The sequence below is a fragment of the Mustela nigripes genome, chromosome 1 (assembly GCF_022355385.1).
Source record: "Mustela nigripes isolate SB6536 chromosome 1, MUSNIG.SB6536, whole genome shotgun sequence".
Classification (NCBI taxonomy): Eukaryota; Metazoa; Chordata; class Mammalia; order Carnivora; family Mustelidae; genus Mustela; species Mustela nigripes.
In genome coordinates this window covers 44282835-44353043 of record NC_081557.1, presented here as the reverse complement: position 1 = coordinate 44353043, position 70209 = coordinate 44282835, and the positions used below count along the sequence as shown (strand labels likewise).

The window sequence follows — 70209 nt, the reverse complement described above, 5'->3', positions numbered from 1 at the left end:
TGCCGTCGGTAGAGCACTGGCTTGGATCCTGAAACAGAAAAAGGACATTAGCGGGGAAAACTGCTAAAATCTGAAGAGTCTGTAGTTCAGTTAATTGTACTATACTGAAGTTAATTCGTTAATTTTGATAAATGTACCTTGGTTATCTACAATGGTGATGTTAGGGGAAGCTCGGGGCAGGCTATACAGCATCTCCGCTCTCTTGGCAACTTTTCTGTAAATCTAAAATTGTTCCAAAATGAAACTTATATTTTTTAAAATATGGGCTTCTGTTTTATATGTTTTTTCTTCAATTTCATTTTTTGAGCAATTTAACTGAATTTTATAAAAGTGTCAGTCTGCGATGGATCCAAAACGGAAATTTTAAAAATAAAGCTGGTCTTTCCCCACAGGCGGCCGGAAGAGAACGGCTTTATCTGTATCTCCCACAGCACTTATCACCATGATCGGTACGGATGCTGATCACAAACACTTGCTAGAGGCACCTGGGTGGCTCAATCGGTGAAGCGGCTGCCTTCGGCTCAGGTCGTGATCCCGGGGTCCTGGGATCAAGCCCCGCTTTGGGCTCCCTGCTCAACGGGGAGTCTGCTTCTCTCTCTCTCCCTCTGCCCCTCTCCCCCAGCTTATGCCCTCTCTCTCTTGCTTGCTCTCTTTCCCTCAAGTAAATAGATAAAATCTTTTAAAAATAAATAAATAATTGGATGCTTGCTGATAATGCCCAAACTCACAGGTGCAAGTCTGTGGACCAGTTACTGTACACAGACTGTGGCTACAGTCACAACCCAGCACTGTATCACTCAAATTCCGGCACATTTCAGGGCTCAGTCATATACCCAGCTCTGTCACAGCTCAAGGCCAAGCACAGGTTATGACAGGACCCTAGGAAGTAGTGGCAGGACAGGCTCTTGGTTGTTGACAGGGTCCTAGGATGTGCCTTTATTCAAAGAATGACAAGCCCCGCTCTGTGACTGTACAGAGTACAACAGTATAGTACAGAGCACAACTTTGTTGAGGTACAACAAAGTCCTGACATGTGACATGGTTCTAGCATGTGACCGGACCCTATGATGGGCAGTATCGACTGCTGGGCTGTGCCAAGTTCTGGCTGCAGCAAGGAACGGACTCCAGTTCTCTCTGGGTTTCACAGGGCGCCGGATGTTCTGCGAAACAATCGCTCTAATGCTCAGGGCGGATCCTAATTTGTCTTGTATCGCTGGACTGGGACAGCTGAACCAACCCACAGGTGAAAGTGCATCTGGGTGTGTTGGGCCAGATTACAGGTTCTTGTTCTGTGTTCCAGAACTATTGATTGAGCCTGTCCTGGCTCCTGGGGTAAGGAACAGACACAGGACTCCTAACTCAGCACAGAATTCTCTGCTTCCAGGGGATCAGCCTGGGGCCATCACCCCAGGGAGTTTGGCTGGAGTCCATCTAACACCCCCCACGCCTCCAGGCCTTGCGGCTCCCAAAGCTGGTGGAGGCTCCCCTAAGCCTTTCTAGCTGAGCTTCACCCCAAGGACTGCTCACCAGCTGCCCCCCTCCAAGTCCCGGCTGCATGGGGTCACAGTGCCATCTGCTGGCTGCTGTGAGTCATGCTGGTCAGACCCAGAACATCCAGTGTGCTAGGCTGCCTGCAGGCACTGGGAAGGCTTCTCCAAGCATCTCAGTTCAGGGTTAATGGAGTGGCCTCCCTCTCAAGAGCCTAGCTACCAAGAACTTCACTAAGACTGCAATGATCTGCTCATGCCACTACCAGACATGGCTCCCAGGTCCCTGGGATCAAGCCCCTCACTCAGCCCCTAATTCCTGTCCCCAGTAACCAGGGCTTTCACTCAGACCCCATAATGACCAGAAACCTTCACTTGGGCTTCAGTGACCAGAACACCTCACTCAGGTCCCACATTGACCAGAGCCTCTCACTTAGGCCCCCTGCATGACATGGCCTTACATTCAGGCCATTCAATAACCAGATCTATAGCTTATGACTCCCAGAGACCCTCATTCAGGACCCTCTGCACCTCAGTAACTAGATACCCTTACTCAGAGCCCTGTGGACATATGGAAAGGCATTTTGGGGAGCTCTTGTGTCCCTAAAAGTGAGGCAAGTCCCATCTGGTTCCCCCATCTATCTTCCTCCCTCCCCCCGATCTCCCCAATCTCCCCAGGACTTTCCATCTTTTTTTGCTGTTGCTCCTGGTCCCTGCTTCAGATATGGCCACAGCTGTGCCCTGGTCTCATGAGGAGATCTGGTTCTGCAGGGTCAATTAATCCCAGGAGCTCTGGCCTGAGAAGACCAGATTCCATAGCAAGGCCGCCTACCCATTACCACCTGGAGCTCACTTCTGCTGGCTCCCCAACACCAGGCCACACACATATGTGTCACCTCATATGCACACAGAGACCCGTCACAGACAAGGCCTCTGTCATATCACAGTCTGGCCATACAAAGGCCGAGCACTCCCCAGACCCAGCATTCCACCAAGCCCTGGTGCTGATTCTTCCATTCTCCCTTTCTTCCAGACCCTAGCACGAGCCAGCCCTGCCCTCCTTGGTCTTTATCCCATTCATCTATTCATTCAAACAAGCATTAAATGAGCCTCTAGTTGTGTTGGGAATCACCTAAATGGCCACTTGCGGGGTTGCATGCAGGGACAGCAGCACAGAAGGGGCATCTGGGCTGAGATGCAAAGGATGAGTAGGAGTTTGCCAGAGGTATTATGCCAGAGTATGTTATGTAATAATACCAGAGGTATTATGCCAGGAGTATGCGAGAGGTATGTTCACAACAGAAGTGAACCTCTGCCAGAGGGTCAAAGGATAGGAAGGTATTTAAAAAAGGAACTGATATACACAATGCCCAGAGGTCGCAGCCGTTGAGAGAACTCCATAACCATCTAGCATGGTGCAACATGAAAAGCAGGCAAGAAGACTTGGACAGAGTCAGCTATGGAAAGTAGACTATGGGACTGGGGGCAAGGGTGGATGTGGGGAAACCCATTAGGATTAACCTGAAACCATCTACGCAACAGGTAACACAGTTTTGGCTAAGATAGTAGCTGCAGCGGTGATCGGCAGCAGGATTTAGGATACATTTTGGAGGAGAAATAGATGTGAGTTGTTGGTGAATAAAATCTGGAGATAAGCAAGATGAATGCCAAAGATGACTTCAAGTCTCTAGTACAAATAATTACGTAGATTGAGACACCTAATCCCTCGCTGGGAAAACTGAACAGTATCAAATTCAGGAAAAACGATCCCAAATTCCATTTTAGAGATAATTAGAGATACCTGTGCTCAGAGGTAGGGACTGGAGATATAAATCTGGAACTCATCAACACACAAGAAGTATGTGAGGCTGTGGGTGTAGACAAGATCACTGGGCTCTCGGGAGATGTAGGGATGCCTGGTTCTGGGTCAGGCTGACCCAAAAACGTTCCCAGAATAGTCAGCAGATCTTCCTTATCACAGGATTCCCCTTATCTTACTTTTTCCCCCTTGGTCAGAAGTGAATCTCTGCATTCCAATAAGGCCTTTAGACTCCTATAAGCAAGGCCCCTGGTCTGACCCCATGACTCAGGGGATCACAGTTTTCTGTATCCTGTGGCACCTGGGAATGGCTGGAGGTGGCAGTGCTGCTGGTGGGTCTGGGTCCGGATCCAGTGGCCATGGTCTCTATTTCCTCCCTTCAGAAGAAGCAAGCACAGAACTTTAGTAAAAGAGATCTTGGAGGATGGAAGATCTTCCAGGTATGCCCCAAACTCATAACCTATAAAAGAAAAGATCAAAATTTTAACAATGGAAAAATTGAGATTCTGCATTGAAAAATCCACCATGAAGTAAAAGACAAACTGGAAAAAAACTGATACTCGTATCAGTGACAAATGCTTAATTTCTCTAACATGGAAAAAATTTCTAGAAATCAATCATAATAATACCAACAGAATAATAATCCAACAGAAAAATGGGCAAAGGAAAGGGTTCCAATAAAAGAATATATGGATGGCCCTAAATATGAAATGATCAACTTTACTTATAAAAAGAAAAAGCACAAACTAAAACAACTCTGAAGTATCATTTTGTATCTAATCTTATTACCAAATATAACGCTTTGCTACGGTGACATTGTTAGGAGACAGGCAATCCAAGTATTTATTTTTATATGCATAGAAGATCTCTGGAAAGACACCAAAGAAACTGGTAATAATGCCTGCCTCTGAGAAGGGGAGCTCATGGGGACAGGAGACAGGGATGGGGCACTGATTTGTTTTCATTTTATAACCTTTTATACCTTCTGAATTTTGAGCCATGCAAATGTGTTATCTTTTAGAATTTTTAATAAAGTTCTTTTAATCAGTAAAAGGATATAAATTGAAATAAATGAATGTGCTTATTGCCTGAGCCCAAATCTATGTTTTCAAACTTGCCTGAAATGTGCTGTCCCTCTGCTTGGCCCATCCAAATCCTATACAAATTAGAAGACCCACATCAGGCACTACATTCCTCTGGAGCCTTTTTTGATCACCCCAGCCCACACTGACCTCTCCCTGAAGAGTCATCTCCTACAATCTGAGTCCAGTAAATACAGGTGGTAAAAGAACACCGAATAAAAAGTAGAAAGGCTGAATTCTCATCTGAGCTCTAGCACTAAATCGCTCAACAATTCCACACAGTCTCTGAGCTTCTATGGGTGAAGAAAGTGACAGCACTGAGCAGGTGAGAGAATGCAAAGAGGGAATGTCAAGGTAAGTTTAATTAGCCCTGGTACTGAAGGGTTACACACAGCAACAGAGGCTACAGTGCTCTGCAGGATCCCAATTCTCCTCTCCTTCTTTGGCCCACAGATTCCCCAGGCCTCCTCCTTGCCCCACTTCTTGCCAAGGGAATCTGAGCAGTAGCAGCAGGCACTATTCCAGGCCCAGGATTTCATGAAAACTGCTTCCAAGCCTGGATCACCTCTCTCTCTCTCTCTCTCTTCCCACCCACACCCACACCCCCACCTGCTGCCCGGATTTCAACATGCAGGCAATTCAAGGAGTCATGAGCTAAAGGTGATAGAACCTCTGTCTACCTGTGTCCCTCTCCCTTCTCTTTCACCACAGACCCACACTGGACAGTGACAAGAGCCAAAGGTAAATCCATATTGGGTTAAGTCACTGATATTTTAGGACTGTTTCTTAAAGCAGCTGAAGTTACTTATCCTGAATAATATGTAAGTATGGAAATACAATAATGGTCCTATAAATCCAATATTGTCTCACAATATTAACTGTGTTTCCCTAATCAATTGGTTTTTGTGCTGTCCATAGCACAACTTTCTCGTTTTCCTCAAATCACCAACTTCCCATCCACACTCTTCATGTATGCCTTCATACTACAGTGGTACAGATCTGTCTGTCCAAGGGCAGAAAACCAAAGCTCTATTTGTAAGCTAAGGAATCAGACCACCTCTTTGGTCATTTATAACAACTTGAGCTATTTTCTTACCCAGCCAAGGACTACAGAAAAGACCCTTTTTGTTTGCTTGTGTTAACATTACTTATTATGTTCTTGGTACACACTGGAATGCCACACACATTTCCCACCTTTTCAATGATGTCCAGTCCCTGGGGCACACACTCTCAAAGGTTTATGCAGCACCCTGATATCTATAACTATTCCCTAAACTGGAGGAAAGCTTGACATTTTATAGGCCTGTCTCTAGCTGGCAAGACTTTCACAATGGAAGGTGGACAGAAAAAGACGTACGTTGGAACTTTGACAGCATGGCCTGGAAGCAAGTCCCAAGTCTTGATTCCACTGATCAATCATTTAATCTCTCTAAGCCTCGGTTTCCTAGAAACTGGGGATGATAACAGTACCTGTCTCAGGGTCATGTTGTCATAATTTGATTAAATGCTCTACTTCCTGGCTTCCTCCTCCCTTTCTTAGCTGCTAAGATACTAAAGCCCAGCTCCAGAATCTGATTTTACTCCCCACTCCCTCCAGAATGTGTGCGTTAAATTCTGACCGCAGTAAATGAAATTAAGAATTTGAATATTTTCAATCCAAAGAAATGGTGAGAGGGACAAACAAGATTTCAACATAAAGGATACAACAGGTCTGGCAAGTTCTAGAAGGTCACCAGCCCTGCCCATACTCACACCTGCACAGGACTTGGAAAGCAGCCAACTCTCCCATGCAGTGAGATGGGACCTATAGCTCTCAGCCCCAGTGAGTGATTTCCATGCATCTTTGAGTATTCAGCACATGAAAGTTAAAGCAGGAGGTTTGTTTCGGCTGGAGCTTTGCAGCAGATAAAAAGCAAAAGAAAGTCCATTATTGGCTACTGGTAACATTGCATACAGTGTCACAAGGGAGGAACAGATAAGAGATATTTTTAAGAGAAAAACACTAAAAGAGAAGAAAACTGTTGCAGAAAATAATATACTTGCCTTGCCTCTTGGCTTAGATTTAAGCAAGACAAGAAAGATAAGGGAAATAACAAGGCTCTGAGCCAGGCGGGCAGGAGGCCCAGTTATGAGATATGTCCTTATGTTAGACAATGACTTCACATACTTTTAGGTGATAAAGGCTGAAATTAACTGTCTTGGCTAAGAGGAAGCTCCCTCTCCCACCCTCACCAAGGGCAAAATGCAAGTATATTGCAGATTGCTTATGTCAGAGTTGAGTGTTCTAAGGGGAAAGAGCATAAAGCGGGAAGGCCATCCTAACAAGGGGTAATACTGGGAACTGAGTGTCTCCATAGGATCTAGGGTTTTTGATGCTATTTGAAGCTAAAACCAGAACCATGATTTTGCTTTTCAGCCCAGAGTACCTGCATTGCATCTTGAACCCTCCACTGATGCTAGGCTGAGTTAGCAGGTAGCTTGTAAAACCAAGGCCGTTCCATCCCTCAATAATATCAGATAACGGGTGAAGAGCACATGTCACCTCATCACCTTGTGTTTGCAGCATCTACAGGAAGTCAATGTTGCGAGCGGCTGAGAAGGAACAGAAGGGATGGAGGAGGCAGGAAAGAACAGCCAAAACCGAGACGCCAGAGAAGCAGAGAGAAGGGAGTGCTAGAAGACAGAGTCATCCAACATGTGCAGACCCAGAAGAGAAAGACCGAGAAGTGCCCACTAAATCTATTCACGTGGAGGTCATAAGTACCTTAGCTGTTCTGGTAGACTGGGGGCATCGAGATGAGATGGGAGTGTTTTGAAGGACAAATAGCTGAGGCATTGGAGACGGCACACGGGGAGAGCCCTTTTGAGATGCTCCCTGTTTCAGAGAGCAAAGAAATGGGGACTGGAGATCAGATTTGGTCTGGAAAGGGGATTGCATATATTTTGCCTTGCTTATGTTTACTTCATTTTTAAAGATGGAATGTCAATTGGATTTTCAAGTTGAAGGTGCCAGAGAGGTGGAGTACATTGAGACAGCTGATTTCCTCCATCAGCCCTTCTCCTTTATTCCATGGTAGTTGAATCTATGAATTTCAGCTGGGTAGAGGGCCTCCTGATGGGTAAGGCTGCTCAGCCACTTGATGGTGACCCTGGCATAACAGTTCCTCCTGCTCTGACCTTCTCCTCCAGACTCCCAGCCCACCTCTTACCACCAAGCCCTCACTCTCAGAAGTTCCAAAGGATCTTTTCTAGTTTCTCCAGGACAAGAAGGGGCGAATTAAATTATCTGCTTTGTTCTGTTCTCCATCACCATAATGACATAAAGCCTATGTCTTGATTCCCCTTTCCTTGTCATGTTCAAAAACTTACTTGAAAATAAACATAGATACCAGGTACCAACACACCACTCTTAACATTCCTACTATTATAACAATCCTAATTTTCCATGAAATAATGTGGCTATTTGCACTGTCTACAGCAGGGCTCAGCAAACACTTCCTGTAAAAGGCTGGATGGCAAACACTTTGGGTTTGAGGGCCAGAGAGTTTCTGTGGTGACAGCTCAGTTCTACCATTCCGGTGTAACAGCAGCCACAGAAAGGAGATGATAAATAAGGGTGGCTGTGTTCCAATAAAACTTTATGGATACTGAAATTTGAATTTCCTGTAATTTTCATGTGTCCTAATATATCATTCTTCTTTTGTTTTTTTTTTAATCATTTAAAAATATAAAAACCATTCTCAGCTCATAGACTGTCCCCCCAAAAAGGCAACAGGCCAGAATTTGCCCACCCCAGTCTAGAGCTGGAACATGCAGAAAGAAAAAAAATGGGCACACAAAAATATTTCAAGGTGTCTTATGGTCGTGGAATACTATACTGATTTTAAGTTTTAAAGTAGGAGGAGCTGCTTATCACTTCATTCTTTATGTTTTCATGGAGAGAAAGGATTCTGCTCCACTCTCCAAGAGAACACTCTCCTGGAAGAATACTTCTGGTCTCTTTCTCCTCTCGCTGAATGAGTAACTCGGGTGCTGAGATGAGACAGTGTTTGCCAAACCATAGCCCAGTCTCCTGGCTCTTGCTCTCTCGTAGGACTTGAAGGCCCATGTGAACCACACTCTTCCTCCATTTCTGTTCTTGAGTCAGATCTAGCTTCTCCTTCTAGGGCAGCAGAGCACGCACGTCACAGGCAGGGCACAAACCAATCCACCGAGGTTCAAGAATAAGACTTTAGAAAATTGGAGCTGCTATTTTTATTTTGTTCTCAAATTTGTATTTTATTAAGTTGTTAAAGAAAAATAGCTATGTTACAGTATGACTGTAAATTTATTATGTAATTTGTAAATGAAGGAACATTTGAAGATGAGTGCTCAAAAGTCATTTATTCATAGGGATTTGTAAAGACAAAATTTGGATATTATTATTTTAGAGACAGTAATGAAACTGTTACTCTCCTCTCCCAGGTAGATGGGCCCTGTGCCAGACTATAATCCGGGATGAGGACCCATCCCCAGAGTCTAAATCTAACTGCAAGTTTTCACTGTGGCCTCAGGCCCAAGTGTCCTACTCCAGTACAGTACCAGGTTGAAGCAGACCTCAATCCTCACCTGCCTCTGGGCATTTACCCTCCGTTCAGAATCCAGTGAGGAGCCCATGTGATTCACCAGCTCCCTGGAACTCTCCAAAAGTTAGCTCTCTGCCAGTTGATAGGAAAAGATATTTTGCTAAGCAAAAGAAACAATGTACTGTTTTCTCCTTTGTGTATTTTGCATGACAGACTATAAATACAGATGTAATGAATTTACTTAGTGACCTGAATGCAGAGAAGCACAAATATTCTTCAGCTTTCTTTCCGAACACAGCCTTTACACATGCTGTACTGAGACCCCTTCTCACACCACCCGTCCCATGAAGTCTCAAGCTGATCCCACAGATGGACAGTCACTTTCAGAGAGAAAAACGGTTTCAAGTCAATAATTATAACAAGCTCACTCCTGTGTATTAAAATGGTTCAGTCCTGCCTAAATCAAAATACAGAAATATTTCCAGTTCAAAATGTCCCCCACCAGCCCTGCACTTCCAGCTCAGGCCAGCTCTAGCTTGGGAACTTGTAATAATAAAAGGAGGTGTGAAGAGTGCTTTCATCTTCCATCCACCCTCCTTCACCTGCGGCACCTGACTCCTTTGGAGTCCACATGGGGTGTTTGGGTGTGAGTTTATGTGTGTGTCCCTAGCCTGTTGGAACTGGCTCTGGATAATATAGACGTATAGAGGTGTCTACATTTGGCTCTCTTCTGGGGACAGGTATGGATCTCAGAGGCCCTGTAGGGATGCACTGTTCGCTGACCTGGGGCCTGGGGAAGAAGCAGACCTGAAGGTGTATACACCCTCCAACTAATCTCCTGAGTCCCCATCTCCTCAGTTCCTCTCCACTGACGTATACTCCATAGTCTCTTATTGCCATTAGTAAGTACCACCTTGGACAAGGTTCCTTCACATTCAGCTCTCTTCTTTGATCTTCACTTGACTTGAACATATCATACTCTGAGCACACAGACTACCCCATAGCTGCCTTCTCTCCTTGCTCTAACACTGAGGGCTACTCCAGCCAGACTCCGCCTGAAACTTATACAGGTGCAAAGGAGTCACATACCAAGCTCTTCCAAGAACTCTCTCACCATACTTTGCTCTGATAGCTATACTGGGATTGTGCTGGGTACACATTTCTTCAAATTTCCAAGTCTTTCTCCCCAAAGAAGATACCATATTCCCAACCACTCTTGGTTTTCTTAGCAGCATGCCCCCTGCACCCTCCCAAACATGTACACAAATGTACACACATTTAGAAAAATCATAGCTCTGGCCCCAATGCTTTAAATGTCATAGAATTTGGGGGTGCCTGGGTGGCTCAGCAGGTTAATCCTCTGCCTCCAGCTCAGGTCATGATCTCATGATCTCAGGGTCCTGGGATTGAGCCCCACATCGGGCTTTCCGCTCAGCAGGGACCCTGTTTCTTTCTTTCTCTCTCTCTCTCTCTCTCTCTCCCTCTCTCTCTCTCTCTGCCTGCCTCTTTGCCTACGTGAGATCTCTGTCTGTCAAATAAATAAAATGTTTAAAAATAAATAAATAAATGTCATCGAATTTTTAGACTTCTTTTATATAGACTGAAGATAGATGTTAGGAGGAGAGTCAAAGATCTGTTCACCCAACTTTTTTTTTTTTTTTTTAAGTAGACTCCACAACCACCATGGAGTACAATGTGGGGGTTGAACCCATGACCGTGAGGTCAAGACATGAACTGTGATCAAGAGCTGCACACTTAACTGACTGGGCCACCCAGATGCCCCTGTTCAGCCAACTTTTAAGTAATTCTTTGGGTATATATATTGTCTAACCTTAAAGCTTTGGTCAAAACATTGAGGCATCAGAAGTCCCATTCAACACTCTATTATACACACACACACACACACACACACACACACACACAGAAACATTCTAAAAAACGCACAAAAAAAGAAGTTATGTTTCTCTCCAGAGAAAGGCTCCAGAGTTTGGGGTAGGAAGAAGCATTCTCTATTTAAAGCATACCTTTAGGGGCATCTGGATGGCTAAGTCAGTGGGCATCTGACTTCTGCTGACTTCGACTCAGGTCATGATCCCTGGGTCCTGGGATTGAGCCTGCACTGGGCTCACCACTGAGCGGGAATCTGCTTCTCCCTCTCCCTCTGCCCCTCCCCCTGCTTGTGCCCTCTCTCTCTCTCTCTCTCTCAAATAAATAAAATCTTAAAAAAATAAATAAATAAAAAGAAAACATACTCTTTAAGTACTTGAAAAAAATTCTTAACATATGCATACACTGCTCTTCTGGTTTTAAGAAAACCAGCTTTTAAAATGAAACACTTTATTGGGGTGTGGTCCTCACACCGATGTAACAAAACAGTGTGGGTGTTATTACTCACATAAAGCAAAGCAAGGGCTTTGTTAAAGCAATTTAGACAAATTGATTTCAAGCAAGGATTAAAGTTTTATTTCAAACTTCCCCTCAAGGAAGCTAAGCTTCCAAGAAACATAGCTGAAAAGATTTCTTTGAGGGGGAATGACGTTTTACTGAGGGGGGAGGGGGTATGTATATAAAAATTAGATTAAATACAAGAAAATCACTCCTTTATCTTTGAACAAATAAACAGTGACAGTGAGCCTTTACTTTGCCCCAGGCACCATGCCAGGGAGTGGAGATAAAATAGATACTAAAGGTCTTGCCCTCCAGCACCACCCCCCCAGTCACTCGTGGTCTTGGGGAGAAACCACTGAGTAATTGTCTAGTGTTGAGGGCCAGAGGAGTGTGCTGTAGGTGGAGCGTGGGAAGGGTGCCCTGTGTATGCTGGAGTGGCTAAGCTGAAACTTGATGGACAAGAAGATAAGCAGATGGGGGAGGAAGCAAGTCAGTCACCAGGGCCTGCGTGACCTTGATTCCTGACAGATCACCTGACACTGAAATCCTGTTTTCCGTCCTCCTCCTACCCCTACCGTCAGCCTCAGAGGAAGCTATATCCCTTTTTTTGTGCCAATCCACCTCTTAACATGTGTGCTCCATTTCTAGCAACAAAACCAGAAACCTTGGTGTCTTTAATTCAAGTGTTCCCTCTGCTCATCTGTTTATTTACCCTTAGCAGGTACCAAGAGCCCTTAGATGTGGTTCTGCAGGTGTTGCTTTCCTTGTATCTCTTCTGCTTCCCCTGCTGAACAACCTTCTTCAATCCCACTTTTCAGAATTCATTTCTAACGTCACCCATTACCAGCTGATCTCTCTGGCTCTCCTCACTAAAGGTCCACAGGCTATCACGACAGACTCCAATAAAATCCTTTAATGACTCAGTTACCCAGATTTGCAAACAAACTCTTCAATACCTAGGTCCTGCCTACTTCCCAGCATCTCTTCTCACAACTAGCCTTCACCTGAGCTTTTGAAGATTTCCCCTTTTACATAGTGTTTCATGCCTTTGGCCCTTTGCTTATACTCTCACTTCTAATTTATTCAAGCAATCAATCTTATGGAGACACCGGCAGACATTGTGGTGTGTACTGGGGACACAATGGGAGCAAAACCAGACATGGTCCCCACCCTCATGAAGTCTAGAGTCTACTGGAAAGGCAGGCATTAATTAAATAAGCACATAAACAAACACAAAATTATAATTGCAGTCAGAACTATGGTGGAGGATGAAGAACAGGGAAGAAGAGTAGGACAGGAGGAGAAAAGGAAGACAAAGAGGGAGAAAGGAGGAGGAAGAGGAGAAAGAGGGGAAGGGGAAAGAGGAAGAAAAAGAAAAAACAGATCAGGGAAAGCATCCTCAAGGAAATCACAACTGAGCTAAAGAATGAGTAGCACCTAATTAAGTGAAGGAGAAGGGAGATCTTTTTAGGTAGAAGGAACAGCAGATGCAAAGGCCCTGAGAAAGCTGGGAGCATGTTGTGTAGGCTCTGAAAGAATATTAGTGCATCTCAAGCACTGAAAACAAAGGAGGGGTGCCTGCATGGCTCGGTGGGTTAAGCATCTCCCTTGAGCTCAGGTCATGATCCGGGAGTCCCGGAATGAGCCCCAGGTTGGGCTCCCTGCTCACTGGGGAGTCTGCTTCTCCCTCTGCCACTCTGTCTGTTCATGCTTGTGTGCTCTCTCTACCTCTCTCTCTCTGAAATAAATAAAATCTTAAAACAAAAAACAAAGGAGAAACCCCTTCCTAATCTTGTCCTCTAGGTAAATAACTAATTCATATTTCAAGACTGGCCTCCTGGAAAAATTTTTTTCGTTCCCATCAACCTTTACTCTCAGGTCAGCAGGAATCCACCACTTCTTCCCTGGACCCGTTACAATACCAATTAAACATGTCGCCGAAAGCCCTTTCTTGTGGGTCTGTGCTTCATGTCTGTTTCTCCCCACAGGTCCACAACCTGGCTGAGGGAGGAGCTTGTGCAGAGTCATCTCTGTGTTTCAGGGTCCACAGCACAACACTTGGCACAGAACAGACTTCTAAGTGTGCGTCACCTGACCAAGGGCTGGATAGATAAATGAACAAAACTATTAACAAGTGCATCCATTCCTTTGGGGATTAAGATGAAGGTCTGATGTAATCCTCCTACTTCAGTGCCACTGCCAATCTAGTGTCAGCCTCGCACACCCTCCAACTCCCTCCCAGGGCTCAAGTGGTCACACTGTCCTCTTCCTCAGTTCCCAAATTTGCCAGGCCTTCCCCGCCACAGGACCGTGCAAGCAGTTCCCTCCGCAGGGGCATTAGTCTCACCCCGCCTGAGCATTCTTTAGGCCTGGTATAAAAATAACTCATTTCCTGGGGAACCTGGGTGAAGACCCTGGGCTCCAGGTGACATGCCTCCTCTCTGCTCCCACAACTCCCCACACATCCTCCATGGAAGCTCTTATTGGACTGATTAGATTTGCCGTTATTAGCGTAACAATACAGGGAAACTTCTAAATCATATTCCTCTTTAAGGCAGAGTTTCTCTCTCTCCCCTCTGAAGGGAATTGTTGTTACTGAAAGAATCCTTTCATGAGGAATTTCGGGTGGGGAGAGTGAGGATACATGAATAACAGCAGATGACTGTAGGGTTTTTCTAGGGACGCTGAGTTCTGTGAGGGTTTTGTTTAGACAAATGTGTGTGTATGTGTGTGTTGAGCAAATAAATGTATGACTGCCTGGCAATAAAAGGACCCAAGTCACTGCTAGGTCAAGGCTTGCCACGTCTTCCATGGGTGATGAAGGGAGGTGAGTCAGGGAAAGGATTTTTCAAAGTTTTCCACATTCTTTCCTTTGGCCTTCACCTCACCACAGGGTTGCCTCTTCCCAGGCAACAGACCCTGTGAATGGGGCATGGGGAGCCAGGAGCCCTGGGACCTGGACCTCATTAAGTCAGCGATGGTCTATACAGATGGGAGATGCAGTTTAAAAGGACGGCATCTTCCTTCCACCCTACATACTGTTCTAAGCACTCTGGATTTCACTGAGCTCACCACGACCTTGTACCATTATTATCTCCATGTCATCTAAGAAGAAATCAAAGCTCAGAAAGTGATGTGTTTTGTCTAGGTCACACAACTAGTGAGCGGCCGACCCAGAACTCTAACCCAGGAGACTGAATCTGAAGCCACTGTCCCTACCACTGAGGGTTCTGGACACACTGTTGGAATTGCCTGTCAGGAGACCATTTCTTCAGGGTCCATGCCCTTAAATTCATAGATTCCTCACTCTCTGGTACTCCCTAAAAAATCCACAAGAGGGGGACCTCTTCCCACCAGTTCCAAGCTGCTGTGGGAATTACGAATTTAATTAGCAGTTTCACAGGCAGCCAGAGAGTTGGCTGGTTACCTGTATAGAATTTGAACAGGTTTCCTGAAACAATGGAGCATATCCTAAGTGGGTGCCTGATCCAATTAGCCCAAATTATTTAAGAAGTTCTCTTTCCCAACCAGGCAGCCCATATTATCCCTCTGCCAATCGTTCTCCAAGCTTGGCGCCCAATTTGCTATGGAAGCAGGAGCTGTGAGAGCCTTAGATCTTTAAACACTAGGCTCGTCTCCCCTGCCCCAAGTTTCACCTATTGCCTAGTAGCCTGGGAGCCTCCAAAACAAGTTTCAGAGGTTCTAGGACCCAGAGAAAATGAAGAATAAAATTGTTTTTACCATTTTCACTCCTAGCCCCACAAAGGTCTGCTCATAATAACTCTTAGGCCCGAGGATGTCCAAATTGTATCTATGCCCTTTCTTAAGGAACCAGAGAACAGGAGTGTGGTAGACACTGCTAGAGGTCACCCAGGTTTCCCCTCAGGAATAAAAGACAGTCTCCCAGCTACAGGGGGGTGCTACTGGAATACGGCCCTCAATGATGAGACCACACAGGAGCCTCCACCTAGGAAAACCACCTCACCCCAGGCCATACCCATAGGATGCCTATGATTGATCAGTTTGGGAGGGAACAAAGGCCCAGTCCCCTTGATTCAGCCTGGAACACTATGAGAGGTTATCTCAGCTTCAGAACTCACTGTAGGGTCGACTGAGGCCTCTGTAGGTACTACACCAAGGTTCATCCTCCACCTCTGCCAAACTCTACTTGCTTCCTTTCCTTCACAGGTAGCGGTCCTGACAGTACTCCCTAATAAACCTCAAGCAAGTTCATCTCCATCTCAGCTTCTGCTATTGGGTCACCCAACCTGTAGAAGTTGGTGCCAGGATGCTTCAAGAAAGGAGATGGTAAGACAGGATTGTGGAGCTGGATCCTTTGCCACCCAGCCGACAAGGACACCAGCACTGGTTAAGTGGAGTTGGGAGAGTCCCCGGTGAACTGGGGTTGTGTGCTGGTGGAAGGAAATGCACGGGCCAGGTCATGAGGAAAACTGTAACAATACAAGAAACAAGAGGGAAATTGTAACTGTAAGAATGAGGGAATTGAGTGTAGATAAGCTCAACTGATGCACTAGAAAAAAGTAATGAAAGGTTTAAAATAATTAATCAGCAGTTAAAAGCATGGAAAAAGTGATGGCCTGCACCAAGGGAGGCAGAAACACCATCACTGACAGGAAGGATAAAAAGGCTCAGAAGGTGGGTATCAAGAATAGATATACTATATGAGATTGGAAAACTTACGAAAAACTGTTCCATGTGTTCCATGGGATACACAATTTTCGAAAGTAATAAGGAATGTTTAGTAAGAGGGGCACCAGCATCACTAAGAAATTCCATAATGGCCCTCCTATACAGGCCTAGAGGGATGGTAGAAAACACCCCTGCTGAGCTGGGCTCACTGACAGCACTAGAAATGACAGGACTTTCCTCCCAAAACAGAGACTAGGGGGCAGCATATCATCATTAGAAACCTATTACCATAGACCCCATAGTGTGGGCTCTCACTTACCAAAGCTGATACAGGTTTCTGACACATGTCAAATGTCTAACCCACTAGCAGCAAAACAAAAGCCAAGTCTCCAACATGGCATCATACCTTGAAGAGACCAACTAGCCTCTTACTGGCAAGTTGATGATACTGGATTCCTTCCACTCCAAAAGGTGACGCAATTTGTTTTGTCAGGAATAAATACATATTGCAGGCATGGTTTTGTCTTTACTGCCCACTGGGAATCAACTATCACCATGCTCTAAGAGCTTACAGTGTTTGAACAACAGGCATGGGATCCCATCATATCAGACCAAGGACCCAGTCTTTAGCAAAGGAGGTATAAAGTGAGCGCATGACTAGGAGACCCACTAGTAACATTACATATCACATCACCCAGAAACCACCAGCCTGATACAGTGTTGGAATGGGCTGGTGAAGGCACAGCTAAAGCATAAACTTGAAAGTGACACCTACAGAAGATAGGGTGCCATCTTCCAACATGCAGTGTCCACTTTAAAATAGCAACCTTTATATAGTGCTATGTGCTTAGAATTCATGAGTCCAGAAAGAAGGAAGGAAGCAGGAATGGCCTTCTGACCATTAATCTTGTGATCCACCTGGGGAATTTGTACTTCTTGCTCCTATAAGTCTAGGCTCCGCAGGTTTAGAGGTCTTGATTCCCAAAGGGAAAATGTGTCCAACAGGGGACAGAGCATGACTGCTGCCCAGGAACTTGGGCTCCTTTTGTGAAAGGACCAGCCGGCAAAACGAGACATCACTATCTTGGCCATAGAGAGGGTCCTGATAACAAGAACAGAGGAGGCAGGGCAGCTGCTACACAAAGGAGATGTTGGCTGTCCTGATACCAGCTACAGTACCTATAATTCTTCCCACTAGCTTTCCTTTTCTAAGTTGCCACCATGAAGGGAGACTCACAAGAATGCTGAAAGAGCTGCTCCCAGACTGTATATGAAGAAATGGATCCAAGTGGCACACAAGGTGTATGGACAGTGGTGGATGCCTGGTCTCCATTCAGGAATGAAGGACTTATTCTCCTGGCCGTAAGGAGTGCTCTCAACAGAAAACCCTCAGCTATCAGCCCCCTACAGGCATTTCCCCAAATGAAGCAAACACACTCATGCCATTTCAGGACAATTCTGAAGGGTCATCCCAGCTTCAGAACACCCATATGGTCCACTGAGGTCTCTACAAAGACAGCATCAAAGCTCAACTTGTCCCTCTCCTCAATCCTGCTACCTTTCCTTCCTTCCACAGCTGTAGATTCCAAGAGCACTTCCTAAGAAATCTCTTGTATGTTCATCTCTGTCTCAGAACCTAATTCCTGGAGAACAATGTATCCATGTCAGGGGAAGAGGGGCTTTTGATCACCTACCCAGAAGTGTAAGAGCGTGTGACACACAGCAACGATGGTACCACCAAAAGCAACACTATGAAACACTGTGAGAAAGAGAACTGGGCAAGTGAGCAAGGAGGGAGTGAGCAAGAAAGATGCTGTAAAGGAGATGCAACGTGAGCAAAGGAAAGGACCTCCTGAGATAAGGTCCTGGAGAACAGAAGGAATTTGGGGCCTAAGGGTCATCAATGTCCTCTTACATAGGAAGGACAGAGACTGAGAGCAGTAATAGTTAAGGAGAAATGGTGCTATTTGAAGTCCCCTTCTTAATAACCATCTAAAGATACCCATCCTACTGTCCATCAAGATGGACCTTAACTCTCCCCTTTGTGTCTCCCCCTTCTCTTGTTAATCTAATGTTTTTACTAGCATCTATAAAACCCATGAGGGGAAGCCTAGACAACAAATTTGATAAGACTTCTTGGACTGGGGCGCCTGAGTGGCGACTGCCTTCGGCTCAGGCCATGATCCCAGGGTCCAGGGATCAAGTCCCATATTGGGATCCCAGCTCAGCAGGGAGCCTGCTTCTCTGACCAAATAAATAAATAAATAAAATATTTTAAAAAAACAAAAAGGCTTATTGGACTGTTGCTTGATTTTGCAGCAGAAAATTTACATGGGGGGGTGCATGCAAAAGTGTCCTGCTTAACCACAGTGTTTATCATGACCTAGGTAATGGGTATATTCAGTGGGTGAGTATAAAGCCAAGATCATCATAAAGCCAGTCCCACATGGCTTGCATATGAAGCAGATCAGCTACTTGATGTAGGACATTCCACTTGGAATTTATAGGGATTGTTAACAGTATCCCTTGTCAGGGTAAAGAGACCTCACAATGGCTTTTATCCAATCCAGCAGGCTGGCCATTTCCTCAGGAATAACCCTCTGTGTATCTGGATGGTGTATAGACATCTGGATGGTTCCACAGTAACCAATGGGTCCTGTAACAACCCAAACATGCTCTTCCATTCTGAAGCATGTAAAAACAAAAATACTGCCCCTAAATTCATCATGCTCACAGTCCATTTCAATAAAGGTTCTTCAGGAAGTTGATGATCTTAATCTACAAAATAAAACAACTCTCTCACATTGTACCTCCTGGTTTCAGTAGTTTCTTGGTTTTGCCCTCTCCCATCTGGCCAATCTTCTTATGACCAGAGTCTTAGAGGTACTCTGTTTTCCCCATATAATTTTTCCCTTCAGAGGCAGATTTGAGACCAGTGGTGAAAATCAGATTAGCTAAAATCTGAGCTTGGTCCAGCATCAAGGACTCACCAGCGTTCTCCTTCCTTTCATTTTTTCTATTATAGAGAACAATAACCAAAAGATTATATAGTTTGCCTTTTTCATATTAGTTTCCATCACCTTTAGCATCCAATGAATCAATTCCCCAGGAGTTGGATCTACCTCTAAATTCCATTGGTAAATTTTACCTTTAGTAATTGGTTACAGCACAATTACTATTCCACACTTTGGGTAACTATGGAATCAAAGGTTCCACCCTGGAATCAAAGGTTCCTCATCCTTTCCTCCACCGTTTCATCTTCTTTACCCAAACTACACGTTTCCATGAGCTAGGGCCTGGCTAGCAAATCCTACGTCTGATACCACTTCTAGTGACACCACACAATTCTCCAATTCTCCAAAAACAACTGGCTGTTCAACAACTCAATTAAATTCTGACACTACCTGGAGTTAACATCAAATCCCACAAATTAAAGGACTCAGTCCCACCAGATTGTCCAGCTTCAGATGCCAGTGGCAAGCTCCAGGTTGCCACCAGCACTTCTGATCAACCAGTTACAAATTCTGGGGTTCTATGACACTCTCCTCAGGTTTGCTATTTTGCTGGAACAGCTCACAGAACTCAGAAAACACCTTACTTATATTTACCAGTTTATGACAAAAGGTACAGGTCCAGAATAGCCAAATGGAAGAAATGCACAGGACGAAGTATAAAGGGGAGTGATGTCACGGAGCTGTCAGGTGCTCTCCAGCTGTGACCCGTACTAGCAACTGAGTAAATTCACCAACAGGAAACACTCAAGAGATTGAGAGCTCATTCTGGAGTCCTCCTCCCTTCCCCGCAGGTTGAGGGTGGAGCTGAAGTTTCTCACCCTCTAATCACTTCCTCTTTAAGTCACCGGCCCCATCCTGAGGTTATCTGGGGGCCCACCAGAAGTCACCCCTCATTAGCATAAGTTTAGGTGTGATTGAAAAGGGCACGTATAAATAACAAGGAAGTTTTAAAAGATTTTAGTTCTGTGCCAGGAACAGACACTGGAGACAAAGATCAAATATATTTCGTACTATACCACAATTACTCTGAGATGATGAGGAAGAGTCACTTAAAAGAAATTCTCAAAGAATTGCCAGGACTTGGTAGTTCTGAAACTCTTGGAGAAGAACTCTAGAATTAAAGAGCTCACAGGTTTTAACTGCTGTTCTGCCAATTAACTTCCCCATGCTTCATTTTCCCCATCTGCAAAATGTAAGTAATAACAGCATCATACTTACTTCTTAAAGTCGTTCCAATTGAAGACAGTATTATGAAGTGTCTGGATCCATGCGGGAACGTGTATAGAGCTCAGTAAATGTTAGCTTTCACCAACATGGATACACGGGGATGGGACACACAAGTTCTAGTCCTGTTCCTGGCTCTCCTGGCTGTACGCTCTGTGCCCCCTCCTTAGTCACTAAACTATCTCTGGGCCAGTTTTCTCATCTGTAAAGTGAATGTGTGGGTGTCCCCACGAGTTCAGGGCCCCTTCCATCAGGAAAAGTCTGCGTCAAATGTGACTCAAAGATTCTCAGTCAAGGTGATTGAAGGGTGCTGGTGCCAGGGGCAGAACATCAAAGATGGAAGGGAGGCGCTCTCTGGCCAGAGGTAACACACTCGGCAACCAGCTTGGTCACCAGCTTGGTCGTGCTCTCCCCGCGCCTCCCTTCCCGAGTGGGCGGCCGAGTGGAGTGCCAAGTGGGTCTGGAAGTTAGCTGCCCCAGGAATTTAGTCCAGGTTTGGAGAGTCGAGGCTTTCACCAGCCACACCACACTGCACCCACACACAACAGGTTCGTGGGCGGCTGCAGCGCCCTTCCACGGTTTAGACCGCAGGGAGCTTCCCTCCGCCCAGCGGCCCGCGCAGGCGCCGTCGCAGTTGGAGGAGGGGCGGGGGCGGGGCGGGGGGCGGGGCGGGGGGCGGGGCGGGGGAGGGTCCCGGGCGCTGGGTTTTCTCCACCTCCCTGGCGCTGACAGGACTCTTGGCAGCGGCGGCTGTCAGCTGCTGGGGAGCAGAGGAAGAGGAAGGGGTGGAGCTGCGTTGCGGTTGGACGCGAAGCAGTCCCCCGACTGCAGCGGGGGCTAGTCAGCTGTCTGGCGCTGCTCGGCCCCTTGAGAGCCTGCGCCTAGACCGGCGGGACACGGACGGGCGAAGCGGCCTATCTAGGAACTCGGGCAATGCCCCGCCACGGAGTATCTCCCGGCCAGGGCCACCCTAGATCCGGCGGGGAGACGGAATCGGACCGGTGCCGGGGGTCCCCCAGACTGAGGCTCCTGTGGATAGGCCTAGCTCTGGCGCTGGCCCTGCCCGACTCCCTGATTCTCTGGGCCCCTGCCGGGGCCCACCCTCTTCCCTCCCAAAGCCATCCCGCCAGGTTCGGTCGCTTAGTGCCCCAGCTCCGCAACGCCTTTGGGTGGTGGAATCTCACCTGCCCAGTCTGCAAAGGCTTGTTCACCGCCATCGACTTTGGGCTGAAGGTGAGCGCTTAAAAGGGCTGTGATGGTGTAGCCAAGGGGAGCGCTGGTGGGGGCAAGGGCGAGGGAGGTGCTGGGCCTGGGGTCCTGAAAAGCAAACCCAATGGGAAGGCTGGCATCTATCTACAGGCCTTCACCGGATTTGCTGTTTTTTAGGGACACCCATGATTACACACCAGGACCACCTCCACTGTGACCTTGTGAAGAAAGGAAAGAGTGCAAATTGTGGGCCGGCCACTGTGCTAGCCATTTTATATAGGTTAAATCAAACCTGTGAGGTGTTCATTACAGTTGTTATCTTCATTTTACAAATGATTAGAGTCTGGAAGAGGTGAAGTCACTTGCATAAGGGCACACAGCTGGCGGCTAGGGGAAGGGCTGGGACTTTTTTCCCTGTACATCTGACACTGAATCCCCTGTGCCTTAAACTTGGCACCTCTAATCCAGAGCACCAGGCCTTGTACCCGTTACTCAACAAGGACTTGAATTCAGAAACATCCAGGCATGTGGGACTAGATAGTGATGTCTTGACCCTGATGGGATTATGATGAGTGCTAGTTGGTCACTGAGCTCTGCAGTGTTCTCCAGGGCCTGCCCCAAACTGTGGACAGACATACTACCCAGCCCAGATTTCAGGGCACTCTGCAGACAGTGTCTGAGAAAGCCAGCTGGGTAAGCAAAAGGCCTGAAATGCCACTGCCTCCTGAGGGGAAGAGGAAGTATTGGCCTGGTGCTGCCTGAGTCACAGGGCAGTGTCTGTGGGAGGCAGTGTCTGTGGGAGGCACTGAGGTCTCTTCACAGTGGCACTGAGGCCAGCCTGGCCTCAGTTTGGAGATGGAGGTACAAAGGGTGGTAGCCAGGGTTGGCCTGTTTCCTGTGCTGCCTCTGACCTCTCATCACTGGTTCTTCCCACTACAGAAGGAGCCCAGTGTGGCCTGGATGGGCTCCATGGCCACCAAGCTCTGCAAACTGCTGAAGATAGCACCGCCTACTGTGTGCCAGTCAGCTGTCCAGCTCTTTGAAGATGACATGGTGGAAGTGTGGACACGCTCTGTGCTGAGCCCATCTGAGGCCTGTGGTCTGCTCCTGGGCAACACCTGTGGGCACTGGGACATCTTCTCATCTTGGAACATCTCTTTGCCAGCTGTACCAAAGCCTTCCCCACAACCACCCAAACCTCCAGCCCCAGGTGCCCCTGTCAGTCGCATCCTCTTCCTCACTGACCTGCACTGGGATCATGACTACCTGGAGGGCACAGACCCTGACTGTGAGAACCCTCTGTGTTGCCGCCAGGATTCTGGCCTGCCACCTACCTCCCGCCCAGGTGCTGGATACTGGGGCGAGTACAGCAAGTGTGACCTGCCCCTGCGGACCCTGGAGAGCCTGTTGAGCGGGCTGGGCCCTGCTGGCCCCTTTGATATGGTGTACTGGACAGGAGACATCCCCGCCCACAACGTCTGGCATCAATCACGTCAGGACCAGCTTCGGGCCCTGACCACTGTCACAGCCCTTGTGAAGAAGTTCTTGGGCCCAGTGCCTGTGTACCCTGCTGTGGGCAACCACGAGAGTACACCTGTCAATGGCTTCCCTCCCCCTTTCATAGAGGGCAATTACTCTTCCAGCTGGCTCTATGAGGCAATGGCCAAGGTGTGGGAGTCCTGGCTACCTGCTGAAGCCCTTCACACTCTCAGGTAGCTGAGGTCCATGGAAACCCAAGAAGAGAAAGGTGGATGATAGGGAAGGGAGTAGAAGATCTGGGCATTACCTGTAACTATTCTATCATGAGTCAGCTCTCCTCACTGGCCCTCCCCCACCTCTGACCCTAGCTTCCATCCCTACCCTTATGTCCAGACACCCACCCTCACAGGGCTGACAGCATAACCTCTCCATGTCTTTGCTCATGTTGGCCCTCTCTAAAATGTTGGCACCCCCCATTTTAACATCCCAACTTTCCCAGGCCCAGATCATATTCCTTGTGAAGGGCTTTCCCATTCTAGCTCACTTATCTCTTCCCTGAACTCCTAGAGCCCTTAGCCTTCTGAGCCCCTTCATCTCAGTCACATGGGCCCTACAATCAGTACTGTTTTTTGGTCTTCAGCTGGAATGGGAGCTTCTTGGTGGAAGTCCTGTGTGCCTCTGCCTTCTACCCAAATGCTTAGCACAGGACTGGGTGAGCAGGACCTGGATTATGAATGAGTGTTGATCTTCATATTCACTTTGTTTCAGAATTGGGGGGTTCTATGCCCTTTCCCCACGTCCTGGTCTCCGTCTCATCTCTCTCAATATGAATTTTTGTTCCCGTGAGAACTTCTGGCTCTTGATCAACTCCACAGATCCCGCTGGACAGCTCCAGTGGCTAGTTGGGGAGCTTCAGGCTGCTGAGGATCGAGGAGACAAGGTGAGGGAAAGTGGTGAGAACATGGTGTAGTAGTTGCTGGTGGGGGTTGGGAAAGAAGCAGGCCCTTTGTGACCAGACTCCTATCTAGAGCCAGAACACCTGTGAGCAGAGAAGCTTGGTTTTCTGAGGCTCCCAATAAGTGTTCCCTGGGAGTTCGCCTCCTGGTCCCTCTTAGAAGCCCTTTCATCTACTCCCTGTCTCTGGCCAGCAGTGCCGGCCGTTGTGGGAAATGAGTACCAACTTTTCCTGGCCAGGGCTGCCTGAACCCCTCCTTGCTCTGATAATTTGTTTGTTTGTTTACTTGTTTATTTATTTAAAAGATCTAATTGGCTTTATTGAACAACTTATGAATCAGGCAGCATCCCACCTAGCAAATAGAGGGGCATTATCCCTGATAACCCTCCTTAACTCTCCCTGCAGGTACATATAATTGGCCACATTCCCCCGGGGCACTGCCTGAAGAGCTGGAGCTGGAATTATTACCGAATAGTAGCCAGGTAGGAGGGAGGTGGGAAGAGGGGTGGATGAAGGTTGGAAATTCCTTTCAGCATCTTATTCCTGCTGCTCCATTGGGGTAGAGGCTTCTTAGTTCAGTGTGTGAAGAAAGAAGCATCCCATCTCCCCAGATTTCCTCCCCATCCCTAGAACCTTCTGAATATAATTAGTGTCTTCTGGCAGGTATGAGAACACCTTGGCTGGTCAGTTCTTTGGCCACACCCACGTGGATGAGTTTGAAGTCTTCTATGACGAGGAGACCCTGAGCCGGCCGCTATCTGTAGCCTTCCTGGCACCCAGTGCCACCACCTACATCGGCCTTAATCCTGGTGAGTGAGGTGGAAGGGAGCTATTAGGATAGAGGAAGTTGGTGGGATAGAGGAAGCAGAAACAGACTTGGAGCCAAGGCTGGCAAAGGGCAGGTGGGACATGTGACCCCTCCCTGGAGTGGCCTTGGCTCCTTCCCTCTCCAGTCAGTTCTCCCTCCTTGCAGGTTACCGGGTCTACCAAATAGATGGCAACTACCCGGGGAGCTCTCATGTGGTCCTGGATCATGAGACCTACATCCTGAACCTGACCCAGGCTAATGAACCAGGAGCCACGCCACACTGGCAGCGTCTCTATAGGGCTCGAGAAACCTACGGGCTGCCCAACGCACTGCCTGCCGCCTGGCATGACTTAGTGTATCGCATGCGGGGTGACACGCAACTGTTCCAGACCTTCTGGTTTCTCTACCATAAGGGCCACCCGCCCTCAGAGCCCTGTGGCATGCCCTGCCGCCTGACGACTCTGTGTGCCCAGCTCTCTGCTCGCTCTGACAGCCCTGCTCTATGTCGCCATCTAGTGCCAGAGGGAGGCCTCCTGGATGTCCAGAGCCTGCAGCCAAGGCCACCTTTCTGCTAGCACCCCCAGGGCCCAGAGCTGGGAAAGTGGAAATCTTAGAAAAGGAGCAAAAACCCCACATGGTAGCTGTGGTAAGAAGTGCATCTGAGCCCCAAGCACTCCAGGGAAACAGGACCTTCTTTCATGGAGCTGGTTTGGCTAGATAAAGAAGGGGCAGCTGCTCTGCCTGGGCCTGTCCTGGGACTACTGTTGTTCATGGCTGTGGAGCTAAGGTCTAAGTTGGCACTGTGCCAGCACATCAGACAGGAGCTGTGCTGGCCAGCCAGGAACCCTGTACTGCTGCTGTCGCCTGGTTGTCAGGCTATTAACATAAAGATAAGAGACATGGACTCCAGACCCCTCTGTGATCGTCCCACTTACTTCTTTTTTTTTTTTTTTTTTTTTTTTTTTTTTTTTAAAGATTATTTATTTATTTATTTGAGAGAGAGACAGTGAGAGAGATCATGATGAGCGAGGAGAAGGTCAGAGAGAGAAGCAGACTCCCCGTGGAGCTGAGAGCCTGATGTGGGACTCGATCCCGGGACTCCAGGATCATGACCTGAGCCGAAGGCAGTCGTCCAACCAACTGAGCCACCCAGGCGTCCCCCACTTACTTCTTTTAAAGCTCGGAGGGCAGGGCAGCTGAGTGGCTCAGTCAGTTAAGCCTTGGGACTCTTGGTTTCAGCTGGGGTATGATCTCAGGGTCGTGGGATTAGAGCCTTGAGTGGGGCTCTGCTCTCAGAGTCTGCTTGGAATTCTCTCTCTGCCCCTCCCCCTGTGTGTCCTCTCTTTCTTTCTCAAATAAATTAATAAAATCTTTAAAAATAATAATAATAATAAAATAAAGCAGGGAGGGCATGGTGGCTTTGGGAATATGAGCCTAACTGAGGGGTCAGGGTACTGCAGGTGATGATGTAATGCAGGCACAGGAAGGCACACGGCTTAGCAGGGCAGACAGACTTTATTAGTGATATCAGTACAGCAGAGGTGCTCATGGAACAGGGGGGAGGGGACCCATGCCTGAACCAGTCCCCTCCTGCCCCTGCCGGACCCTACCAAGATGGGGCCTGGCCTAGACCAGTTCCTCCTGCTCCACCTGAAATGTGGGGGTGGAGAGCCAGGGGCTGGCTTTGCTTCTAGCTCCCCTTATCAATCCAGTATTGTCACTTCCTTGCAGGGATTAGGTCTCTCTCTCCCCAGCCCCTAAGCAGGGAACCCCAGCTACTGGGGAGGGGCCACTTTGGTGGGCAGAGGGGGGTGGTGCTGAGGCCTAACAATAGCCTCCAGGGCCCCTCCCTGCCCCATACCCTTGAGTTCCCTGGGACCCAACGCAAGCAGGTGGAAGGAGAACTGAGGGCTTCAGGGGGTATGGGCCCCCAGGCGTTTGGGCTTGAGGGAACCCCACAACGACTGAACGCCCCTGCGGACAGTCCACCCTACACGCCGGGCAACAGACTCAGCAGGGGGTGCTGGGAGGCAGGAGGTGGAGGCCTGGGAGCGTGCATCCAGACACTTCTGATAGCGGAGCTGTAAAGAGGCAGGTGGGGCAGTCACTCTCCAGCCTGCCCCCTGTGAGGTGGGCGTCATCACACCACCACCCTACCCACTTACCATGCACGCAGCCTGCACAGCCTCTGAGAGGCTGGCAGCATTGGGCTCACACCAAAACATGTGGCAGCAGAAGGAGGCTGGGCCGGCAGCCATGATGAATGCAAATGTGTGGACATCTCTGCCCACGGCCAGGAAGGAGAGGAAACGCACCCGACATTCCCCCAGCACTGCTTCCGTCTGGAGGGATGGAACCCGGTTAGAAAGGAACAGCCCAACCCTCTCTTCCACTGGGCACATCCACCTTACTGGCAGCTCTTCCTCAACCACCCCAGGCTCCCCTCCATGGCAAAGCACAGCCATGCCTTCTCCCACCCCAGTCTTTACCTGCTGATGCAAGATGGTAAGGGTAGCAGGAGCCACACTGACGTGACTTGGGGTCCACTGCTCACGGCTACTGGAGGACAGGACTGACTCCAGGGCCCCATTTATCACATCCACTCCTGGAAGATAAGGACACAAATATGACACGACTAGGAGTGGGGAGAGGATACCCCAGAGCCTTTGCTCCATCCCCACTTGACCAGTCCACAGCGCTGTATAAAGCTGCACAGGTATCCCTTCCTTGGTACCCTCCTCCTTGGCTTCAGTGATTTAGCACTTTTCTGGTTTCTTCTATATTGAATCCTAGGCTTAGCTTTCTTCACCTGACTCAGCTTCTTCCTTCAACCTTCAAAATGAACTGATCCCCACCTAAGCTCTGACCTCCCCTTATCCTGGCTCTCAGTGTTCACCCATGTTCAGACATTTACTGCATCGTACCACAAGAACTCCCAAATCAGCACGTATTAGCCACTCCTCTCCCAAGACAACCTTTGTTTTGTTCTATATCCACTTGAGGTATGTTGACTTGTGTGTGTGGCAGTGCATGCCAGTCATTACAGTGCACAATCCCATGCACACCTCACAACAATTGATTCTTTTATCACCATTTTACAGATAAGGAAATTGAAGTTTACAGTTCCCCTGCTCCTTCTTTTTTTTCTATTTTCAGAATTAGAAGGACTGTCAAATCTTAGTTGGATTCAGTAAATTTCTGTAATTTCTATAATGTGCTAAAAGGACAGTTGTAGCTTTTAGATCAATCAACATCCCCCTGTAAAAGAGTGGCTTCCTATACCTCAAAGTGCTATTAAATACTTCACTCTTGGTTGCACTCGGCCGAGAACCAAGGCAGAAGCAACAAATAGCATGGCAGAGGCATGGGTTCTGGTCCCTGCACTACTCATGAATGTGTGACCTACTGTCTTTACCTTCACAGCTAAGAGGTTAGAAGAAACGGCCAATGTAAAGACATGCAGCTCTGTGGTCCATTCCTGGGCCATCTCGCCCCTTTCAGGGCCTCTGGGCTCCCAGAGGAGCAGACCACATGGACCCTTTGTGGGCAGAGGACAAGGAAGAGGACAAATAACTTCCTCAAAAGCCCTCCCTCATCTTGGCCTTGCTCATCTTACCTTTGGCTGGATCAAGGCCCAATTCCCCTCGCAAGCATGCAAGTCCTCCAAAAACTGGCCTCATCTGAGCTGTCAAGCCTCATATTGTATTGCTCCCTGAGCTTCAAATGATTTATGTAGCATTTATTAATACCTAATCTTGGCAAATGCTCTGCTAGGCAGATGGGGAATACAAAGTAAGAAGAGTATGCCCTCAAGGGACACAGGCAGTAACTGTGAAAAAGCCTCTATCTGGAGTGCCCTTTCCCTCTAGACTATGTGAGAAACTCCTAATTTTCCTCCTTCAGGGTTCACCCAGGCCCCACCCAGGAAGCCTTCCCTGCTGCAGGGCAGAGAGGGAATGTTGCTGGGACAACTCTTAGCACATCCCAAGGACAGAAGGCAAGTTTATTTCATCTCTGTGTCCCCAGTCCCAGCACAGGGCTTATCTACTTAAGGAATTCCAGACACTTGAGCAAGACACCCTCAAGGCAATACTGGCCAATGCACTCCAAACTTGTATAACCAAGTAAACTAGGTGTCCACAGACGGGTGAAAACACAGGCCGTTCCTGAGTGGGTCTGGTCCGACTGGCAAGGGTGTGTTTGACATTTATGCCAGTCAGTGGAAAATCTCAAAGACTGTAAGTGTGAACAAGATATCAAAGTCAAACCATTTAATAAGCTCATAGGGCGTGGGGGTGGCGCTTGGCCTTGGAGCATGGATCAGCACTGAGGTGGGGAAAGTAGTGGAACACTGTGGCCTAGAAACAATCTGCCATATTTGGTGACAACTCAGGATTAAAAACTTACCCTGACCCCTAGCCCTGCACTCCGAATCCCCCTTACTCTACTATGCATTTTTTTCCCCCATATCAATTGTTGCCTTCCAACATACTATGTAATTTCATTATTGTCTGTCTCTCCTGACTAGAATGTCAGCTACCTGAAGGCAAGAATCTGTCAGTTTTGTTCATTAATGTGTACCAAGAACCTAGAATAGTGCCTTGCACAGAGCAGGCATCCAATAGTCACTTGTTGAATAAATGAATGATTTATGAATGAATCAATATTGCAGCCTCATGAGGAGCCAATGTTAAACTCCTAGAGGTTAAAAAGAGAGATGAGACAAAGCAGTAAATAACTTTAAAGACTCAATAGAGCAGACCCGTCGAGGTAACGGGCAGCAGAGGGGCAGTCAAGGATCGCAGACAGTTGTTTCATTATAGTGAGAACCTACATGAGGTGGTGGGTGGACAGGGGAGCAGGGGGAATAACTAGAAGAGGCAAAAAGGGTGTGGAAGTTGAGGGTGAAAAGAGAAAGAAATGAAGCAAAGGCGTAGAGGTCAGCCAAGCTTCCTTCCTGCTCCCTAAGCATGATTTTCTCACCCCCAGCTCCATGTCTCTGGCACTGCCTTGAATCCAACTGGAGTACCAACTCCCCTCCGCAAATCCAGGCCATCTTTCTAACCCCAGCTCAATCCCCACCCTTTCTAAGATGGGTTCCCTTATAGGATATAAGGTGCTGGTCATTAAAGTCAGCATGGTTTGAGGGGAAGAGCAGACAATTAAAGATGACCGGGGTTTGAGTCCTAGGCCTACCATCTCCTAGCCATGTCATTTGAGGCAGGTCTCATTCATTGTTGCATTTGTCTGTTCATTTATCCAGCCACCAAACAGTTGAGCTCTTCCTAAGTATCTTTTGATATGATATCTGACCACTTCTTGAAGTGGCCTCTTTTGTGCCTCCCCCTCTCTCTCCTTCTGCTCTCACAATCCTTATAATTTCTCTGTCCATTAAGTGCTGGAAGGTCTAAAAGCTAGGCCTAGCCTCATTTCTCTTTTCACTGTGGGCTGCCACACTCATGGTTTTGATTACCTCTATAACCCAATAATGCCACACTTTAATCTGTAACCCAATCCGCTTCTCTGTGAATCCAACTGCTAACCCAAGTTTGTTACTCAGCTTCCCCATCAAACTTGGTATGTCTGAAACTGAACTCCAATCTCCATACCAAAACTGGCTTCTTCCAGTGTCTGCTACCTTTAGAGAATGGTGTCACCATCCATTAATTCCCAAAGCCAGGAAGTCAGGAGTCAGCCTGAATACCTCCGTCTCTCCTCCCACCGTCAGTGAATCACCAAGACCTGTTGATTTTAATTATCTAAACACCTCTTGAGTCTGCACACTCTTCTTCAGCTCCACCATATTCCGTGATACTCTTCTTATTGGCCATGGCTACTCCAAGATCCTCTGAATTGATTCCTCACACCCACCTCCACCTGCTAAACATCTTTCTCCATGGTATAGCCAAAGCCAGCTTTTACAAAATTCAAATCTGATTATGCCAAGTGCTTTCCTGAAAACTCAGCTATAGCTCCTTGCTGCTCTCAGGATGAAGAACCAATGGTTAATGTGGCCTCTGAAATCATATAAGGTGTGAGTGCCACCCAGCTCCCAGCCTCTTCTGGCCCCAGTGGCTTTCTCTCAATGTCTTTGAAGTACCAAAGTGCCTTCCACTAGGGTCCTCTTCTACACTGTTCATCCTGCCTGGAGAGTTCTTCCCCTGCTTTATTCCTATCTCCATCTCGTTTATCCCATTAGCTCCCATTCCTTTTTTTTTATCTCAGTTCAAATGTCACTTTCCCAAGAAAGTCTTTTTCCAACATAGTTTTATAGCACCTCGCTACTTTCTTTCAGTGAATAACTCAGTTAATAATTAGACATTTATTATTAATATGATTATTTGACTAACTCCTTTTTTGTTTTTGTTTTTTTGCTTTCTGGTTTTTTCTGCTGTAACCTTCTGTAACCTCCACGAAAGCTGTGGCCATTGTTCTCCCAAGACCCAGCCCAAGGTGGGCTTCATAGGAATTCGTTAAGTGAATGAGCAAATAAATAACAGGTACTGTGAAAGCACTGGAAATATGAGACAACCAGACAGGCTCTACTCAGTTTCCTTATCTACAAAATGGGTATTACCATAATCCCAACCTGACAGGACTGTCAAGACTTAAATAACAAATAAGGAAGTACTTCACAAGCAATAAAGCATGTCACAACTATGCTCACGGCTTCCTCTCTGGATGCTCACAGCCTATCATCCTTAGCACTGCAGTACCAAACCCAGCTCCCAGCTGCTACCTGGTATTTACAGTCATCTCAGACCTGCCTCCCAAACCAATCAAAGCTTCTCCATGGGATGCAATAGTGCATCTCCCGATGTGCCTGGTTCACTGGTTCAAACTCAGTGAAGGCATGCCAACTGCTACTATAGGCAGAACACAGAGTGCAGATGGGACAGAGGTACAACAAGCTGGGATGCATTTTAAAGGGCAGAGTGACGTCAAGCAAGAAGAAGGTCTGGTAAAAAAAAAGGCATTAGGGGCAGAGGGTGGGCATAGCCTTGGTATCAAAGTGGTGGTCCCTGGGTGAAGAAGAACACACATACCAACAGGTTTAGCAACAGGCACGTTCCCCAGGTAATAGACTTGGAACTTTTGTACCAACTCATTCTTAGGTGCTGGAAATTCCACTGTGGGAAAGAAAAGAGGGATCAGTCGTGGTGGCAGACCTTGCTCACTCTCAGTCCCCACCACCAGGGCATAAGCTGGATATACACCCAGCCAAGGCCCTACCTCCCCCACTTCCCCATCTCCCTTTGGCTTATTTGATCCAAAGAATTTAGTCTCCATGTGCCCATGTCCACGTAGTAGTTTGTGCCTCCTCCTGAGTCACTTCACCTTTGCTGACAAAGCTGAGCTGGACCTGGCAGGGTTGTGGCACTGACCTTGGAAAGGGACATCCACCAGTTTAGAGTGGTCCAGGGAAAGTCCATTTACCAAGCAGCGGGCATTACGCCTTTCGGCCATGATCTGAGGAGAGGAGGGCAGGAGCAAGGGAGAGTCTGTTAGGTCTCCGGTGCCCTGGAGTCCCCCACCCCCACTCAATGACCCCACCCACATCCTTGTAGAGCAAACGCAGCTAGTCCAGGGAGCAGAGGGGGCCGTGCCTTAGAGCAGATCTCATGCAGGCTGGTGGCGATGTTCTTGGCAGGTGCCTCACAGCGAAACACGTGGCACTTGAGCATCTGGGTCAGCTTATCGCGAGCTACGTAGGCAAAGTCCCTGTTGGGGGAGGGGCACCTCAGTGTCTCCCAATGCCATCCAGTGTGAGGTGTCATCCCTACCCCACCCAAGCCCTCCCTGTCCGTTGCGACTCCTTCAGGGCTTCTGCCCTTGGGCTGGTGTCCTGTGGGTGCCGCCTTCTGGCTGGGGCATAGACAGGCAAGCATGCCGAGGTAGGGGAAGATGGGCGAGCACAGCGGGCAGGAAGGGGCAGGGCAGAATAGGGGAACTTCGGTGCTTTGAGGCATCTGGTCCAGATGTGGGAAGAGGAACAGACAAGGTAAATTAGACATAAGTACCTCTCTCTGGGTCCGGCAGCACAAGAGAGGCAAAGAATAGAGTTAGGAAGGAGGGCCCCCACTCTGACTGCTGGATGCACCCCCACCCGAGGATCCCCAGCCCATCTCCCACCTTCCACTGTCCCGCCCGACGCCCCAGACGCGGATGCTGACGATGGGCTGGGCATGCAGTAGGGCCTGACTCTGCGGCTCCACCAGCTTTAGTGTCTCGTCTTCCAGCTGTAGCAGCAGGTCCTTTCCCTGTGGGCCCAGGAAGCAGGCACTCAGTGGAGCCCCAGCTGGGGAGGTGGCCGATCTCTGCCACCTCCAGCTCAGGGGAGGTCAGCCACAGCTCTGGGCCCCTGGCCCTGGTGTGAGACCACCCGCCCTGCAGGCCTCACTCTACTCGAGTCACGTCTGTCATCTCTTACATGATATGGTTTTACGTGATCTGGTCACTGCTAGAAACCATCTCCCCAGGCCACCACCTGGGACTGCACACCCATCTCACCAGGCTGTCATTTGCGGGGGTTGTCACCTCCCTCCCCCAGTCATCGCTTGGGCAACCCAGCTCTCTCACGCTCTCTCTCTCTCACAGCTCCCTTCCCTTTCCACTGAACCGCACCCGCCAGCTGAGCCCTCACCTCCCCCCAGCCCCCAGACATGGGGTCGTGCAGATTGTTTTTGTGGTAGGAGAGCTGCCGGATGCAGTTGTTGACAGCCACGCTGCTGCGTCCAGGAGCCAGCTCCTCCTCGGTCATCTCCACCCAGCCTAGGGAGCGCACGGCGAAACACTGCCAGACACAGAAGAGGGGGTGGGAGGTACAACCGGAGGACCCCCCCAACACAGGATGCTCTCTGCTAAGAGCAGAGGAGTTTCTGACTCAGAACATGGCAGCTGGGACGGTGTTCTGAGCTAAGACTGAAAAGCTCCCCAAACAGGATATGGTTGGTGGGAGGGGGATGGTCTCAGATGAGACCCCTGCCAGTACAAGAAAGCATCTGAGCCAAGCCTGGATGGACCCCCTGCCAAGGTGCTGGATTGGCTGAGTTAGACTCTGACATGCTTCTGGCTCAGACACAGGGATCTGTGCTAAGACTGGAAGAGCTCCTAACTCAGGACCTGGAGAGCTTCCTGAGACCAGAGATGCCCCCCCAGAACATGACACAGGGGGTCTCCTGCACACAGAGGAGCCCCAACCTGGGGAACGGGCATTGGTCTTGAACAAACCTTGATCCCTGGGTTGGCATTCCGTGGGGGCAGCTTCTCCTCCTCTTGGGGTAATGGCTCTGGGCTGGAGGAAGATGGTAACACTTGGTACAGATCCCTGAACATGAAGCTGTCCTATGGTCCCTCCCAGAGAGATCCATTCCCCTGCCAGCACATTCTATCATGCCTTCCCACTCACCTGAGACTCTGAGCTGGGAAGGGCAATGTCCCCTCCTCAGGGTCCTTAAGTCCCAAATCCATAGGAGCCTCCTCACTGGGTTCATCCTTGGGAAAGGGAGAGAGGGGTCAGGGCCAAAATGATGTCCCTTCTCCCCCTTGCCCATTGTGAAGCAGGTCCCCTCACCTTCCAAAATTCTCCATCCTCAAAGCCTTCTCTGTGGGCAAAGCCTGTCCAAGTGAGCTAGGAAGAGGGATGGGAGTGATAAGTGGGTGGCTCGTCTGGCTCCAGCAGCACCACCCCTCCACCCTTGGACAAAAGACAATAGGCGTGTGAGCTCACCTGAGACTCCTCTTGGGGGCTGCTCCCCTGTGAGGGAGAGGCCCGGCCCGGGGGCTCCCACTGGGTGGTCCCTGTTGGGATGTGCCAGTAGTAGGTCCCTGAGGTATCCTGGACCCTCATCCATCCAGCCGGCAGGTCGGAATCCGTCTCGAAGGCGTTGGGGTTCCAGAAGGAATCTGCTGGGTAGGGGGACTGATGAGGGTCTGCCCACCCAACAAGCAGACAATAGGTACTTATGCCCAGTCCTCTTGCGGAGACCCCATGGTGAAGAGGAAGAGATGAGGGAAGGCCCCAACACAAGGTTCCTGCTTCCTTCTAGAGCTTGCAGTCTGGAGTCACAACATGGGGGACCACCAGCCGGGGACATGACTCAGGTCTCCTCCTGGACCCTGCTTCTGGCTAATGTGCCCACATAGAAGGAAGGAGGGAGGCAGAGAGAAGGGAAGGAGACTGGGTGACCCTAACTGACCTCCTGTCATGGATATCCATCTCTCAAGTACACGGACTTATCAGCAACTCCCGCACACATGTGTGCATTAGGATACACAACACATACAAGCCCTACTACGATCCTGTGCAGCCATCACACAGAAAATACCCGCAGAGACAGCAGGTATCACAGTCAGATGCACACACATGAGCAAGGGCAAACATACACACACACACTCCAACTCCAGCCATAGCCTAAGGCAGACACCACACGCAGAGGTATGCACACACACAGTTGTATGTTTCAGCTCCCATCACACGTGTGCAGAAGCCACACCCACAACAACCCCCCACACATGTGTGGGTACCACCCAGACAGTGAATGTACACTCAGTCAACCTCTGCCACATGTGTGCAGATACTACAGACACTCATACCCTAACCCCTGGCACACACAGATACGGGCAAACATTCTCTGCACATGTACACATACCTGTGACATACACCCCTCTTCTTCTAGCAGAGCCACACCACTCCAGCTCCGTAAGCCAGCTTCTGCCTCCTCTGCCTCTCCTCCCCACCCAGCCCCAGCCCACATCAAGCCCAGACTTGGGCTACCCCTCACCTGGGCTGCTGTCCTGCAGGATGATGGCCAGGAAGAAGTCCTGGGAGAACATGGCGCTGGTTCCCAGCCCCTCCTGCCTCCACCCTCCCTCCTCACAGCCCCTCCAGCCCAGCCAGCTGGGCTCACAGCCTGGTGCTGGGCTGCAGAGAAAAGCTCATCCCGCCCCCTTCTCACCAGGGCAGAGCGCCTGCCAGGCAAGATCCTCCCCCACCTGGCGCTCACTAAGGAGGGGCCAGGACCACCATGGGAGGGGACCTCCTTTGCGTGGGGATGGAGGGTCCTCATAAGACCCCAGCCCTTCCTGCTCACATCTCTTCTTTCTAATCCTGGCTCCCCTCCCCCAATCCTGAATCTCCATCCCACCCCACAACAGGCACCACAGCACCACAGTCAAACCTAGTCTTAGGGACACCAGGAAGCTCAGCACCTTGGGAATACCTCAGCCACCTGGGGCTCTGCAAAGCCTGGAGCTCTCAGCACAAAAAGGGTGTGGCTTCAGGGCTCCCAGGGATCCCTCCCCTGCCCAGAACCTGTCCTGCAGTTTGAGCCCCAAAGTGAGCCTTGAGGGCTGGGCCCCAGCAAGCTTGAGGATGGGCTTAGGGCTTCCCAGAACAGCCCCCCTCACCTGCCAGGGCCCAGCTAGGCTGCAGCGTCTCCTCGGCAACCGCAGCACCAGGCCGGCTGGGAGCGCCCAGACTGCTGACGTGCTTCCCGTTACCAGGGAAACGAGGAATCCTGACTGGTCCAAGAGGCAGCACTGAGGATACAGGCAGTCCCCAGACCCAGGCTGCTGGGCAACCAGGCACAGGGGTGCTGGGAGCAGGTGTGGTTACCCAAGGTGGCTGCACACCTGATGGGAGAGTTATTTCAGCAAGATGTCTTACCATCCTGTTTGCAAATGAGGTGGGCCCACAGAGGAGGGGCTCTTCTTGCCTGCCCAGCCTTCTAGGTAGCCATTACCACCTCGTCTCCCTCCACCCTCCCCTTTCCTCACGCCCCAGGGACTTAGAACGTCCACTCTTTCCCAGGGACCCTCTATCACCTTCAGGGCTCTCCTGTCAAATCTTCCGGGAACACGAGCACCGAGGGCAACCGTGCCCTCCACGGCCACACCCTTCTTCATGAAGGATCATACACCTCTTGAATCTGGGGACCAATTCGTCTTCTGACTGAGTCACGAACACCAATCCATCTGCCATCCCTGTTAGCCTGTACCTTCCTGCTTCAAAGAGCGTCATCCTTCCGATCTGTCCTGGAGGGGCCGCTCTCCTCCTCTCTCCCCAACCATCTGGGAGGCCCTTCTGGAGCCTGGCATATCTCCCTCCAAGCAGAGCCCCACTCAGGCCTTTGCCGCCGCATGCACACATTTATTCCAGAATGGACATCTCCCCTCTTGCGTCAACTCATTCAGGCGCTCACACACGGATTTAAAGGTTTGTGTATCATTCTTTCATCCATCCACGCATGTCTTCATGGTGAAACCAATGTAGTCATTTGCTCGGGAGTCAGTGAATCACGTAATGCTCTCTCCTCTTCTCCATCCCCATGTCACTACAGGAGTCCAAGCTACTACCTGCAATTTTTCCCTGGATCGCTGCAACAGCCTCACAGGTGGGCTCCCTCCTCCAGCTAGTCTCCTCCAATCTGGACTGCACATTACAGCCCACATGACTTTTCGAAAATACTGATCTATTCTCCACTTTAATACTCTTAATTGTTTTCTCTTGCCCTAAGGTTAGAACCCAAACTCCTTCCTGGGTTTGTGTGCTGTTCTCAGCCCTTAACCTCTGCCTCTCAACCTTATCTCTGATCACCCTCCACCCCTTGTCTCTCTCTCCCTGCGTGGCATGCCCCTCTTCCTCTCCAAGCCCAGCCTCCCTTCCTCAATCTTCACTGGACATATCACCCAGTCCTCCTTCAGGGATACATGTAAAGGTCGTGCCTTAAAACTGACCCACCCCCTCTCCCGCATCACGCACACAGGCAGGGCTGGGTCACCCTGCTGCACCTTCCCCACCCCAGTGCTCACCACGCTGATCAGAGCCGCCTGTCTATCTCTGTCTCCCTCACTAGACTGTGAGTGCCATGAGGACAGGAACCTCTGTCCCCTATAGTATGCCTTCTCAGCATTTAGGACAAGACCTGACACCAAGTATGAACCCAACACAGGTAGTTAAGTTCATTCACTCATTCACTTATTCATTCATTCATTCATTCATTCAGGCACTTATTCAATCAAAAACTTTGTGGAGATCCTAGGCTGGGAAGGGGAAAATAATTTTGCTCAATTCTACTCCGTTCCTACATGAGCCCAGACTTTCTCCGTGGCCTTCAGGATCATGGCACCACAATTACAAAGGAGTAAGCAGTGACTGGACCCTTTCCCCAGGCTGAGGCTACACCACTCCCTCCACTTTCCAGAGTCTCCACCAGAGCTTGATCCTTGGCCATCGCCTCTCACTGAGGTCAATCCCCATGCCCAGCAGGCCCTTTCCACTTCTTCAGCAGTTCCAGCCTCCTTCTCCCAGGAGGCTCACAGGTGCAGCTACTGCACTGACCATCCCAGCAGCCTCTGAGCAATCACGCCCTCCAGTATTTGGCTTCTGACTCAAACCCCCAGCCCCCCAAGCTAGGGCAGAGTCTGTAAACTAGCAACCGATAGACCAATACAAGAGTCAGACTTTGTATGGCCTGCATGGTGCTTTTTCAAAAAACAGAGTTGGTTGTTAATATCTAGAAATTGAGATATTTCACATCAGTGTCCAGTTTTCAGTTTACACTGAAAAGTGTCATGAACTGGCTCCATTGCCACTACATTTCCCCTCACCCAACCCTATAAACAGAGTGAAGCAGCAGCTGCTCCCTTCAAAGGAGGTCCAAGCAATGACCATGGAAAGTCACTAACATCACAGAAAAGAGAGGCAATCAGACTTTGCCTTTGATGGAAGCACTCGATACCACCTATGAGGTGTCCTTGCAAAAGCAAAACACCAAAAAAACTCTCAAATCCAAATCTGATCAAGTCTCTGGAACACACTCCCAAATTTGCAGGAAATCTAGGGGAAGAGAAACCTGCTCGATGGCACCACAGGGACAGAGTCTGCAAATTCAGACCACGGAAAACCCAGGCCAACTAAACCTGTGTCACCGATTTAAAACAACAACCTGCAAGCAGAAATAAAGAGGGACAGAGGGATGGAAGCGTAACATACAGCTCAGAGAAATTTTGAGATACACGTCCACCATCAAAAGGTCTAGGACTACTTGATTATTGATTCAAAATAATCAAAACTTTTTAAATAGCAGAGTGAGGGATCATTTATTAAACAACTGGGAAATCGTAAACACTGGATATTTGACAATATTAAGGAATTACTGTTAAATTTGTGTATGCAATATAATGGTACTGGGGATTGTTTTAAGAGTTTTGTTTTCTAGAAATGCATGGGTGAACACTTACGGATTTGAATGTTTGCTTTAAAATTACCTAGGCTAGGGCCTGGAGTAGATCAGGGTATAGATGCAGCAAGTTTAGTCATGTGCTAATAATTGCTGAAACTGCATCATGGGTAAACTGGGCTCACTATTCTAGTCTCTCCACTTTCGTAGATGTTTGAAAATGTCCATAATAAGTTTTTGGAAAAGGAAAGGGGATGATGCACTGCTCTTGGCTCCATGGCTCCATGAACTGCATGCTCCCCTGCAAAGGCTCCCCAGTTTGGGGTTTGGTACGGTGTCTGTTGCCAGGGGCACAGCAGAGTCCTTCCGAGGCTCTACTTAGACTCCAATCCACAGAACTCCAGGCTTGTAGCTATGACCCATCATCTCTGTCCTCTGTTCCTCAACTCTGTCTGCATCTCTACGTGACAGAGACTCAATTTATTTAAATGGGACACATTTAATGATCGGTCCTTGGAGTCCTAATACCTACTTTCTACTTTCTCCTCCTGTCCTACCCCACAAAGGATCTATTTATTCTTCCTTTATTTCCTAACCTTTAGTCAGTATTCTATTCCTGATACAAAGAATACAAAACGGTATCCTCGTAATGCCTTGAGTGGTGCTCTGCATACAAGCCCCGACCTCAGTCTTTCTGGGTAGACCTGCGTGGGGAGGTGCTGTTGCCTCCAAACCTGGCCTGGTAAAAGCTGGCTCACGTGCACGTGGCTCACTGTGCCGCATGCACCAGTGCAGGGTAAGCAGGGCTAAGAACTCGGGTCTAAACACAGTTCCACTATAAACACAGAATGTCTGTGACTATGGGAAAGCTACTTAACCTCTCCAGGCTGACTTTTCACCATCTGTAGCACAGGGCCCATAATAGTATCAGACTCACAACATAATTATGAGGATTCAGTACAATAACGCTGAGCAGAGGGCAGTACCTTGAAAGTGCTCCCTAAATGCAACAAGTCCACCATCCATCAGCGTCCACGATGGATGGATCTATCAGTTTGTGCAAACATTCTGAATATAGGAATAGTTTTGTTCAGGAAAACCCAGTTATGGCCTGCTGAGGACTGAGGACATGGGCTCTGTGGCTCATGCCCTGGCTGGCCCTGGCCTTGATTTGGAGAGGCCTGACCTCTGCCCTCTTGCCCTCCCATCTTCCCCATGTCAAGCTCCATAAGGTACCTGTGTCCTCCGGGGAGCCGTAGGAGGGGCTGCCCTGGGATAAGGTAGCCCAGCTTGAGTCCTCGTCACTGGCCGCACTGTTCCGCATGCCAAACAGGAGGCTGGCACTCTTGCTGTGATCTCGGGGACCGTCGGCAAGGGCCTGGGGTCTGGGGGGCACCTCCACACTCTCCGGGGGCTCAGGCAGCCCTTGGGGAGAAGACAAGTCCTCCTCCTCCTCCTCCTCGTCCTCTTCCTCATCATCCTCCTCGGCCTCCCCTGCCGCCTTCTCCTCTCCTTCATCCGGCCCCTGCTCTTGGGTGCTGATGATCAGGCCAGATCCTCGGAGCCCTCTGTTGGCCGCATTGTGGGCAGAGAGCTCCAGCTCAGAGTACAGGTGCATCAGGCCTTTGGGGCCCAAAGGTGCCATCTCAGGCTCCTGACTGGCCTCCTCTGCCAGGGTCAAGGTCACGTTGCGGTTCTGGTCACGATGGGCTGTGGCAGCCCGCCGGAGCTGGTTCTGGCCCTCCTTTAGCCACTTGGCATTGGCAGGGCCTGGCTCAGGCCCACCCCCCTCCCCCATGGCACTGCGCAGGTCCTTGGGTCCCACAGCCGTGGCCTGCAGCTTGGAGTTGAGCAGCTGGTTGTGGGCAGCGTGCAGGGGCAGGGGTAGGCTCAGAGCGGGGCCTCCGTGGCTGTTGGCATTAATGGCCGACTGGCTCAGTGATGACGGAACAGACATGGCCTTGGCAGATCCTGCGGGTGAGGAGAGGAGACCGCGTTGAGCCTCCAGGTGGGAACAGCAGCACCCCTACATCTGCCTGAGGCTGTGCTCTATACCTCCTCGACTCCCTCATGCTCAGCAGACCAGCACCCACCAGTCTGTGTCCTGGGAGCTATTTTCCCATGACAACGACTAGGCTTAACTCCTGTCCCCTCTCACCACCACCCACTCAACCACCATCTCCACCAAAGGCTAGAGCCAGGTCTACAGTCTCCCCTGGGCCCCAGTCCCCAGTCCTGAGCTTTCTGAGCCAGCACAGCCAGCCCCTGCTCTGCCCTCACTCCCAACGGCAGAGCCTCCACACAATGGCTCTCTGTGCGTCCCCACCCCCAGCTGATCCGAGCAGGGCTTACTGTGCCAGGGACCCAGTGGCTGTGGGACTGGCTCATGTGCTCTGGACACTGGACACTGGCTGCCCCCTTCTTCTTGCCATGCTGCTATCCACAGTGTCCCAGTGTGAGCTCCCCAGGCAGTATTCCTATCATCATCAATCACTGGGCTCAATCAGCCCTGAAGCCCAGCCTTACTAGGGACTGTGAGAATAGGAGAGAATGAGCTGCAGACCCATCTCTCAAGGGCATGGACCTGGGAAGGAAGGTCACAGAGGAAGGACCATCAGCTCCAATTCACGGCTCCTTTGGCTGGATGAAACTACATTTTGATGAGTGTTTCTATTAGGTACCTCACTTTGGGCACCACTCCATCTCCCAGACCCTATAATGTCCCATGTCTGGTGGCTCACTGCAGGGGCTTTTGACCTGTACCCTCCAGGCCTTCAGGTCTTGATCTGAACATCACCTTCTCAGTGAGGCCTTCCTCATACCCTTTTAAAACTGCATGCCCCCATGCCCTCTCTCAGCAACACCCAAACCTTCCCTGGTGCCTAGAACCATCTGTCAAGGTATTTACCAATATTATTATTACTATTTGTTTAATGATTGTCTCTTCATGACTATAATTTCAGTTCCATGGTGGAGGATTTTTTCTTTTTTTCAATGCCATATGCCTAGAGCTTAACACAGTAATGGCACAGAATGGGAATTCAATAAATATTTGTTGAAAGGCCCTCCTATTTCTTCCAGGCCTGATTTTAGCATTCCTCTGCCAGTTTCAGAAAACACACTTGGGCCACGTTACTGTGTCTCAACCACTGTTCGTGGTGGCCCAACCAAATCCCATCTGCCCTTCATGGGAGGGGATCTTCTGGTCCACAGTGACAGCCTCCCCCCACTTCCTGTCTCCTTGGACCCCTCTCACTAGAAGCCTTTGAGGATCACTTTCTCTGCCTACCTGTCCTTCCAGCCACATCACCCAGTGATCCCACCACCAAGGTCTCATTGCATCCTCCCCATCTCTCCTACCTTCCATTTCTCTACTCCCCTCCCTCCCTGACCCCTACTGTAAAGTGCTTACTCCCTGGACCCTCACTGCCACCACATCGCCGGCCATTCTCCCCGACCAACCACTACCCAATTCTCCCTCATCCTGGCCCCCTTAGCTCCTGCTGTCCACTTCCCCCATGCCCTCCCTGAGTCCTCCCATAAGGTCTCCTTGACCCTTGTCCCCAGCACACAACTCTCCCTCACTGCCTGCCTCTCACTGCTGCACACCTCTCTCTCTCTGACTCCCACTGTATGGTTCTTTTACCCCTATTTCTCACCTGAGAGTTCTCTCCCCACCCCAAAACCCCACTGAGGAGTTCTTTCTCCCCCTGACCCCCAGCCCTGGTTCTCTCTGCACCTCACTATAGCTCTCAGCCCTGAACACAGCTTTAGGCTGCCTGTCTCTCAGGTGGAGTGCATGACGCCTTTCCATCCTGCCTCCCTTCCCAGACCCTAGCACAATTCTGTGCGCACATCTGTGACATGCATTGAAAAAATGTTCCTGTCTGTGTGTCTGCTTCATGTGGAACTGCTGGGGCACTTGGTGTGGCTCCACCTGGGCAATAAGCAAACTCATGGTCACTGGCATAAATGAGAAAAATAAACAGCTACCTAGAACCACAGTAATCTTCCAAAAATGGAAACCAGATTGTGTCACTCCCCATTTGGAAAACTCAGATGGCTCACTGCTGCCTTCAGGATAAGGGCTGTGCACACTAGCAGGAGCCTCCTTGAGCAAATTCCTATGACCTCTCAGACCTCCTCCCCCTTCCCTGCCTCCTTCACACCTGACATTCCAGCCTCACAAAGGGTGGCAGATTCGAGAAAATGTCACACCCTAACAGCTCTGGCTCTTTGTTTACAGTGCTCTCCCCCCCCACCCCCGACCTGGAATCCTGTCTCCCCATGTGAGAACCTCTGCTCATGTTTCAAAACTTGGCTCAGCAGCACAGCTCCGAAGCAGTGAGCCTTTCCTATTTAGTCCTCCCTCTTCATGCTCAGGGGACCAGTCCCTCCTCCATGTCTCACGATAGCCGGTGCCCCACTCCAACCAAACACCTGAGACTGTGTCTTACTCAACTTCACATTCCCATTACCAAGGAGTGTGCATTGTGCATGTGCCACAGCGTGGGCCCTCAGGGTGGACCGAAGGAAGGATGGAGGGGACAGACATAGAGTAAGAGGAATTCGGAGGCTCAGAACTCAGAATCTGGAGGCTGGAGCAGACACCAAGATAAGCTTGTGTGGCCCTGTGGGCTGAAAGAAGGCAACGGGAGTGTTAGGGAGGGTGATGGAGAATGATGAAGTGTACCCAAGAAGGCAGGGCGTCCCAGAGCAGCGAGGACCAAGATCTGGAGAAAAGGAAGGGAGGGAGTTAGTGTAAGCCGACATGCTGGCCCAAAGGCTGCTCCACGGTGGCATCTCCATGAGTGTCAGGATGGTGGGAGACCTGTGGCTGGCAAGCGCAGAGGATCATGGAGATGACGAGCCCTTCTCTGATGCAGCCAGGCTTATAGGAGGTGAGGATAGGACCGACCTCCTTAGCACTTGGAGGTGTGATCTGGGAAAGACACACACACTGTGAGGCTGGGGCGCTGAAGAGCCAGGTCTTCTCCAGGACAGCCCTGTCCCCCTGGTCACCAGGGCAGAAGGTACTAAGGGAGAAATGAGGAAGTTCTGTTGTGAATAGCACTGAAGCCTAGGTACCTGGCTCAAGGCACTGTGTGGAGCCATCACCTAACTTATTGTGGTCAAAGGGTGACCAGCAGCCCAGTATCCTCAAAAAGAGGCACATTTTGGAGTTTGGTGTACCTGAAGCCTCTCAAAGGATGGAAAGAGCCACATGGATTCTGGCTCAAGGTAGGGAGCTGGGCGGAGCCCTCATGGAAAGGAGCTAAAAGAGTGGCGGCTAAGCCTGAAGGAGCTGCGGTGGGGGGCACATCCCACTCAAGGTCAAGCCTCCTGTAACCTGACAGCTTACTATTTGCAAGGCACTGTGCCAGGCATGGGGAAGAGTGATGAGTTATAAAGCAATGGTCCCTCCCCGGTGGAGCACAGAGATCAGCAGGGAAACCACCCCTTACTGTACAGAACAGTGCCAGTGTCTGGCCAGTCCCTGGCACCGATGAGCACTCCCTATTTGTTGAATAAATGATGGAGTACCGATGGGGAGCAATAAGGCACTACAGGGGTAAGAGTCTGTCTTCCTCTATCTAGCCCAGACATCAGCAAAGAGCTACTTGAGGAAAGGACTTTTTTTTTTATTTAAGATTTTATTTATTCATTTGACAGAGAGAGAGAGAGATCACAAGTTGACAGAGAGGCAGGTGGCGGGGGGGGGCGGGGGACGGTAAGCAGGATCCCTGCTGAGCAGAGCGTCCAATGCGGCCTCAATAGGACCCCTAGACCATGACCTGAGCCAAAGGCAGAGGCTCAACCCACTGAGCCACCCAGGCAAAGTCCAGGAAAGGACTTTTAAGTTGATAGAAGAGCACAACTCTCCTGGGACCACCCCCTGCACTAGCCCTCGCTCCCAGAGGAAGACCTCCCAATCCTCCTTCACAGAGGAAATAGAAGCCACCAGTTGAGGGATGTCCTCAAACACAAACTTGCTGTCTTCAACACCTATCCCTTCATCCTTCTTCCTAAGACCAACTGCTTCTTCTGTTACTTCCCTCCTTCCTTTCATGACTTTCCAGGAATTTTATACCACTGTTTATCCATTTTCTCTTCTATATAATCAACCTCTCCTTCTCAGTGGGACCCACTATCTACCAACTTACATGCAGAATGTTTCTTTACTGACACTCCTCCAGTGCAACTAACTGCTCGCTCTCTCTCGCTCTCTCTCCCCCCTGCCAGCTCAAGCAAACTTCTTGAAAAGACTTGTCTCTACTCACTGTTGTCACTTCCTCACCTTGCACTCACTGCTCAACCCTCTCCAATCCTGTTTCCACCCCCAGTACGTCTCAGTAACAGCTCTTGCCAAGGTCAAAAGAACCCTATGTCATCTAATCCAACCCACACATAATCTTGGTTGTATTCTCAGCATCCCTCGACACCCTGCTTCTCATCCAACTTTCATCCATGGCTTCCTCATGCTACATCTCCCGGTTTTCTGCCTACACTCTAATTCCTGTCTGGTGGCTTCTTAGACCCCTATGCTGGCGCACCTTCTTCTACCAGCTGTTACACACTGGGATTTCTCCTGGCTTATTCTTATGCCCTTTTCTCTTTCTCACCAAATATTCCATGTAAGTATTTATTCGTGTCCATAGATTTGGGTGTCACCTCATTGGGCATATACTGCCCATTTCCAAATTTACATCTCCATTTCAGACCCCTCATCCAAGCTCCAGACATGTACATTCAATTTCCTACTCAACATCTCCACCAGGATGTCTCAAAGGCTTCTCAAATATGCCTGCTTATGTTTCTCTCTCCCACACCCTTACTGGTCCTCTTTCAGAATCCTGGTTCATGGAGGGATATAACCACCTATCCTGTTGTGCAAATTAGAAGCAGGGGTACCATCCTTAACACTATCGTCTCCCTCACCACCCCCTACGTTTAATCAATCCCCAGATACTGATAATGTTATCTCCAAGGAAAATTTCTGGACTTCATCTACTCTCTTCATCCACTGTCATCACAATCCACACCAAGGACAAAGAATTTAAGGTCAAAATTATTAACGTGGCCTAAACTGTCCTGCTCGGTTTAAACTGGTCTCGGCCTTCCTCTCCATCTTCAGCCTCACTGGCCTTCTTTTGATTCCTCGAAGACCTCATGCTCTCTCCTTCCACAGTGTGTTCGCATGTGATTTTTCTCTTCTGCCTGGAACCTCCTTCTGGTAACCCTCAGCCTAACTAACTTGAACTCAACCTTTACATCTGAGTTCAAATGTCACATTCTCAGAGAAGTCTACCTCAGCTCTCTCTCTCTACCTCCCAGACCAGTTTAGCTTGTGCCCTTATGTATTCTCAAGGTACCATCCACTTCATGGTATTTATTACACTTGTCATTTTATTCTGATTCCCTCCTGGATTGTGGGACAAGATTGCAGTCTATTTTGTTCATAATTATATCTTCAGCGCATAATACTACCTGATATATAAAAGGTGCTCAAAGTTTATTTGCTGAATGAATAAATAATTAGATCGCTGCAATTTTTTTAAAAGATCACACTGTGTTGAGAGCATTTAATGGGAGGTAGGCAAGAGAATATATGCTATTAGAGCAATGAGGGGGAAAAGAGTGTTGGCCTAGATTAAATCTGGTAGCAGTGAGGATGGAGTGAAATGAATGGATCTGAAAAATATTTAGGTAGCGGATGTGACAGAATTTGGTGACATTAGATGCAGAGGATGAGGGAGAGAGGTTAATCTAAAATGTGGCCCAGGAATCCAGCTTGGATAACTGATTGGAAAGTAGCCATTTCTGGGAGCTGTAGGAAGAACAGATTTGGAAGAAGGGTAGAGAGGGAACACATGGAAGATAATTCAGCTTGGGATCTGTAGGTATGGAATTTCTCTTGATTCAATGGGGATGTCATGAGGGCAGCTGTATATGGAGTTCAGAAAAGAGGTCTGGGCCGGATACATACATTTAATAATAATCAGTATAGATATAGATATAGATATAGATATAGTTATATGAATCTGAAGACTTGGGAGGGACTAAAATACCAGAGGAGAAAGTACAGAATAAAAGAACACAGCTCAGGACAGAACCAAGAGCCTTACCAACATCTAAAGGGAGGGGAAGGAGATGGTAGCAAATGAGACCATGAAGGAGCAGACAATGCCGGACAAGAGAAACCAGAAAAATGCTTCCAGGAGAGTTAACTGCACACCACTGCATATACTAAAAGGTTAAAGGGGGAAACAGGAAAGTGTCCCTTGGAACCGGCCACATGGAGGTCTCCCGTGACCTTGGCTCCAGCAGTTTTGGTGGATGTCCACGACAGAGACCAAATGAAGTGGTTTTGAGAATGAATGGGAAGTGGAGACATGGAGACAGCAAGTGTAGGCAAGGTTTTGGCTTTGAAAGAGTAGAGAGAGATGGGACTATGCTGGAGGGCTGGGAATGCAAGAAATGCACAGGCAGATGCAAAATAGGTTCGGAATAACCTCTGAATTGGCGGTAGCAAAACTACTCTTAATGAGTGCTGCTGCGAGTGCTAGGCCTCCTGTCTGAGCTGGGGACACAGCCGGCCCCAGGGCACACCCCTCGGTCGCTGAGGGCACCTGAATGCGGCTTGACAGATTGCAGGCCAGGGACCCTGCAGAAAACCGTAAAGGCTCTGGCCACCTCACCCCACGTCCCATTCCCAGCCCTAGACCTCCCCTCCCCCACACCCCTCCCCCCATCGACCCCTCGCTTCGTGTACCCCATTCTCGCCCCTCTCCAGCCCCGAAGGACATGAGGTAAAGGTTGGGGAGGGGGCCTTGTGATGACCGAGGTGGAGCCTACAAGGGAGGGACAGGACGGCGGTCGGAATGCGCGCGGCGGGAGGACCGTCAGCGGGGATGGGGCCTGACCGGGGGACCCAGACCGAGGGACCAAAGGGAAGGGGCTGCAGGGTCCGCCGACTGCTGGGGCTCGGGATCCGACCTCCAGAGCTGAGCCCGGGCAGGGGCAGCTCTTACCTGCGTGGGGAGGCCCCAGGCCCAGGTGGCGGAGGTGGCTCAGACTGCGGGGCTCCTGCTCCGCGGCGGCTTCTCCATCACAACATCCCCCGCCCTGGAGCGCGCGGGCCGCGGGGCCGCGCCCCGAGCGTCGGAGGCGCGCGCGGGGCGGGGGGGGGGGGGGAGGTAGCGCGGAGAGGCGCCATCTTGGGCCGCGCGCGGGCACGGGCGCACGAGCCCGTCGCGGGCGACACTTGCCGCAGCTTGCCTGGGGGCCTCACCCTGCGGGACCCTCGGGCCTCCGTGCACCCTACCGCCCCGCTGCCCCGGCCAGCCGCCAGCCCTGGGCCCGAGTCCCCGGGTCCCAGAGCTCTGCCCCTGCCTCCGCCGACCCCTGCCCAGCCGGGCACCGCCCTCCGCGGCGAGGCCCCGGACTCACCGAGAGCGCCCCGCCGGGCCCTGGGTCCGCACCCCCGCGCGCGCCCCACCCACGAGGCTGGAGCGCGAGGGGCTGTGGCTGTGGCGGGCCGCGGCAGCCTGGGGAGGGGCTCCGAGGAGGCAGCTGCTCCACTCTTGCAGCAGCAGTCCCTGACGTCCTGGTGGAGAGGCGATGAGGACACAGCGTCGGGAATAATAATAATAGATCGTATTTACTGACCAATTACACTATGCCGGGCTCCGTGTTAGAAGTTTTTCAGGCATTCATCCGCACATCAGACGTGTGGAAGACGCCACTGTTACCCTTATTTTTCAGAGGCAGATGCTGAGATTCAGAAAGGCAGAGCGACTTGCCTGCAGTCGCAAGTTAAGTGCTGAAATCAGACTGAAACCTAGACGTTTCTTAACACTCCAGCCGTGATGCCGAGGGTAAACCTGCGACACCAAGGTCTCTCACATATGTCTGATATAAAGCCTTCCCTGGTAGAAATTCGTAAGAAAGAAGGAAAAAGAGAGAATGTGGACGAAAAGTGTGAAGGAAAGAACGGAGGGGCGCCTCGCTGTGCAGACTACTCCCTGGATTGTGGGGTAGTACTCAGTGGTCAGTGGCCAAGACGTCATCAAAGATATGAGGGGAAATGTTACCATCCAGAAACCTTCTCTGGGTTCATTCCTCTAAGGCAGAGGTTTCCATTTATTGTAAATGCTAACTGTGGAGCAACTGATTGGAGAAGCCCTCTAGGTACCTGAAACTAAAAGTGCCCGGATCTAAATATTATCCCATCCCTTTTATTGACCTTCTGAGAAGCTTTGTTGGGGTGTGAAAGAACCTCCCCAACACACACACACACTCACACACACCAGCCTGGATGCAGGTGCGCTTTGTCCATCCCAGTGAATGGCACCACCATCTACTGGATTACCCAAGCCAGAAGCCTCAAGCTCATCCTTGACTACACTTCTGCATAACTTGAGACGAACATAAATGTTTTAAGTTTAAATTTACTTATTATGGAAAATTTCAAATATATACAAAAGGAAACTTAACAGTATAATGAACCTTTATATACCTGTCATTCAGTTTCAGTAATTATCAACTCCTGGCCAAGAGTTTATTATGATTTGACAAACAGCTATGATATAGGAACCGTGTACCAGGTCCCAACTTAAACCTAAGGATCCAAAAATGAATCAAATTTAATTGTAATTCAACCTGAGGGATATAACATCTGACCTTGGTTTCTGAAAGATAAGTAATTACCCAAAAGAGAAAAGGTGTCATTCACTAATTCATTCTCTTTCAACTACTAGTTATTATGCGTGAGGCACTGTCCTTGGTACTAGGAACATATAAACAAGCAAGATTGAGTCCCCATCTTCATGAAGCTTGAAAAACAGGGGAAAGAGACATTAAGCATGTGGTTAGAAATGTGATGAGTATCTTAAAGGAGAGGTTCAGGATGCTATGAGTGGACTAAATTTGGCCTGGGAGGTTTGGGAAGGCTTGCATAAGGAAGTGGCACTTACATGAGGGGAAGGGGTGAAGGACTTGGAGGTCAGCCAGAAGAAGAGAAGATTATTCCAAGTCCAAGGAGAAGTACAAAAAGGCCAGTATGGATGTGATAATGGTGAAGTATTCTTATTAGAAGTATTCTCATCTTATTAGATGAACTGGGAAGGGTAGGCACCTACCGAATCAAAAGGACCTTGTATACTAGGCTGAGGGTTTTGGACATTATTTTAAGGGGAATGGAAAACCATCAAAGCATTTGAGGCAGGAGAGTGACATGCCCCCCCCCTTGCATTTTAGAAGATCACTTCCACTGCTAAATGGACAATAGGTAGGAGGAGAGGAAAACTGGCAGTGTGGGGACCAGTTAGGAGGCAACTGATGTAGTCTAAGTAGCAGATGATTATAGTGGTAGGAGTAGGAATAAAAAAAGTTGCACAGGTTTAATAAATGTACAGTAGGTAGAATTCACAAAAAATAGTGATCAACTGATTGATTGGCTGTGGAATTATGAATAAAGAGATGACTTCCAGAGTTCTGCTGAAACAAATGAAAAAATCCAGAAATATCACCTGTTTACAAAGCAGAATACTTGTCTTTCCAACCCCATTGAATAGGGTGGCTCCAATATTCAGGAAAATCTCTTCAGATAACCAGACATATGCAGATAGTGGGTGGGGGGGGGAGGAGTCTAATTAGCTAAGATATAAAAAGCAAATTTTACAGTTCACATGTAGTACAGTTTGACCCACACAGTCTTCTTAAATCCCTGATCTTTTCCTCTCTGCAGAGCTTTCTGATCAATGGGGAATCAACCTGTGTCCTTCATCTATCCTCTATTGTATCTCTTCCCACTTCTGATGTTCTCCACTACCTAGGAGCAGCCAATAGCCTATGAACTGCCTCAGATGCTTAGTGTGTGGTTCTGACCAGTTTAGGTCCCTCTGAGGCAGAGATCTTTTAAAATCATTACCTGGACCTATTTTTTCCTAAACTTGAATTAGAAGCAGATCTATCCAGAGTCACTTAATAAGAGTACAGCTTTATGCTCTTTGGATTAATAGACCAACCATTTAGCATTACCAGGCAGTTGGCACCATATATGGGAGAATAGATCTTTCATCTCTATTAGCAGCAAAGACACTTAATGAAGTAAAGGCAGCCTTTTCTACCACTACCTGGAAGTATTGCTTTGATAGTGCAATCTTTCTTGTAGTTGACTCAATAAACCCTCTTTCTTCTGGGTGTTATTATCATTTGAAAATCTATAAGGAGGAATGCCTGGGTGGCTCAATTGGTTAAGCATCTGCCTTTGGTCAGGTCATGATCCCAGGGTGCTGGGATTGAGTCCCACAATGGGCCCATTGCTCAATTGCCTGATTCTCCCTCTGCCTGCTCTGCCTGCCACTCCCCCTGCTTGTGCTCTCTTTCTCTCTGACAAATAAACAAAAAAATTTATAAGGAGTAAAATCCTTTCAAATATATGGAATGGAATTCATAAGCCACATGCTATCCCTGGCATGGTCTTGCTCAACCCCTTTCTTCAGTAGAACTATTCTAATACATTCCCAGGAAGAACATACAGGGTGAGAAAAAAGACTTAGAAAAAAGACATAGGCCTGAATTCTAGGAGTACCAGCATTTGGGGAACCAGTAGAGGAGAAGAAGGCTAAGAAGAAAACTGAGAAGAAACAGTAAGAGAAGAATCAGCAGAGAGTAATGTCATGGAAGAAGTCCAAAGGAGGAGAGACTTTCAAGGAGGAAGAAGTGGTCAACAGCATCAAATGCAGCAAAGATTTCCAATAAGTTCAAAGCAAAAGAGTATCCTCTGAATCTGGCAACACTGAAGGCCTGGATCCCCATGATAAGATCTGTGTCAGCAGAAAACGAGGGCAGGAACCACGATACAGTGAATTAAACAAATGAAAATGAAGTGGCATAAGTGCCTACCTCCCTTTTAAGAAATTCGGAAGGAGGAATAGACTGTAGCTGAAGAGTGATAGGAAGTTAAAGATTCTAGTTTTGTCCTTTTTAAACATAGGCATCAACTACAAAAAGAAACCAGTAGAGAAGATGAATTAGAAAATAAAGAAAAAAGATGATGCGAGATGGAGGGAGAGTCCAGAGACAACGAGAGGAGGTAGGATCAAGGGCTCATGGAGAAGAACTGGACACCTTAACTTTATAGGCTGATGGGAAAGGGGAGAGGGCAAGGGTATAGGTAGGGTAATTAATAAAGTGGAGAAGGCAAGAAGTTGAGGGATTTTGTGCCTAGTGATATCAACATCGTCAAAGTCTTTAGCTGAGGAGTAGAAGTTTGAATGGAGTACATTCATTGCCTCTGTTGTTAGCTGCACAGCAAACACCACCCCCCTTCTTACTGGTAAAAGCACATAAGTGTTCTTTAAAGATCCATCCCACCCCACTCTAAGTCTATGTGGTTCAGATGGGAATCACCCAGTCCCATACCCATGTCAGCGACTGAGTTCCTAACCCATAATCAGGTCAAAGTGATCAATTCAGAAATGGGCACATGATGAAATCAGATCCAGGAATTTTCCTGCAAACTGCTGGGCAAGAGTTGCTCATAGAAGGTAAACCTGGTAGACATCTTGCCACTGGGAAGGATGAGCCTGCCTGAGAACAAAGCCAACAGAAAGCAGAGCTACAGGGTAGAGAGAGACGAATGCCTGGTAACATCAATTTAACATGTATATTTACCTTGGTCTAAAGTCACATAAGTCTGTAAATTTCCTTTGTACTTAACACTGATTTGAGTTGGGTTTTATTACTTGCAACTAAGAGTTATGCTGAATCTATGTGGCAGATATTGCCTGCTGGAACTCATCTCCACACCCACTCTTCTATACTCTACCCTGGGAAGGGCTGGAAATCTGAAAACCACATTTCTCAGATGCCTTTGTCACTTCGTTCCAGTTAGGTTCCACCGTGGGAACTCTCACATGAGGGAGGGAGAGGGGAGAGGTCCTCTTGCTCTTGGCAGGCTCTCTGGCCACATCGGCAGCAGTGGCTCCTGCCTAGCAAAAGTGGAAGTGGTTCCAGTAGCTTCAGCAATACTCCAGGTGCATCAGCAGCCCGTGTAGAACTGTAGGTTCCATCTCCTTGATCTTTGGGCTCCTCTTTTCTCCCTTTTGCTCCCCTAAACCAAGATTAAAGGTAGTTTCCTGATCTCTGGGTAATTCTGCTTTCCTTTTTATGTTTCTCAGACTTCCCTTACAACTTTGTTGTTTTTGTTGTTAAGTAAGCTCTTTGCCCAACGTGGGGCTTGAACTTACGACCCTGAGGTCAAGAGCTGCATGCTCTACCAACTGAATCAGCCAGGCACACCCCCTCCCTTACAACTTTGTAACAAATTTTTTGCATTAAATCATTCTCTACTTGGACTATCTGAAGTGATTTCTTTTTTTTTTTTTTAAAGATTTTATTTATTTATTTGACAGAGAGAGATCACAAGTAGGCAGAGAGACAGGCAGAGAGAGAGAGGAGGAAGCAGGCTCCCTGCTGAGCCGAGAGCCCGATGCGGAACTTGATCCCAGGACCCTGAGATTATGACCTGAGCCGAAGGCAGCGGCTTAACCCACTGAGCCACCCAGGCACCCCTGAAGTAATTTCTATATGCTTACTGAATAGTCATTGTTACAATACACATTTCTATTTTGCATACACACATTTCTATTTTGCACACACACATGCATACTGAATAGTCATTGTTACAATACACATTTCTATTTTGCATACACACATACACCACTCACAAGGCTCAGAGAAGGTGTTTCTCAGATATATAGAATTAGTAAGTAGCCTAGCTGGGATTGGAATTCAGACATGTTTGATTCTAAAGTTCTCACTCTCCCCACCTAACGTTGGCTTTTGTATTTCTTTTCTTTTCCTTCTTTATGGCTTGATTAAATAGACGTTAAAGGGGACAGAAATAAAAGTATTGTTAGGGGAGCCTGGGTGTCTCAGTGAGTTAAAGCCTCTGCCTTCAGCTCAGGTCATGATCCTGGGGTCCTTGGATCGAGCCCTGGGGTCCTGGGATTGAGCCCCGCATCCAGCTCTCTGCTTAGTGGGGAGCCTGCTTCCCCCTCGCCCTCTGCCTGCCTCTCTGTCTACTGTGGTCTCTGTCTGTCAAATAAATAAATAAAATATTTTTTTAAAAAAGTATTGTTAAGAAAGTTGTTCAGGTGATTGATCTTGATGTTCAGTTTGGGTAGGAAATTCAGACAATGGAGGACTGGAAGATAATAAAAGGATTAAAATTCTCTAAAGGCAAGGAGCTGAAGTGCAGGAGGCAGAGGGATAAAGGTAAGAAGTGGTCACAAGTGGGATGGTGGAATTTAAGATTTTTCACAGGTGGAGCAATTGCGAATAATCACTAAGGCTTGGCCATACTAATTGGATGGCTTCATCAACTGAGAGAACACAGGTGGTTGGTAGACGATGGCCATGAGAATGGTATGGCTCACTTGCAGGATGCCAAAGAAAGGGAAATTTCGCCTGCATAGAAAGAGGAAGAGAAGTGGTACAGATGTGTATGGGGGTCATGCTAAAATTAATACTTTTGCCCATCTCTTGGGACAGCTATAGGGAAAGGAGGAGGGACCCTAGGGCAGAGCCTGATGGAGGTAAAGAGATAGAGAACACTCTGTGGAGTGTGTAAAGAGTATAGAGAAGCTTGTTAGCTATGGAGTGAATTACAAGAGGTGCCATGGGAAGTCTGGGAAGAGGAGGTACAATTGTGAATGGGGAAAAGACCCATGGAGCCTTTTGGATGTGAGATTTCTCACTTTCCCTCACCCCTCTATCCAATCTATCAGCAAGTCCTATAGACTGTCTTCTAAATATTTTTGGTGCAGTTTTATTAAAATTTAAATCCATTTAATCAACATATAGTGTATTATTAGTTTCAGAGGTAGAGTTCAGTAATTCATCCATTGTATATGACACCCAGTGCTCATTCTATCACGTGCCCTCCTTAATGCCCATCCCCCAGTGACCCCATCCCCCACACTCCCCTCCCCTCCAGCAACCCTCAGTTTGTTTCTTATGGTTAAGAGTCTCTTATGGTTTGTCTCCCACTCTGATTACATCTTCTAAATATTCTTAATCTGCCTTTTTCTCTTCATCTCTTTTGCCACGCAGTGCCCAGATCTATGTGGTTTACCACGTGGGCCACAGCGCCCACCTCAGCAGTCTCCTCATATTCACTGTGGGCTCCTTTCACCCAGCATCTCCCTGCCGTAGTCAGAAGGATCTCTCTAAAATGCAAACCTCAGCATGCCACGCCCATGTTTAAAGTCTCTTAGTAAGTCTTCATTGTCCCAAAGACAGACAAAAGCTGTGCTTCTTAGCCTGACATGAGCTGACAAGCCCCTGCCTCCTTCTCCAGCCTCACCTCCCCTCAGCCCCTCTTTTAGCCCTCCTAAGTAACTGTGGTTCCCAGTCCTGGCTATTTCCTCTGCTCTGGCTTTTTTTTTTTGCTCATGTTGCCTCCTCTGCCTATAATGTTCCTGGCACGGTAGTACATAGTAGGTACTGAATTTATTAAAGGACGTCCATACGTTCTACTCATCTTTTAAAATTCAGATTAAGTGTTACGTGTGAGGTCTTTTCTAACCCCTCCATCCCAGGTATTGCGATTCAACTCTCCTTTGTATATAGATAGGCTCTTCCACCTTAATATCTATCTCACTTTATTCATTTATTTATTATCTCACTAACACCTTGTCTGGGGTCCCCTCTTGACTCTAATGTACAGTTGGAGATTCTTGAGGCACAGACTGTGTGATTCATTGACTGACACACTGTTCTGCTCCTAGGAGCTGCGGAGTGAATGAAAGAAGCATGAGTGGGACCTTTTCTGGGAGTTCCTTGGAGACAAGCTGGAGGCTTCCCTGTGACAGAGCAGGTTGGAAAAGAGAAGAAAGAAGAGACTTAAATTTCTTCTTTTGATAGAGAGGAGGAAGTTAACCTAAGTACCAGAGTTGCTGGATAACTGTTTAGACACTGCAAAGCGCTCTGGCATGACACAGTAATGGGCCCAGATGTCACACATCAACTGAATAAGGCCCAGACCCAAGACTCTGGCCTTACCCCCACCTCTCAGATTGAAGGAGGGGCACCCAGCCCCATGAGAATCATTTAGACTCCATCAGGGATGAAGGGGAAAGCTCAAGACACTTCTTCAGAGTGGACCCCACAGCTCTGGTGCCTCACCCCTAACCTCTGTTTCCAGCCATAGCCAACCTCAAGCCCTGGGTGCATCCTGATCTGAGAAGCCCAGATTCATCTCCTGGGCTTCTGAGAGGGACTCCCAGCCATTGAGGCTGGTGAAGGAACCTTAGGCAGTTCTTCTGGTCCAGTGGTACCTGGTACTTATCAGAAGCCACTCAATGGCCTGGCCTCCCAGTACAAAGCCCTGTGTGGCAGGTGGTTCTATCCACCAAATTCACATAAGGCAAGGGACCACCAGGTCAGGAGGGGTTAGCCTTAAACCAGATGAGGTCATGGTCTAGAGTGTGAGTCTACTTCTGGGAGTTTTCCCTTAGCCCTCTCCTCCCTTGCTTCCCACAGCCTTGTTTGAACTTGACAGCCTCCAAAGAGATATTACTAGCTCCTCAGTTACAAGAAAGAAATGAGACTCCTCCACCACCAGGGACCCTTGAGTCCAGCAAAGAAGCACTCTGGCTTTATTGTGAGGGAAATAGGGAGAAGGAACTGGGCCAGATTTATCCCAAGAATGCTCCTGTCAATGACCGCAGCCCAGGAGGGTCTCCACTCTCTGGGGCTGAGGAAGAGTCTTGGCTGTGCTCAGTTTCTCCACATCACTGTAGCAGTACAAATCAGAGCCATGGATGAGGTATAAGCCAGGACCATGGGCAGAACATGAGCTGGGGCCGAGGGACTTTTCCATACACAGGGCCGCGTCAACCTTCTCATGGGGCCAAGGAAGCTCCATCCACGTGGCTTGAGGTCCTAACTTCAGGTCCAGCCACCACAGCTTCCGTCCTAGGAAGAAGGCAACAGACAAAACATTGCTTCCACATCATGGGACTCACACCTTACCCTTCCCCATGCCCTGAGGTGATCTATGAAATGGAGAAGTAGCAGAACAAGCCACCCTTCATTATCCAGATGCCCCTCACCTGCCATAATGTGGAGCCGAGAAGTCCCCGGACAAATAAAGGCTGCATCCACAGCTTCAAGGTTGATCCCATGAGGGCTCCCAAATTCCTTCTCCAACCTCTTTGGATAACCATCTACTAGAGTATAGCCTCCCTTTGTCAGGAAGATATATACCTGAGTGCCCTGGAAGACCAAGGAATTTATCAGCATAGAGCTGGATATTCTCCCAGTCCCCATTTCAAGCCTCTCTCCCAACACATACCTGGATTAGGTAGACTTTACTGTCCCAGGAAAAGGCTGCATCCACCGCTGAAGGACCCTGAGGCCACTGATGGACAATGGGCCAGCTGTGCCACCCATCCTTGCTAGTGTCCAGACGCCAGTAGTGGGACCCTGTCGGGTATCAGAGGTACCTCTCTAGTACTGATGGTAAAAGGCCAGGCAGTGAATAGGCAAGTAACGGGTGCAGAGATAGGTCCTGAGAAGGGGGAGAGAATACATGGAGGCCAAGAGGGAAGAGGCTGGGTGAGAGGAAATAGAGCAGGACTTGAGCAGCAAAGTTTGGCATGGTGCCCTGATTGGAGCTGGAGTCACTAGGGGCCTGACAGAAGGGCGCGCATGGAGAACAGTGGCTAAGGTGCCAAGTGGGGCCAACGTCATGGGGTTTGGCAGGGGCTCCCTATGCATCTCAGACATCCATGTACAGAGATATTATAGACAATGAGGGACAGTGACCAGAAGGTAAAAGAAAAGCAACGCAGCATGATCCCACCAAATGTTCTCACTCTGGCTGTGTTCCCTAATCCCCTGATGTGGCAGGAGAGTGAGGGAGTAGCCAGACAAGTGCCCTGATTTTCTTCTCCCCTCCTCATAAAGATTTATTAAGGGAATTATCTAAGTTCCCATTTACCTCTCCTTCCTTAACCGCTTCACTTAACACTTGTTTCCCTTCTCCACTGAAACCGTACTTTTCAAGGTCGTCAGTGCCCTCCAACTTGCCAAATCTAATCGTCAATTCTCTGTCTCCATCCTGCTCCACCTCTCAGCAGCATTTGACTGCTCACGACTCTCTTCTTGAAATATCTTTTTTTGGATCTTGGCTTCTGTGATACCAGCCTCTTCCAGTGCTCCTCTGTTTTTTTTTTTTTTTTACTACCCTTCTCTTCAGCCTGATATCTTATATTGGAATCCTCTAGTTTGGGCCTCTTCACTACCTACACTCACTCTCTTGGTGATTTCACCCCGTCTAGGGCTTTAAATACCATCTACATGCTGATGACTTTGGATCTGTTCTCCTCAGTTTTCATAGACCTCTCCTTTGGGCATCAGGCTCAAACTTAACCGCCTGCCCAATATGTCTACTTGGGGCCATTAGACACCAAAACCCTACAGTGTCCAAGCTGATGTCTGCTCCCTGCCAAACACACACACACACACACACACACACACACACACACACACCTACCTCATCTTTCCAATTTTAGAAAGAGGAAACCACCAGTCACCCAGTTGCCTAGTCCCAGAAAGCTAAGTCATTCTTAAGACCTCTCTTTTTCATTCCCCACTCCAACCAATATTCAGTCCATTGGTTAAGGCTATTACCTCGACCTCCAAAAGATATCAAGATGACTCCTCACCACCTCTGGTGCTATTATCCTAGTCCACACTATCATTGCCTCTAATCCAGACAACTGCAAGAACTACTAGCTGGATTCCCTGCTTACAACATTGTATCTCTAATGACTGTGTGCTCCAGGATGATCTTCAAAAAATAAGTGAGAACATATCACAGCCCTGCTCAAGACCCCCTCCTGGTTTTCTTTCACAGTTGAAAATCCTTACCAGGTATATGTAATTTGTCCTCTGTCTCCCTCTTTTCAAGCCATTCACCTGCTCTTACACTGTTCTCTAGCCACTCTGGCCTCCTTTCCTGATTCCTCAAAGTATATGCTATCTATCCTCTCTAAAATGTTTTTCCCCCAGTGCTTTATGTACCTAATGCTTAAAAAAATTTTTTTTAATTTAAATTCAATTTAGTTAAAGTACAGTGTGTTATTAGTTTCAGGGGTAGAATTTTGTGATTTCATCAGTTGTTTACAACACCCAGTTCTCATTATCTCAAGTGCCTTCCTTAATGCCCACCACCCCGTTATCCTATCCCTCTCACCTCCTTCCCCTTGAGTAACCCTCGGTTTGTCTCCTATAGTTAAGAGTCTCTTGGCACACCTGTGTGGCTCAATCATTTAAGTGTCTGTGTTTGGCTCGGGTCATTATCTGAGGGTCCTGAAATCAAGTCTCACATCAGGTTCCCTGCTCAGTGGGGAGCCTGCTTCTCCTTTTTGTGCTTCCCCCTGCTTGTGAACTCTCGCTCACTCACTTTCACTCTCTCTTATAAATAAATAAAATAAGTCTTTTATGGTTTGCCTCCCTCTCTGATTTTATCTTATTTACTTACCTAATGTGTTTTTATTACTGAAATATCAGCTCAAAAAGCATCTCTTCAAAAAAGGTCCCCCTCAGTTTCCTCACCTCTATCTCATTATCCTGTCTTAATTTCTTCACAGCTTTTCTTTGACACCTAACATTTTTTATTTTATATTTTTAAACATCAACAATTTTTAAATCCATTTATACCACCTCCAAATGATATTTGAGGATAAGGAACATCCTGATGTTCCCATAACACTTCACAACTACCTGAAAGTAGTCTCTTGTTTCCTTTTCTTATGGTCCTTTCTCCCCTTGTCAGGCTGTGTGAGGGCACCTGTCTCATCTTCCATGCTGCCTCCTGTATTCCAGTGCTTAGACCTACATCTGGTGTCTCTCAGGTGCTCAATAAACACTTGTTGCATAAATAGCCGATGTTCTCACGATAGCCACAAGCTCCCTTTATAGCTGTTTACCAGGCATGCCATAGTGACTACATAGCCATCTTCACCTCCTGCAGAAACTACCCTGCTTATGACCCCTATTTTGAGATGGGCTGTGGTGCTCTTTGTGCAGAGGAAATAAGTGATAAGCCCCTGATGCCTCACCAGGCAATGCACAGACTGGCCAGCAACCACTTCAGTGTGGGCTAGAATAAAAATATGGGCTGGGTCGGTCAGATTTCCTCTCTGGCAACCCAAGCAGGAAAAAAGAGAGCAGCAGAGACAGCTCCCAGCTGGACCTGAGGTTGAAAGATCATGACTAGGAGAAGGGAGAGGGCATGATGGGCCTTGTGAAAGCCAACATTGTGAAAAAGCAGAAACAATGGGTAAGGAGCTAGGGGGCAGAGAACAGAGAAAGATATGTCAGAGAGGGGAGAGGACCAGCCCTATGCTAAGTAGCTGGGTTACACTAGGGTTGTCACCTCAGCTGGGGATTTTTAACGTAACAGTGTTCTCTCATCAGCTAGGAAACATATTTAATACTTTTGATTTAGGAGTTCAGCTGCATTCTATCCATGGCCACATGGCCTGGAGGTTCTATGATCTCTCCATGGTTGGGTATTCTCTGTACATCTTTATGTGGTCCCTACGGCCCTGTTTCCTCAATATCTCTACCTACCTACCTCTATCTCTGTCTCCCTTTTTCTGTCTGTCCTTCCAATAGTCCCATGCTCTCACCACAGCTACATGTTGATAATTATGTGTTCTTACTATGGCATATATTCTGGGTATAAGTCTATATTTTCACTGCAGGTGTGTGTTTCTTCATGGATGAATGTTCTCACTACACCATGCATTCCTGTTGTGGGGAAATACTCTCCTCACAACTGTGTCTTTTTCATAATAGCTTGGTAGTCATATCTGATCAGATTTGTCCAGGAGTTAGGAGCAAAAATGGATTTTCACTGTTCTGTGTTCTCACCACTATTTTACATTTATATCTGATCATATGTATATCTTAGGCTAAGTATTTGTTTACTCCTTCTCTTGAGCTATTCAAGGTGGATCAAGACTCATTGCTCTCTGCCTGACTAACGCCAGAACATCCCTAGGTATCCTTACATGGCTTTTACTAACTAATGCCAAAGGTCTGGAGAGAGATGTCTATCTGGTCACTAAGAGAAGAAACCTCCTTAGGCCAGCAAATCTATCTCCTAGAGGTCTAAGGGACCCAAAGTTTCTCGGCTGGTTCTCAGCAATAGGAACATCTCATCCCCAGGTAATGCTGTGTCCAGAGGCCTGAGCTAAGAACCAAGAAGCACTTGGGAAAAGATTGAGTTCCTGAGGATATGCTTAAGGGGAGCTAGAGGACCTAGCAAGACATGCAAGAGCTAATGGGATATGAGGAGTCATAGAGACAGAAAGAGGGCACAGACCTAAGAGTAGATGGTCCTGTGAGGTAGTCAGGCAGATGAAGTTAGAGGCCTGGGCAATGAGAGACAAGGATGAGCAATATGCACCAGAGGAGATGAGGGATAAAAAACTGCATGCCAAGGAGGCTAAGGTTGGGGCCCAAGGGGACAAAATAAAGCATGCAGTGATGAAAATGGAGGAAGTAATCAGAGATATATGAAAGAGACAGGAGGTATGGAGGGCAGAGATGGTGGAGTCAGGAGGCATCTCTCACCACTGAAGGCATATGTGGCACCATGGTTGTCGGTCAGCAGTGCAGACAAGACTAGATGTGGGCTACAGTGCATATCCCCACGGCCATGATGGGTACCATTCCCATGGCCCATCCCATTCCTGTGTCCATGGCCTGGGAAGAGAAATATGTGAGGGGGAACACAGAGGGAGGCCAGAGGTCAGAATGAAGTCTGAGGTGGCCGAGATGGCTAGGGTTAGTGGGGATGTAGACCTCTTCCATGGGAGGACAACTGGAAGTGTCCAAAATGGAGATTGGGCTAGGGCAAGGGCCAAGGTGCTATATCACAGAATTAAAGTAGGAGCTAGGGTAGGTGGGGTCTGCAAACTCAGGGAAGGTAGGTGAATTCAGGTGGATTTCAGGGGCTGGGGCTTTCTCACCTCTGCCGGGGCAGGGTATGAAGTAGTCTCGAACATCCAGAGGGTACTTTGGAAGCACCTCTCCCGTGACAGGGTGGAAGCGCAGGAATTGGTTACCCCGGAAGCAGAAGTAGCGGCCGAGCCATCGCAGGGCAGAGGAGCATTCCCCGACAGCTGGCCAGGAACGCTCCTTTTTGGTTCCCGTAGCCAAGTCCCAGAACCACGTTTGGTTACCTTTGTCCAATCAGTCAACAAACATTCAGTGAGGCCAGGCTATGCCCTCCCTTAAGCTAGCAGTGGGCCCCATGATGGGCCAGATACAGTCCTGACCCCGTGGAACTCACAGCCAAGCAGGGAAACGGTTGAAGAGAGTGATCATATAATAAACTTCAGCAGCAAAATGCATATGATTGGCTCAGCAAGTGCATTTGGAGGAGACAGGGAAAGGTTTCCAGAGAAGCTGATATTTAAACTCATACCTAAAGCAGGAATTACAGGGCAGAGATGAGGAGGAGATGGAACTCCAGAAGGAGGCAAGTCTGAAGCATGGAGCAAATGAGGTGTACAGGGAACAGTGTAGAGTCTCTGGAACTTCATATTCAAGATAAAGGCATGATGAGTATCAAGACTGGAGGGTCAGTAGGAAGTTGGCCATGGAGAATCTAGTATGTAAGACTAAAGAACATACATTCATCCTAAGGATGATGGAGAACAGTGAAGAATTTTAGCAGAAGTACACCTGGTTATCTCATGCAGGGTGACTTCTTCTCCTTCCCCTATTTGACCTCTAGACCATAACCAGCTTCTCTATTTCCTCCCTTCCTTGGGAAGCCACATGGTGCTCCATCACCACTACCTCAGGTAGTGGTACCACTACCTGCCACTACCTCAATCACCACCAGCCCACCATTACTCCAGGCTTTCTTATTCCAGCCTGTGCTGACCTTTGAAGAAGAGGACACCCTCCTCTTGGCATTCCCCACGGTGACATTCCACAGCTGCATCCACTGGTGATGGGATTCCAGGAAACTCTTCTTGGAGCAACTTCGGATATTCTTTCTCCTTCTCAGGAGGATACACCCAGACTTTATCTCCCTGCATACAAATCACTCTATTTTTAACTGTGGACCCCACATACTGCCACCTGCATTCATACATTACATCTCTAATCTACTGCATTTATACAATATCCCCCTTGCGCCCCTACACACTTTCAATTAACCTGTGGACGACTGTGTGCTGCCCCTTGCACAAATACATACTATCAGCTTGACTGCGCAAATCCCCCCCGTTGCTATAGCACATGCACACGTCTGACACTTTCATGATACACTTATCTGAAATACCATTAGTCTTGGCAAACACATCCACAAATAGTCATCCTGCAATCATCCATCCATTCATACATTCATTCGTTCACCTATCCGTTTGTTTATCCATCCGTTTACTTGAGAAACAGTTGCTGAATGACTACCATATGCCAGATATTGTGAAAGGCGCTGGGGATAAAGGGATGACAGGACAGGCTCTGCCTTCAAGGAGTCCACTGTACAAAAGCAGAAAGGTTCTTACAATCCTAGCCATGCAACCACCAAAGTAGAAACAGGTGAAGTGCATGGGGAATATAGAGGGAGTGCTTAAGCCTACCCAGAGAATTCCTGGAAGGCTTCACTGAGGAGGAAGCATTGGGGCCAAGAGTTGAAAACGGAGTAGGAATTCAGTGTGACAATTGTATAAAGGGTGTCACCAGCAGAGGGGGCAGCAGGTGCAGAGCATGCTCAGAGAATTATATGTAGTCTCATGGAGCTGGCACACAGTGATTGTGGTCGGGGAGGAGATAAGCTTGAAAAGATAACCAAAGCCCAGATCTCGAGACCCAAGTGTACCTGACTTGCAGGAACTGGCACAGGGTGGTGCCACTTAATGAAATAGAGGACACAGCAGAAAGGGTGAGTTTGTAAGAAAGATACTAAGCTTGATTTGGGGATACTGAATTTGAGGTACCCACAGAACTTCTAAGCCAAAGATATCTGCCAGGAAATTAGAAAGAGATATCTGGAGCTCTGGGAGGAGCCAGATCTGGTGTCCACAACATAGAGAGTCCTCAGAGCCATGACAGTAGTTGAGATCACTCAGGGAGGGTGTTTTAAAGGCCTGGGACAGATCTCCAAGGAACATTCAGGGACTTGCTGAGGATGGGAAGCTGGAAAACAGCAAGAAAGAGGCAGGAGGGAACCTAAAGCTGGGAGTGAGGGCTGCCGCAAGCACATGGCACCTTGTACAAATTAGGAGAAGGTGCCCCTCCTCCAAGCAGACACAGTCAGGGCCAGGCCATGGGACTTTGTGAGCACAGCAGACTAGATTTCATCTTCCCCTGACCCCTTGGGCTAGGTGCCATTGTTATGAACGGCCTGGCCACCATATGAAGAGTATGGGAGGCAGAGTCAGAGACCAAGGGAAGACATTACCAGGAAGGGAAGGATGGCCAACAGCATGAGGAGCAGCAGAGAGGTCTGGACAGAGATTGGGCCTGAAGAAGAGCCACTAGCTGCTATGGCTGCCAGGCCCACATGCACGTATACTCTCTTAGCTTGAGCTTTTTCAGGGAAGGAAGGCATAGGGGAAGGAAACCAGGAACCCACTGTAAGGGGTCCATCTAGGGCCACCTGAGGGTCTCTAGAGGGAGGGTCTCTAGTGTCCATTCCAGCACTTCCTGGCCCAGCCCTGACCTTACCCCAGCAGTACCTTGATCAGGAAGACACTGTTGTGACCACGGCGGAATGCAGCATCCACAGGGTTGGTGAAATTCTTCCACCTCTCTGAAATTAACTCCCGGACCCATTTTTTACTGCTCCACACAAACTCCCCTGAAAAACACACACTTATTGAGGGACCCAGAACAAAGTTTTGGCCTCCTGTGATAGTTACCAAGAAGCTATGGGTGATGCCCTCAGATAACTTCCAAGATCTCCCACAGGCAGATACACCCTCAGAGAATGGGACCAAGTCTGAAGTCCCAAATGCCCCAATCCCAGTCCCTCCTACCTTTAAAAAACTGCATGGCCCCGTGTTCATCCAGGGTGGCAGCATCAAAGCTCGAGCCATCCAAGCAGAGTTCTGGGGTGGGGGTGGGGAGGTGCAAGGAAAAGACCAGTCAGGTAATAACGTTGCAGAGACGCAACTGGACAGACAGACTCCAGGGAGGCAGGGCCTTACCGGTCACACCTGGGTTCCCTCTGGTCCCACTCCCACCTTCAGTCCTGTTCCCTGGAGTACCGTCCCTAGAGAGAAGACAGTTGTCTGGATCCACTGGGCCCAATTCCTCTCCCTTCGTTCTTCACACCTGTCTTCACAGTTGCCCTGGCCTAAAAACTGGCTCTAACCCAGTCTAGCCCAGTCCCCAGTCCTTCCCCAGCTCAAGCTTTACTCACGGAGGAAGAGGGTGGGCAACAGCCAGAGACCAGCATAGGCCCACCAATCCCAGTGCAATGGGTGTTCCCAGTGCCCGAGCCATGCTGAGGCACTACAGACAGCTCTGGGTTCCAGCTCAGCTCCCTATATAGAGATGGTGGCAGCACCACCCCCACCATGGCCTGCTGATCCTCCAAGTCCCATCTCTCACAACTATGCCAATATTAGCTGATTACATCAGTGCAAATAAGGTCAGGGTCTGGACAGAAATCTGAGTCCAAGACTAACTTTTCCCGGCAAAAGGCCCCATCCCCCTTCAATGACTTTCGAGCAGTAACTAGCCCGTGCCGTTGATACCCGGCTGTGACTCTCATCACCTTGGTGATGGGTCCAGGTGCCCATAAGGTCAAGGAAGGACGTAGAATGATTGATGATCACCTTGCTGTGGTTGGACCTCTACAATGGGGTGGGGGGGGTAGGAAAGAAGTAGAGGAAACTACCATTTTTGTGTACTAAGTGTCAAGCCATGTTCTAAGACAGATAAAGACACGGATACTTATATCTATTTAACAAACACACTTAGAAATACTCTTTTTACAAACTTCATCAAGGGTCTTTTGGAGCATTCCCAAACCCCTTCAGCTTTGCCCTTGATGGGTCAATAATATTTCACTGTCGCCATATGTACCAGTCCCACCCCTCTTTCCCCCCTCCCCCACTGGCAAAATGCTTAGAAAAATCACCTGGGAAGGAAGGGCTGAATGGGCCAGAAAGAGGTGTCTCTCTCTTGCAGATTGCATTTTAATAAATAGTCTTTCCTGGGAATTTCCACCTTAAGGGAAAAGGGCTTTATTTACCCATCACAGAATAAACAGAACTCTAACTGGTGTTTCACAATATTTACTGCTGAGCCTTGCCTAAATGCTATCTTCTGAATGAAGCCTTTCTTGACCACCTTATCGAGCCATTTCAAACGCTCACACATTTCTTTTGTGTCATTTATTAAAACGTGAAATTTCATCAATTTATTTGTTGCTTTTTTTCCTTTGCTTTGCCCGTCTTACTTACCATTACATTCTCCCCACCTAAAATACTACCTGGTGCATAATAGGTGCTCAATAATGGATTTTGCCTACTAACTAGTATTGCTAATGTTGCAACTGAATTCCTAACAATTCCTTCTGGGAATTCCTTCTTTACTTCTGGGGTGAGGGGAATATCGGGAATTGGTGGTGTGTTAATAACGGGAAGCATACTGTAATCCAGGGGTCACAAGTCCCCTTGTCACTGCCCTTTACCTGGTCTTGCTTCTCTCTCCAGTGTCCCATCCCCACATGCCTCTCTTCCTCCAGCGCTAGAATCTTACCTGCTATCTCTAGTAACTGCTATCTTCAGTACTCCTAGGGGCCACTCCCAAAGCCTGCCTCATCCCCATCTGAGACTTGGCTGCTGAATCAGAAGACAAATATGGGCAGTCAGCTATGGGCCAGGATGAGGTTTCAGGACCCCTGTTCCCCAGTCCAGCTCCAAAGGGCCCTGATCCCTCTCAGATGGCTCCATGCCCCTGACATTCCCCTATATAACCTTAGGAAAGGTCTCTCCTTCTACTCTGCAAAGTTTCCTCTCAACAGGAAAACAGAGATCTGTGGGACCTCTGGAACATGTCACTAGGCCTCTGCCATCAGGCCCAATGTTCTCGTTTGACTTACAAATGAAAATGTGCTTTTTTTTGCCTTTTTTTTTTTTGAGAGAGAAAGAGAGGCAGAGGGGGCCAGGGAAATCCACAGCGAGGGTCTTCAGTAGTCATATTATCAGAACATGGCATGGTCCTGTGGGCCCAAAGGAGGACAGGCCCAAGAGTCCTGCTCTGGCCTAGCAGGACTCTGAGCACATATACAGGATGACAATTTTCAGTTTAGTTTCTTTTTCCCCACACAGCACTGGTTCCCTTCACAGCACCCCTGGGTCTACCTATCCTGGAAGAGTGATTTGTAAAACTTTTCCACTACTGTTTCCTAATTCTTTTCTACCCTAACGGGGCTTAGATAGCATTAGAGGAGACTTCCCCTTCCCTCTCTGCTTCCCAACCTCCCCATCATGCCCTCCCCCAGCCCCTGCCCATCTCCCCTGCCCCACCTCCACAGGCACTAGACAGGCCGAGTCTTCTGCATGGCAGACAGTTCTGCCGAAGCTCAAGTTCTGAGCAGGAGCAGCTAAGAGGCAGAGGACTGTGTCCATTCGGGAACCCAGGCTGTGGATGTGTTGGCCATTCTGATGTCAGTCACAGGGCACAAGGCAACTCTTCTCAGGGGACCCAAATAGGGCTGGCTTTGCTTCTCTGTTCCCTTGAGGTGGCCATTTCTGCTTCTCCAGAGTTCCATCCAGCCCTCTGGTCTGGGCTGAGAAAGCGCTTGTCCACGCTTGGTCCTGAGCGCCCCCTGGAGGCCACAGGGTTCAGTGCGCATCCACCCTTAAATCAGAGGCCAGAGCTGTTTCTCTTCCCTGAACCGGGTTCTCTGTAGCCTTCTTGCCTCGCTCCTCTCAGCCCGACTATGGGGGCTTAGTAGTACCCCTTCCTCTGCAAACTTCTGCTGCCCAGAGCAGGTTTGGGGACCTCCGTCTTTTGCTTGATATCTTGGGGATCAAGCCAACTACCCCTTTTCCTTGTGGTCTTCTCAATCCTATCCAGCAACTTTCTGGCTTCCCCCAAAGGGCATCTGAATGTGGACTTGCAAATGTCTTCATGGGCAGAGCTTCCTCTTGCATTGCCACAGGCTACATTTAAACTGGACACTGACCCATTGTCCCTTGGAATGACTGTGTCCACCCTGTCCCACCCCTGGTCTGAGTTCTCTGATCTCAGTCATTTCTCCTAGGGCCCACTAAGTGCTGCCTGTGCTGGGCCTGCAGCCTGTGGCTGTGTACTCCCAGAGCAGAGTCTGGATTCCTTTTCCGTGACTTAGAAGCCATGAGATAAAGCTGCACGCACCAGAAAGTATTAGCTGCTCCCAACTGACTCCTCCAGCCATGCATTTTTGTCCTTGTTCTGCCTATAATGGACCTCCCTGCATATTCCATTCTTGCTTCTCTATGAATAAACATACGAATAATTTGCTTATATCTGTTGGGTATATGTATGTGCCTGGCACTGCGCTTGACATGGATTATTTCATTCAATCATAAATATTATCTATATAATATATGATACTATCAGTCCCATTATACAAATGAGGAAACTGAAAGTAGGTATCATAGCCAAATCCCATTGTTAACAAGTGGTAGTGCTGTGATTCTGGCTGCCTGACCTTTGGGCTGTGCTCATTACCCTATCAAAGGAGATGCTACAGCGTGTGTAACACCCAGCTCTCAGAAGGGAAAAAGGCCTGATCTGTAGCGTTTGCTAATTTCTGTGGGTAAATCTACTATGGCCATTGTCAAGCTACAAACATCACCAAAGTGGAATTAGGAAGAAATGCACAGTAATATACTACTTACTATATGGTTTTCCTCCATGAGATACAATAGATGTAAAGAACTTCAAGAACACAGGAAAATAGTAAAATAATCAGGGAGTGATGAGTTTTGAGTATTTATAATATTTAATGTTAATAAAACGTACTTAACTTCAGATTTACATAATTTAATTTTTAATAGTGGCTGGGTTATTTAATAATGGCTGGGTTATTATTGGCAGCAATAACCAGCTGTCAAAATTCCTGAAAACTTAACCATGAGCCCGTGAGCCAAAATGAATGAGCTCCAGCATCTCACTGCCCACCAGACTGCCTTAGTAAACAGAAGGATGTCATCTGCTTTATTCACCACTGTATCTTCAGTTCTTAAAGCAGTTCTTGAAACACTGTTTAGCATTGAATTCTATTGGTCCCACTTTCTAGTTAGACCAAAATGTATCCACTCTGTCTGCCTCCCTCAAAATGCAACACCATCATGTCTTACTTGGCCACTGAAATAACCCTTCTCTCCCTGCTTCTCCTGCCCCTCTATAATACATTCTTCATAGCAAGCACAAGCTTCAAAGACATGCCTAAAAACATATTAATGCTCTTGTTTGAAAGTTTTTTTTCTTGAAGACAAAAATCAATTTTAATTCTATTAACCAGAGAACACCACTACTCACACTTTATCTATTCCAGCCTTTCTCTATTCTTTTAATATCCCTTCTGAAACAAACATATAATTTTATAAAATCTTTTCCTTCTTTAATGTATCAAAGACATCAGCATTTTAAAAGGATGCATATAATTCCATTATATATTTAAGCAAAACTTTATATAGCTATCCCCTGCTGAGGGACACTTTGGTTTTTCTAGGATTATTTTTTCCTATTATAAATATAGCTGTGATAAACATTGGTGCTCACACCTCTTTGTGCCTTTGCCCAATTTTTCTTGAAAAACATCCTCAGAAGTGGAAGACTCTAGATGATTTTAAGGTGTCTATGGTCTTCAAGAGGAGCACTTTAGAGAGGTTGAATTTTCTTCTTTTTTTAATTCTCCCTTTTCTTTCCACCCCATGGAATTGTTGTCCAGCTACCTGTTAATCCTATAGGGCATCCATTCATCTCTAGCAGTTAAACCTTTCTGTGGTTTACTAGGATACTCCAGATCAAATCCAAACTCTATCTGACTTAATAATCCAACACATGCCTGACTCTCCAAACTTGTTCCTTTCCTCTCTTCCTCTGCCTTCCTTCCTCCCCATCACCAGGCCTCCTTTCAGGTCCTCCAATACACTGAGATCTTGACCCTCAGGACATTTGTCCCTGCTCTTCCTTTATCTGGAAATCTCTACCTCCTCTTCGTAAAACCGGTGCTTCCCTACCCACCCCCACAGCAGCCTGCAGGTGACTGCAGGCCTTCCTTGCCCACCCGATTT

General features: G+C 48.4%; 3 protein-coding genes across 9 annotated transcripts; 1 reads left to right on the top strand and 2 right to left on the bottom strand.

The window, feature by feature from the left end:
- Window positions 1-20977: 20977 nt before the first annotated feature.
- Window positions 20978-25589, top strand: SMPD1 (sphingomyelin phosphodiesterase 1). Its single transcript, XM_059409365.1, has 6 exons — window positions 20978-21462; window positions 22378-23150; window positions 23686-23857; window positions 24278-24354; window positions 24536-24681; window positions 24846-25589. The coding sequence occupies exons 1-6, from the start codon at window positions 21163-21165 to the stop codon at window positions 25253-25255; spliced, it is 1878 nt and encodes a 625-aa protein (XP_059265348.1). The 5' UTR covers window positions 20978-21162; the 3' UTR covers window positions 25256-25589.
- A 587-nt stretch (window positions 25590-26176) lies between these two features.
- On the bottom strand, window positions 26177-48413 carry APBB1 (amyloid beta precursor protein binding family B member 1). Of its 6 annotated transcripts, none has more exons than XM_059409306.1 (14): window positions 48314-48413; window positions 40100-40834; window positions 34411-34589; window positions 34255-34311; window positions 34090-34175; window positions 33912-33975; window positions 33325-33474; window positions 32814-32941; window positions 32288-32402; window positions 32066-32150; window positions 31727-31810; window positions 27170-27285; window positions 26846-27022; window positions 26177-26761 (listed from the first exon to the last, which is right to left on the bottom strand). In XM_059409306.1, exons 2-14 carry the CDS (start codon window positions 40818-40820, stop codon window positions 26594-26596), a joined length of 2130 nt encoding a protein of 709 aa, XP_059265289.1. In that variant the 5' UTR covers window positions 40821-40834; window positions 48314-48413; the 3' UTR covers window positions 26177-26593. The 6 variants fall into 6 exon arrangements, with proteins under 6 accessions (XP_059265289.1, XP_059265305.1, XP_059265295.1 ...); XM_059409322.1 differs by lacking the exon at window positions 48314-48413 and adding an exon at window positions 47896-48022; XM_059409312.1 differs by lacking the exon at window positions 48314-48413 and adding an exon at window positions 47896-48020 and having other exon boundaries at window positions 34411-34586.
- Window positions 48414-56509: 8096 nt separating this feature from the next.
- Window positions 56510-65444, bottom strand: HPX (hemopexin). Of its 2 annotated transcripts, XM_059409284.1 has the most exons (10): window positions 65334-65444; window positions 65119-65183; window positions 64948-65019; window positions 64648-64769; window positions 62847-62997; window positions 61924-62136; window positions 61526-61657; window positions 57231-57361; window positions 56989-57151; window positions 56510-56851 (listed from the first exon to the last, which is right to left on the bottom strand). In XM_059409284.1, the coding sequence occupies exons 1-10, from the start codon at window positions 65414-65416 to the stop codon at window positions 56592-56594; spliced, it is 1392 nt and encodes a 463-aa protein (XP_059265267.1). In that variant the 5' UTR covers window positions 65417-65444; the 3' UTR covers window positions 56510-56591. The 2 variants fall into 2 exon arrangements, with proteins under 2 accessions (XP_059265267.1, XP_059265276.1); XM_059409293.1 differs by lacking the exon at window positions 61526-61657.
- Window positions 65445-70209: the final 4765 nt, after the last annotated feature.

Coding starts and splice junctions, on each gene's coding strand:
- SMPD1 (XM_059409365.1), top strand. CDS start 21,163: ATGCCCCGCCACGGAGTATCTCCCGGCCAGGGCCACCCTAGATCCGGC. Junction 23,151..23,685: donor GAAGCCCTTCACACTCTCAG/GTAGCTGAGGTC, acceptor ACTTTGTTTCAG/AATTGGGGGGTTCTATGCCC. Junction 24,355..24,535: donor TATTACCGAATAGTAGCCAG/GTAGGAGGGAGG, acceptor GTCTTCTGGCAG/GTATGAGAACACCTTGGCTG.
- APBB1 (XM_059409306.1), bottom strand. CDS start 40,820: ATGTCTGTTCCGTCATCACTGAGCCAGTCGGCCATTAATGCCAACAGC. Junction 34,176..34,254: donor AGGATGGAGAATTTTGGAAG/GTGAGGGGACCT, acceptor CCCTTTCCCAAG/GATGAACCCAGTGAGGAGGC. Junction 32,942..33,324: donor TGTCTGGGGGCTGGGGGGAG/GTGAGGGCTCAG, acceptor CTGGGCCCACAG/GGAAAGGACCTGCTGCTACA.
- HPX (XM_059409284.1), bottom strand. CDS start 65,416: ATGGCTCGGGCACTGGGAACACCCATTGCACTGGGATTGGTGGGCCTA. Junction 61,658..61,923: donor CATACCCTGCCCCGGCAGAG/GTGAGAAAGCCC, acceptor TTCTCTTCCCAG/GCCATGGACACAGGAATGGG. Junction 56,852..56,988: donor TCGGCTCCACATTATGGCAG/GTGAGGGGCATC, acceptor CCTTCTTCCTAG/GACGGAAGCTGTGGTGGCTG.